Source organism: Seriola dumerili, unplaced genomic scaffold (assembly GCF_002260705.1).
Source record: "Seriola dumerili isolate Sdu_G_001 unplaced genomic scaffold, Sdu_1.0 BDQW01000036.1, whole genome shotgun sequence".
Classification (NCBI taxonomy): Eukaryota; Metazoa; Chordata; class Actinopteri; order Carangiformes; family Carangidae; genus Seriola; species Seriola dumerili.
Window position 1 is genome coordinate 4,830,757 of NW_019174291.1, and position 60,742 is coordinate 4,891,498.

Sequence of the window (60,742 nt, forward strand, 5' to 3'; positions counted from 1 at the left end):
CAAGGACGTCAATTTGAGTCTGACCTTGTGAAACAGCTGTGTCACCTGCTGGGCATCCAGAAGACAAGATATCATATCATCCTCAGTGTGACGGTATGATTGAGAGGTTCAACAGAACACTCATTGATCAGTTAGCCAAATCACTTCTTCAGCAGCCGGGTGGATGGGATGACTGTCTCAACCAAGTTGCTTTGGCTTACAATACTAGCCCTCACTCTACTACAGGTTTCACTCCATTCTTCCTCATGCACGGCCATGAAGCTAGAATGCCTACTTATGTATTATTACCTAATAATAGACCATCTTCATCTACTCCAGGTTCTCCCACTGACTATGTTGCACAGCTGATGCAGAGACTTCAGTCAGCCTTCGAGTCTGCGGAATGGAACAGAGACTTGGCCCACAGCCGGCAGAAACAACAGTATGACAAAAGTGTCAAAAACATTCCCTATGTTCCTGGAGACCTTGTGTGGTTAAATGACCCCACTACATCAAAGCAGAAACTCGCCCTTCACTGGAAAGGCCCCTTTGAAATATTGGAGTGCCTTGGCTCTGATGTGGATTCTCCTGGAGTGACATACAGGATTCATTATCATTATCAGTCCAACAAGTCTCAGATTGTCCATTACAACCATGTCAGACCTTACAATGTCCCTGTGCCAGAGCATGGACAAAAGACACTTTCAGGCCTCAGCATCTGCACCACCAAAGAGCTGCAACATACCTGGACTCGGCAGCACTCCCTCATTGATCCCCCAGACCTGCCAGCAGCAGCCCCAAAACCCCACTTCTCCATCATCTGCTCCTCAGACTCAGTGTTTGACAGCTCCCCCTTCTGGACATGTGGTGGCGCCCCAGTCTGACACTGTCCCCTCTGATCAGGGCCATACTTTTGCACTGCGCCCCAGAAGACATTTAGTCAAACCTCCCAGGTACCTCATGGACTATGTTCTAAAATGATGTCATGCTGTGTTGTTTTTAGGCATTACTTGTTTTTTTTTTTCTTTATTGGTTTGTGAAACGGGGACGTTTCTTTTGTGAGGGAGGGAAGAAATGTAAGATTTAGAGATGAATTCAAGTTAATTCATATATTTCAGTTAATTCACTAAAGATGTGTTTAAAATGTTTACACAATTAATTATTTACATATCTGTGTGTGCACATTTAAATCATTATATTACATCTGGTGAACAGTAATGATAAATTGTTGAATCTGCTTATGTGATTCTTTAACAGTTACCTCAGTCTAAGTCGCTGTAGCTTCTGATTGGTTAGTTAAGTCACATGAATATTTGTGACAGGAAGTGTTGGTTGGTTGTTGTGACGGGAGTCAGAAGTGTGATCAATAAAGTACTGCTTGAGAAAGTTATTCGTCTCCATCCTGCTGTTTCTTTACATACAGAGTGATTCTAACCACCATTTCTCGAACCCTCATGTTACACAACAAACCCTGGATCACCAGTGACATCAAGACCCTCCTTAAGCAGAAAAAGGAGGCCTTCAGGGATGGAGACAGGGAGAAGCTCAGGTGTGAGCAACATGAGCTGAAGAGGAGATTAAAGTAGGCAGGACTACAAAAAGAAAGTAGAAAGGAAGATGCAGCACAACAACACCAGAGAGGTGTGGAAGGGGATGAGGACCATCACTGGCTATAAAGAGAAGAACAGCCAGACAACACCAGGTGATGTGGACAAGGCCAATGAGTTCAACCTGTTCTACAACAGGTTTGACACAGCCTCACCTGTTCTCTCTCCCACTGCTTCAGCTGCAGCTTCTCGGCATCTCCTCCACAACCTGACCCTGCAGCAGTGGCGATTGCTCTAAGACTGCAAGGGAAGCTCAGCTTCCCATAAAATGTCAACAAAATAAGTGGTCAAATATATACTGTTGTGTGTACATTTCATTGACTAAATATGCGCTAGAACCGTTCATCTTTTGTTCAGAATCAGCTACTTATCACAGGTAACCGACACGACTTCCTTCTCATTCATCCCCGCAGCGCCACAGTACTTTACACAGTGTAGACGCCGAGCGTCTACTGACTTCAATGGGGAAGCACAGAGTGGGTTGTTCCACCGCAGCGAAACTAGACGGTCATTGGATAAATGCTGGGCTTTGTCCCGCCCATCGGACGCTCAGCGTCTCTGGGGGTCTATGGGACAGCGGGCTGGCCCGGACACTTGGCTTCTGCATGATGATTGGATGTTCTGTCTGAGGCTGAGTCCCTTTTTGATTGACAGTGAAATGAGCGAATCAGCGATACTGAAGTTTAAGCATCCACCGGAGCATTTTTCAAGTTTTTCATTCCGTTGTTCGGAGTTGATCTGGAGACGTTACTGATCCTCAGCGACTTTGTCTTTCTTAAAAACGACTAGCGTTGTGTTTGGCGACTCTCTTCTGTCACTGCGAATTTACATATAAATAAACGGACACATTTTATGATGTAGGCCGAAAATGAGCTTCCCCTCCTTGTAAGACCGGCAGCCGCCACTGCCCTGCAGCTGCAACTTCCTCCACACTGGGGTCAAGTCTCCTGTCCTTTACAGCCGAGGAGGTGATGGCGGAGTTCCAGAGGGTATATCCTGGAAAGGCAACAGGCCCAGATGGTGTGTGTCCAAGGCTGTTAAAGGACTGTGCAGCCCAGCTGGCTGAGCCTCTCCAGAGGATCTTTAACTTAAGCCTTCAAACACGGAGGGTCCCGGTCCTGTGGAAAACATCATGTCTTGTTCCGGTTCCTAAAGTAGGACGACCGGCTGAGTTAAATCAATACAGACTGGGGGCCCTCACATCACACATCATGAAGACCCTGGAGCAGCTGCTTCTCCACCTTCTGAGGCCACAGGTTGAACATGCACTAGACCCCCTACAGTTTGCCTACAAAGAACATATTGGAGTGGATGATGCCATCCTTTGCATGCTCCACTGGGCCCATTCTTACTTGGATGAGCCAGGTAGTTACATAAGGATTGTGTTCTTTGATTTCTCAAGTGCATTAACATCATCCAACCCCCATTTTTAAAGACAAACTGGAAGGTATGGTAGGGGTCCCTGCTTCACGTCCTGGATTGTGGATTACCTGAAAAAGACGACCACGGTACGTCAGGCTGGGTAACTATGTCTCAGGGACAGTGATGAGCAGCACTGGGGCTCCACAGGGGACTGTTCTGGCTCTTTTCCTGTTCACCCTGTATACAGCGGACTTAAAACTCTGAGTCTTGCCACATCCAGAAATACTAGGATGACACAGCTATTGTGGCGTGTATCAGGAGTAGGCAGGAAGAGTACAGGGATCTGACGATGGCCTTCAGTGAATGGAGTGACAAGAACTGCCTCCTTCTGAACACCTCCAAAACCAAGGAGATGGACTTTCGGAGGTCTAGGCCCACCCTTCAGCCAGTCAACATTCGAGGGAAGGACATTGAGATGGTGCACACTTATAAATACCTAGGTGTGCACCTGTAAACAGTAAACTGGACTGATCCCTGAACATGGATGTCATATACCTGAAGGAGGCTCACGTTTACTACACGTTTTATCAGTCAGTGGTGGCCAGTGTACTCTTTTATGCTGCAGTCTGCTGGGGCGGCAGTAGTCTGACATGAACACAGGCTGGAAAAGCTGGTAAAAAGGCTGGGTCTGTGCTTGGCAGGAGTCTGGACTCACTCAGGACTATTGTGGAGAGACGCATGCATTAGAGGCCATCTTAGACAATACCAACCATCCTCTCCACAAAATTCTGGCAGGACAGAGAAACAGCTACAGGTGCAGCAAATGTCTCATCTCACTGCGCTGCAGAACAGAGAGGTTCAGGAGATCCTTTGTTCCCACTGCCATCAGGCTATACAACACCTCAGCCAAAGGAAGTGGACTAATCTAATTATTATTGTTTATTTATTATTAACTGTTTTTATAATAATAATTATTATTATTATCAACAATGAGCTAATTGACACATGAATTTCCCCTAGGGGATAAAGTATAAAGTATCTATCTATCTATCTAATGTAAACTTGTATATGGTCCGAACATGTTTAAGAACATGTGTCTGGGGGAGTAAACAGTGTGAATAGATTTTGCAAAACAGTCATGTTTGTCACATAGTCACATATTGAGGGTAACACTCATTTTTAAATTAAGAAACTGAACAGCTCTTCAGTTTTCCGCAGTGAGTTGTGTGAACATCCTGCTGCTGTGACACAGGTGAACTCATGCTAGTTGTTTGATAGTCACTGGCAGCTCACGTTGACTGTGAAGTCAGGCTTCGTCAGCTGAAGTCAAACTCGAAGGCACCCATCACTTTTATACAACAGTTCTACAGGCACCATATTAGTTAAATAAGGAACAACATATTATGATTTCTTTGATTATTTTATCTTTATTTGGCAATGCCAACAAAAATAGTTCCGCAACTGGACTGGTACTGGACTGTTGCTAGGCAAAAAAACATTTTCCTAGCTAGCTTGCTACTTTGTCTACACATTACCTCAGGTGTGCGCTGAAGTATCCAGGTGTCTTCTCGTCTTCTGACAACCATACATCATTTAACACCTGTAAAGCGGAGTGATACCTGTAGTTAAAAGTCCCAGTGCTGTTGTGCTCTATGTCAGCACTCATGGAATGCCTCTCATCCAATCAAATTACTTGGTCGAAATTAACTGTTGTATAAAAAATGGTCACACTGACCTTGACCTTTGAAGGTGTTACTTAGATATCATGTCCACGAGAATGAGACGGACAGACAACCTGAAAACAATACGTCTCTGGCTTTGACTGTAACCAGCACAGAGGAGTACAAACCACAGTTACATTAATGTACAAGTACTGACATGTCAAAGACACACACACACACACACACACACACACACACACACACACACACACACACACACACACACACACACACACACACACACACACACACACACACACACACACACACACACACACACACACAGAGTTTAATTACAAAATTATTCAGCAGACTTCACCCAGAAAAGTAAAGCTCCTTGTTTCTGAAAATATTTTATTTCTAACAGATCCCTCACAAAGTGTCTGAACTGTGGTGAAACTGAGGAGTTACAGCAGCTTTCAGCCAAACAGGGCTAGTGTTTCTGATTAAAAGGTCAGGACCCCTTTGGTGGGTCACAAGTTGAATCTGATGGATCAAAGGAAAAAACTAAAACCCGCTGCACAAACTTGTATCTCTTTTAGTGAAACATTGGATTGTTTCACCTCTTTGATCCTCACACATTACTCAAATGACATAATGTGAGATGTTTGGAGGTGGAAATCACAACTCAGGCATCTAAAATCTAATGTGTAAGAGCTGCAAGTAAGCTGCAAGTAAGCCTAAACACTTGGGAACACAGCTGGATGCTCGTCTGTTAGCTTCCACTTGTGTTCTCAATGGGGATAGCTAACGATTGCTAACAGCTACCTGGATGGTGTGTTTCTGTCTTAGACAAGTTTGAACATATAAAACGCTCACAGTGCTGCGATTACAATGTTATTCACCCCTACTGTAAATCAAAGTGCATTGTAATGAATTAATCAATGTACCACAGCTCAGTTATCATGATCAAAGGAAAACATTACAAATGAAATGTGTGATCCCAAAGTCAGAAAGGCTTTAAGTACCAGCCATCATTTCACACAAAAGAAAATCAAAAGTAGTCACAGCAAAAATCAAACTTATTAATCTCACAGGAACAAAAAGAAACAGGGAAAACACATGTCTTCTGCATCATCTCTACACAACTTCAACCAAAACTAATCAATAAATGAAGATCATAATTTTCAGCATCAACAGATTAGTGCAATCAGTTATAATGAGACACAAAGGCTACTTCAAACCCAAGAGATTCACAGCTGAATGTTCTGTTCAGCGACATACAGAGACAAGTCTGCTGGTAAAGATGGAGGAATCCTGTTCCCTGTCTTTAATAAACACATGGGGTCCCTCAGGGAAGTGTCCTGGGGCCTCTGTTGTTTCTATTAAACCTGATACACACTGAGAGTTACAGTCCAACCTTTAGCTAAGTCCTTTTGTTCTTTGTGATTCCCAGAGTCACATGAGAAGGCAGAGGTCCAGTACAGTGATAGGTCCATGTAAATTTCAGGGATTAACACATTTTCTTCAACTTTACAAGTTGCTCCACACACCCACATAAAATCTGTTTAAATGTCTCACAACTGTGTCCCAGTCCTTTTTATAACTTGTGCCTGATTACAGTCACTTCCAGGAAACTTCCAAGGAAATCTCAGATAAATGACCTATAAAAATAGCATTATTCTTTGTATGTTTTATATTTTATATCAATCCTTGATGTAATTATTTACTTCTATTGCCCTAAAAGTCACAAATGTGACAAATGTAACTAAACCACTGGAATCAGCCTAAAAAATACTATGTTTTAAATCACAGAATATAAAAATTACACAAGATCCCTCAAACCATCAGATCCTCAGAAGAAAATATTAAGGACAAGGCCTCAGATGAATCTACAGCCCTGTGTTTGTGGTTAGCTTAACACTGAGACTGGGAGCTCAGAGATAACGTCAATAATTTGAAGAGTTGAGGCCACGTTGTTTTTATTCAAATAAAAACAGACTGACCAGAAGTAGAAAGAGTAGGAAAAGTTATTTATGTTGTTTAGTTAAAACAGTGATTTTCAGCTCAGCTCTGTCTTAGTGCAGATTAGTTTTTCAGAGGATCTGAAGGGCAACAGAAGCATCAGATCTACCTAATATTAAAGGGATAGCTGGGGTTATTTGGGGGGGTTGTGTTAGGTAGTCATGCAAAGTCAGTGTGTTACCTGCAGTAGATTCAGATCAGCGCGCTGCCAGTTAGGAGAGCAGCATGAAGCAGTAGCAGAGTGATGTGCTGCTGGGGGCAGGGCTAGCAGAAAAAAAGTGTTAGACACTTTTAAAAGACGCCCACCAAAACAATCCAATATCCGTTTAAATGTACGCTTCATGTAAAATATTTTCAGCACTTTATCTTCACGTGAAAACAAAGTGAAGTTTAGCTCTTTCTGATTCCCTCAGCTGTGGCGTAACGCAGTGAGCGCTATAGGTGTTTGTCCGTAGGAATACGGTAGTTCAGTGGTTGAGAAAAATGCAGTGCCAAAGGAAAGTGCTGCTTTCATGTGAAGATGAAGCGCTAAAAATATTCTACATGTGTTCATTTAAACGGATATTGGATTGTTTTGGTGGGCGTCTTTTAAAAGTGTCTAACACACGTTTTTTCAGCTGGCCCCGCCCCAAGCAGCACATCACTCTGCTAGTGTTTCCTGCTGTCTCTCCTAACTGGCAGCATGCTGGTCTGAATCTACAGCAGGTAACACACTGACTTTGCATGACTACCCCCCCCCCCCCCAAATTACCCCAACTAATCCCGTTAACTGTGAACATGTTCACTTGTCTGCTGCAGGATGCTCACCTGCACGTCAGAGGGTAAAGGTGTCATTGACCAGTCACCTGAGGCAGGGGGCGGGCCCAGTGTCAGGTCATGATCCTGCTGATAATCTGATCTGACGGCAGTTTAATCAACATGTTGTTGTTCTGCTCTGATTGGCTGCTGGAGTGACACTGCTTAGTTTGGATTTTACTACACAGAAGTCCATGAGTGAGTTAGCACAGAAAGATAAGGCTGATGTCTCAAAGTAGAAGAACTTTCGGCTTTGGTCTGAGGGAGGAAGCGGTCTCAGGTCTCTGTCAGTCCTGATACCAAACAGGACCAACAGTACTGTTATGAACTGTCCTAAGGATGCAGATAAATCAGGTCCTGAGGCTTCATGAAAGCGTGGAAAACCTCTTGTGAACAGTCTGCAGCTGAGTCCAGCCATGTTTATATTTATTCTTAGTCTTTCCTGTCTGTGTATCACCGCTACGAGCTGTTGATTTTATATAGTTCTATATTTGAGTGCCCAGTACCCTGCACACCTTTTGCTGTTTTACTTCACTTAGTTATGTTTTACAGAGTAAACTCACTGCAGACTGTAAACAAACCGAAGGCTGCGATAAGAACACTGTATGTGCATGTGTTCATTTAGAGGTCATGTGATCACTCGCTGACACTGTGCAGGTTTGGATGGACCCTCCTCACCTGTCCAGATAAAGCCACATTTCTCTTTGGTAGATTTCCACCTTCAGGTGTCACTGCTGGATCATGGTGTTGGTTAAGACCTTCTTCACACTGAGGAGGACTGACGGTTGTCAGGGCAGAGTGGGTGGGGGGCAGAGATGAGCTGACGAAGGCACAGACAATTGTTGGTTTATAGATCAGATGTGATCCACCTCCTGTGGAGCTGCAGAGTCAGTCTGAGTGTTCAGCTTTGAAGATCACATAAGGTCACTTCTTATTCTTCAGCACAGTCCAACGTGGCGTCTTATTTACACTAGAAAAATAAAGCTACCAAAATAAAAGCATTCTGTTTCTGTAGAGGGTCCCTTCAGGAAGATGTGTTTGCAGTTTATTGCTCTGAAGACAGTTGGTCCTACAGAGAGAAGGAGGAAACAATCAGTCAGACGGAGCAGATTCTGGCATTAAACACTTTTAACACAAACACAATTTAAAATCGAGCTCTGTGAGTTTGGACAAGATTATTTAAGAGGTTACTGAGGAGTAAATTTAAACTGGTTTGAAGCAGGAGTTTGGAAGCAGAGTTAATTTTAATCAACGAAAACTAAAACAAAATTTGAAAAAATAAAAATAAAAGATTTTTGCAACAAATATCAAACTGAAACAACCAAAGGGCAGCCTTGTGTTCACTTTTCTACAACCAATTTTTTTTTTTTTTTAAACTGTTTCACAATGTTCAATAAGAAATAAAAACAGAGAAGGTTGTGATTGGTTAAACTGGGATTGGAGGCAGAGCAAAAACGCCTGTTGACAACATCTGTCCCAATGGTCAGACTGGGATCAGACTGATTGCGTCTGGTTTACCTGGGTCCAGGTCAGGGTTGGTTCAGGACCTGAAGACGTGCACGGCTCTGACGACGTACTGGCGGCATATGGGACACTCGCTCATCCTCTTGCCGCACTTGGTGCAGGTGATCATGTGACCACACTCCAGCAGGACGCAGTCGATGGGAGAGTCCATGCAGATCTTACAGAGGTTCTCCTCCAGACCTGCAGCGCTGCAGCCAGACTCTAGAGGGAGACAGAGGGAGATGCACGCAGCGCTGTGAGGGACAATCTCATCTCCACAACTCACACATGATCAATAAAGATGCTCACAGGAATAAATGAGTAGAAATAAACATGACAGAAAGATGTACAGAGCACTGGGAGGGACAATATTATGGTCATAAACATACGAGTTCCCGCTTTCTTGATTAATTGATTAATCATTTGGTCAATAAAATATCAGATAATATGAAAACACATCAACTGAGCTTCTCCACGATGATGTCTTCAAACAGAAAACACAGACTTTCTCTTTACAATGATGGAAACTTAAAAACCAGCAAATCCTCACATCTGAGAAGCTTAAGAAACAGTTTTCAATGATTAATTGATTTTGAAACCCTAATTTTCTTTCAATCAATCCATTGATTTATCGACTAACTGTTTCAGCTTTATAAAACATCATCAATATTTAAATAGACAATATAAATTAACCAATAAATTCTGAAATAAACTGATTGAAACAGAACTGACTACTCTGAACTGGTTTTTATCACAGCTTACTGCTCTGATGAACATGATAACAGCCAGTCACATGTACTATTGACTCTGGAGAGAAAACAGAAACTCACCTTCAGCGCTCACGGTGTTGGCAGCTGAAAGACACAAAACAAAGCATTTCGATTTTAGTTTTTGAACTGATAAATCTGAGTCCTCTACAGATGAACTGTAAAGTCTCTGATGATGATTTTATTTATTCTGGATCAGACACTGAAGATCAGACTTAAACCCGTCCTGTCCTCTGGAGGAGTCTGTCTCTATCTCGTCTCAGTTGTGGTTCAGATGTTCCAGCGGTCTGCTCTTAGACCAGTTTACTGTTTAAGGTTTTGCAGAAAGATTCAGAGAACACACAGAGCCCTGACACTCAGTGTTCAGTCGTTGCCCTTGGTGACCAGAACATGTGTTTAAAAAACCAGGGGCCAGTTGCACAAAGTATGACACTTAAGGTTTAATTTCTCCTCAGCCGAGGGAGTTACTTAAGAGTGTTGCACAGAATCTCTTAAAAGGTTTCCTTAGTAAGGGAAAAAAAGTTCAGTAATTTACAGCTGTAAAATTCTACTGTTTCCATGGAGACTACTTGCTGGCGTTAGTGTTTCTGATACCTGTTAAAACTCTTGGGAAGCTGATGACATTAAAGGAGTGCGTAATGTAGAATCAGTTCCACATTGTTAATGGTCCATTGGATTCTCCCACTCTTCTTGGGATGTTTTAATTTTCTTCATTTATCACATTAAACTTATACATGTTGCAGTTAAGACAATCAGAGGTACCTTTAGTTTTTTCCTTACTAAGACTAAGGTCTTTGTGCAACAGTTTAACTGATTCTTTAAGATAAGGAGAAAACCTTAAATACTTAAATGAAGATTTTAAAGACTTTAACTTTAACTTTAAGGAGAAGACTTAAGGGCGTTTGTCCAACAGTTTTTATTTTAAGGAAACCTTAACTCAGACATTAAGGAAAATCTTAACTTAAAGTGTTTTGTGCAACTGGCCCCAGACTTTCAGATGTTTGGGGTTTATGTCCATCTTTGAACTGTCTCTGCTCTGTTCAAGGGGAGGGGCTAAGACACACAGTAAAACAGGAAGCAGAGGAGAGAAATGACGCAGTAAACGACAGCAAAACGCAGGTGAGACTCTCACACTGAGATGAAATTAAACCAGTGCACATTAATTTGACATTAATTAGTTTTTTAAATTTTTTTACTTTTTGTTCCTTTGGGGCTGGCTGCCCGCCGAAGCAGTGGTAGGGGTAACCCTGTGGTTACAGATACTTCACTGGTTTTAATGGACCTGTGTTTTGTGAAGGAAACTGAGGCTGTTTCACAGACATACAGGCAGAGACAGTAACAACCTCTTCATGTTCATTATCATTAAATACAGACGTTCAGAGTCACCTGTGGCTGCTCCAACAGGAAGTAGACTCAGAGAGAAAAGACACAGATCCAACAGTCAGAAACACATGCAGAGAACAGGGGGGTTAATTCATCGTCATGACGACACATTTATTTAGTTTGATGTAAACATACAAATTTGAAAAACCTACGAAACGCCTTGGAATCTTCTACAGTCTCAGTTTGGTAAAACACACGCACGCACACACACACACACAAAGTAGGACCAGTGGACTCACCCAGTAAGTTCTGCTGATCCTGGTACAGCCGGCTCACTCTCTCCATCAGCTCCCACTTCTCACAGCATCCTTTGTAGTCCACAAAGTTCCTGGAGAGGATTTCCTTCAGCTGTCGGACACTCAGCGCCTCGATGTCGTCCAGACTGCTCAGGTCCGACAGAGAGGCTCTGCGACCTAAGACCTGAGGCTCCTCGGGGTCCCAGGTCTGAACCAGAACGACAACAGACACTGAGTCAGTCACAAGACCCAGACTGAAAACCAAGACCCAGACTCAAACCCAAGACCAAGACTCAAACCTGGGTCCTGACTGACTGAAACCTAAGACCCTGATTCAAACCCAAGACCCAGACCTTATGACTTTTCCATGACCACTTTCAAGGACTTTCCATACTTGCAGAGGTATAATCAAAGTATCAAGTCCTTCTCAGGTATTACCTGGTCTTCTTCCTGAACCTCGGGCTCAGCAGGGGCGGTCTCTGTGGGAGGGTTCGGGGCTTCAGGCTGTGCAGCAGGAGGGTCAGGGGTCAGGATCGGGGTGGGTGTGGGGGGATCAGGGGTCAAGGTGGAGATGGGGGGGTCCGAGCTCACAGAGGGGGGGTCAGGAGTCTCGGGGGCTGAGCCACTGGATGGTGAAGACTGCTGCCCCAGGACCAGTTCCACCAGCTCCTCCTGTAAAACAGGAAACACTGGTTTACCAGAGGGAGGGGGGAGGGAGGGACTCACAGGTGTGTTTGTGGCTAATTGATACTGAATGACCTCACCTTCTCTCTGCACAGGTGGGTGGAGACCTCATGCAGGTGCAGGTAGTCTCTGAGCTCCTTCACTTTGAGCTTCATAAGCTCAGCCCGCTCCAGCAGGTTCCCGTAGAAACGCTGACAAGTGTGACAGAGGCGGGGGCGGGGCTCCATTTGGGCAGAGCAACGACTGCAGTAGTTCTTCTTACAGTCCATACACACATGCTGAGAGACAGACAGGTGGAGAGACAGGTATATATATATATATATATATATATATAGAGAGAGAGAGAGAGAGAGAGAGAGAGAGACGGTCAATGAGGTAGTGAGATGGAGAGAGAGTCAATGATTAAAGTAGATAGACAGTGAGTGAGTCAGTCAGTGAGTCATAGTAGGACAGGTAGACATATATAGAGAGAGAGACATAAAGAGACAGGTTGAGAGTAAGACATCTTAGAGAGACAGAGACAGCTGGAGGGTGAGACAGGCCACATGTCCCTCTACTATAAAAACAGCTAGACTGCTGTGGGTCAGAGCAGCTGGACTGAGCTGCTACAATGTTTCAGAGGCTACTTCTTGTGTGTTTCAGTCAGATTCAGAGACAGGTGAGATGAGTCATGTAAAGATCTGGTGTGTTTGAAAACCTGCAGGAGGCTCTAACACACCTGGTTCTGAATCTCTACAGCAGTTAGAGACAACAGCTGCAGTCACGAAGAAACAAACAAGGGTGGATCATTGATCTGTGATGTCACAGTGGGACAGTCCACTGACAGTGAGAGTTCTTCAGTACACCGTTGCATCGTTACTCTGAGTATGTAGCTCATATCGATGAATCCCAGAGCGGCCTCAAAGTGACACTGCACCAGAAACAGATGTGGTCCTGAGACGTCTGTTCTCAGCACAAAGTCTGAGACACATTTTCACAGACAGCTTACTTTACCACGTTAACTACCATTAAATAGGAGGCTGATCCTCATCTCATCAAACACATGTAAACAGACAAACATGAACATATTTCAATAAATGATAACATAATTTCTCTCTCTCTCACTCTGACGTCTATTATCTTGAGTTTAATCTCAGCCCAAGAGGAGGAGACACAACAGCAGAGCTGAGCTGTCACACTGAAATCCACATCACTATCTATTTTATCTGGTTATACAGGGTTGTTGTAATAAACTGTAGCTTTAGCCCACACCTTTTCAGCCAGTATTGTCATGTTTTATTTCTATGTGTATTTACTATGTATAAATATTAATGAGGACCGAAATAAATTGAACCATGAACTATGATAACTCAGGCAAGACTCAGGACTGTCCCACTGTAACATCAACAACTGTTACACAACCACTTTAAGACCTGTGTGACGACTTTCAGTCAGTGCGATCGTTTAGGAATTACCTGTGACTTGTGATGGTCCAGTATGAGGGCCGGAAATTCCCGATCAATGAAAACACAAATAGACAGACCAGTTTACACTCTGATGATGTGGCGTCATTTACAGTCTGTTGATCTCTGGACACTCATCTGAGCAGCAGCTTCTCTATCAGTTTGTAGAATGATAACAGACTGAGCTTCAACAGGATCAATTTAAAGTGATTTTCATTTAATGCACTCAGTGAAAATCTCCTCAACCTACTGTCTGTTCTGTGTGACCTGAGAAAAAAATTAAACACTATAATTACCACCTCCTCCACTCAGACAAGCTTCAGGTTACATTCCTGTTTATCTAGAGTCATATAAAATATGAACCATTTGTGTGAAATTTTGTCACAGTTGCTGTGTGAAGTCTGGAGTTATGGTTATAAAGTGTTTTGTGACATCACACTGACCTTGACTTTTTACCACCAAAATCTAATCAGTTTGTCCTTGAGTCCATGTGAATGTTTGTGCCAAATGTGAAGGGATTCCCTTAAGGTGTTCTGGAAATATTGCATTCACAAGTCCAAAATCATCGTTTGTAAGGTCACCGTGCCCTTGACTTTGGCCACCAAAATCTATCAAATCTTGAGTCCAAGTGAATGTTTGTATCAAATTTGAAGACGTTCCGTCAAGGCGTTACTGAGATATTGAGTCCATGAGAATGAGATAGACAGACGGTTAACCTGAAAACAATATGTACTGTCAAAATATATAAAATTCGGAGGCTCTGTAAATATGAAATAAACAAAGTGGCTCGGACAAAGTACCACAACAATATTCAAGCCAATAAGCAACAGGGGGCACTGCTGCACAGGACAAGGGAAAGAAGAAGAGGGGAGGTGGAGGACAGGGGGCAGTGGGAGACTGTAAATCTAGCACATCCTAACAGACAGTGCCAACTTAAGAGGGAGAAGGAGAAGTCTACTCTCCATCACTGTCACTGTGGAGCTCTGAATGGGGTTGACTGGACTCACATCAGAGACCAGCAGCGACATCAAGGTGACTGCATGGAGGAAATGTCTACTGACGGCAGCATGACGGCGGCACACTTCATCAGGAACATCTGCTTAATCATGCAAATATCCAGTCAGCCAATCATGTAGCAGTAGTAGAGCCAGGTGAGGAGCTCCAGTTCATGTTCACATCAAACACCCACTGACAGAAAGGCTTCGGTCACTCAGATAACCACTCTTTACAACTGTGCAGAGCAGAAAAGCTTCAGAGTGAACAACACATCCAACCTACAAAAGCAGAGACCATGTCAGCTTCCACTTCCTGTCACCAAGAACAGAAACCTGAGGGTGCAGTGGACACATACTCACCAACAATGGACAGCTGAAGACCTGGTCTGATAGATCTTGATTTGTGCCGAGGCAACAGATGGTAGGGTCAGAGTCTGAATCCACAGACCCAACCTGCCTTGTGTCAACAAGCAAGGCTGGTGGGTGTGTGACGGTGTGGGGGATGTTTTCTTCTTAATATCAATCTATCATGGTCTGAATGTCTCAGTGTATCTGAGTATTGTTGCTGACCATGTTCATCCCTTCACGGCCCCAGTTCACCATCTTCTAATGGCTCCTTCCAGCAGGATCATGCTCCATGTCACAAACTGGTCTCATCAATATGACAGTGAGTTCAGTGAACTTCAGTGGGTCCTCACTGTTCACACCTGGTGACGATCCTCCTACCGAGACCTCACTGACCAATCAGTATTGGTCAGTGTGTGTCATGTGACACCCCAAGGTGTCACCAGACAAAAACAGATGTCCTTCTCTGTCCTTTCTCTTTTCTTTTTGGCTTGCTCAGGAGCAGCAGCTCCTCGCCCCTCTCGGCTCTTCAAGGAGCAACAAGGCTCCAAGCCCAGGTCAGCCCTGCTACCTGAGACAACAGCTCTCTTGCCAGCCTGCTCACAGCAGACTGCATTTGTTCTGAGGACTAGGTAACATTAACTGACTGGGCCTATCCTCACATAGCACAGCACAGCTAAACAGCAGAAGTTTAAACCTTTGTACATGTTGGTTAATGTTTTGCTGTTATGTTCGCTTAGGTTATGGTTAGTCACACAGTTAATTGAGTACTTGTATGTTCACATACATACCTGTAGTACATCTCAGTTCAAGAACCTGCATGCAGCTAACCTTCTCCCTATAACCTGGTACCTTTAGATTACATGAGCCAGGCTAACAAAGAAACTCACACCTTCCCTCTCCCATACACCAGGTGGTCTCAGCAGCCATTTTGAGTTGTTTCTTTGTTTATCACCATCTCGTGTAGTTTTCCTTGTTCAGGCCATGTGGTCACTGCGACCATTTTCAACTGGCCATCTTGCCTTTGTCTGTGCCTGAGAGAGATGTATTAATTCTAAACCCACAGCACAATGACTCCAAACAATAGGATCTGAACTTTGAACCTCAGCAGACCAGTCGATGTGTTTTAGAGGTGGAGATCAGGTAGTGGGAGTTACCTTCTTGGCAGGTGTGTCAAAACGCCCCCCACAGGCCTTACAGGTGTGCTCAGGTAGAGGAGAAGATGGCTGACTGGTGAACGCTGAGTTACTGTAGGACTGATTCCGACGCTCACCTTCACCAGTGTGTTCAACATCAGCTGAGTCCATACACAACCAGTTACAGCAGGACGCCCACATACCTGACAAACACACAGAAATACTCCAAATACTTTGTGCACAACCAGCTCTGACACTTTATGACTCACTGAATCTCTGAATAAACGACTTTCCTTAAATCAAGGATTTTCTCAATGTAGTTTTGTTACTTTCACTGACATAAAGAATTTTCCACCACTTTCTTCTGTGAACTGATAACTGTAGACCAAACCACATAGTAAAATCTAACATTTTTATCTTCCTTTCTCCTTGTCACATATTTATTACCTAAATCCATTGTAAAATAGACTTTTACATATTACTGAGGACTCCTGCTAAACGTGGCATTATATACACATCAGTCACAAAGCAGAACTTTCATAAATAATCAGTCATTATAATGCATAAACTTGGGATCTAAAGACAAACTTGCGCTATTTGAGAACAGCATGATAAAAACATTTTGCTAAATTCAAGTTCACATGTAATTAAAATGAATATTGTCTTGAATTCAATACTAGGTGAATGGACAGACGTGTATTTATAACTCTTGGAATATCTGAAGTCAAGTTTTGACTCGTTAAATTTAACAATATGATCATGAAGGTTCTTGTCCAATAATAGAAAACAGTTCAGCATTATATCTTCAGATATTTCACTGTATTTTATTAGTAAAACTTGTTTACTGTTGAATTTATTCATGTCAAAAACTGAATTTAATTAAATATCTTATACTATGATTGTTACTGTCACTAAAATCTGTATATGATCACTTTATTTTTGTACACCTCTAAACCTCTAATTAAACATATTTTTACACTATAACATTGTTACCACCACCAAAAAAAAACTACATACTTTATCCTCCAATTTTGTACACAGCTGACTGTAAACCAAACTCCACAGTACAAACTGACCTTTTCTGTTCCTTAATTGTCGTTTTACATTCATAATATCAATTACCTGGTAAAACCGACTTTTACAAATAATCATAATCTTATGATAAATTCGGCGCTGTGTTTCACTTAGTAGGACTTTTGTTTAATAAATCAGCAGGTATAGAAAGGCAGAATATTGTTGTTTATCATTAGAATGTTTTTTTATATGCAGTTATAGTAAGTACTATTTTGTTTTAAATGACAGTCGAGTAAACAAGTGTGTTGATGAACCGTAAATTAATATTAAGTGATGTTTTAGCAGCAGCAGCACCACCAGGCTCCGTTTAACTTAACAACCCGCAAATACGTATAATCCATAACTGCGCTAATCAAGTTTAAACGCAATTTAAATAAGCACTGTTTTGAGTTGACTGTTGAGCCGAATTAGTAAGAACGTCTACATAATACGTAAAGATTATTAAATTGTGTTTTAGGAGGAGTATTTGTTTACCGATGAGCAAAGCGAGGTTAAATTCAACGATATGTTAACGGAGTCTGGCGTGTGGAGTCTGGAAAGTGCCCTGAGCTGCTAGCAGGCTAAACAGGCTAGGCTAACAGTAGGCTAGTTAGTGAAGTGAATCAGGCTGAAGTTTAAAAAAACTAACAAAACTAACAAACACAAACCAACAACTCGACAACCACAGCCGAAGACTGACCGAGTTAACATAACCAAGTTATCAGGTTAACTAACAACTAACCAGCAGGATTATCAACATAGCGAAGCGTCTTACCTGTTAATGACAGGGGCTTCTACAGCTAGCAGTCAGCTAACTAACCACCGCGTCGCTGCTAGTTAACGAAAACTAACTAATGGTTTAAACGTAACGATGTTAGTTTATCGGCATGATGAGTTAGTAGTTTTATCTGGAACCAGAGATATAAAGTCAGAGTCAGACCGAAGCCTGAGATAACAACAGTGCTGAACCAGGAAGAGTTCAACTACACTACACACACGCGCGCATGCACGCGCGACACACACACACACGCACGCACGCACATACACACACACACACACACACACACACACACACACACACACACACACACGGCAACACAAGCAGAAACACACACAGTAACACAAACAAAGACACAGTAAAGTTGTTTCATATGAAATGGATATCATTTCCATTAAACTTTATTCCAGGTTCACAAAGTCAGTCTCAAGTTTATTTACTGGAACAGACTGTAAACTGAAGCACAGAGGTTTGATTGATTGATTATCCTTTGGGGTCTGCAAAATTGGTGCTTTGAGCAAAATTGGTACATGGCCATTGCAGCAAATAAGCATCTTTATTAGAACAAAAATGCTATTTTGGTAAAGATATACATCATCATAACATAGAGTAATGGGGAAAAAATTGAAAAAATGCAATGCTGACATCAATGACCTCTCAAGGTCACCAGAGGTCAGATATAAATTGCCTCCACATCTGAAATAAAACTTTGGGATATGTAGATTATATGATGAAACTTTCATGCTTTAGTCATAAAATGAACAATTACTAATTGATTAAGATAATTTTTTTATGCTGGTTAGGTATATTTTATGTATTAAAGTTCATGTGTTCATGTGTTCATTTTTAATTTGTAAACTAACTGCTGCTGATGTGGAAAAACCAGGACAGACTGATTTGTATTTAAATACAACACTTTCATATAATGTAAATCAATCTGTAATTTTATTTAAATAAAAACAAACAATACAGCTGCATAATTTAGTGTGATTAAATCATGTTCTTGACATTGTGGTTAAATCTGTCTTGTATAAGTGAAAATAAGTTTGAGACTTTTTTCTTCTCTATTAAAGTGCATTAGAAAGTCACTCACACTGGACTTACATGTTAAAGAAGCTATATGTAAGTTTTGCTATTGCTGCATAGCTAACGTTAGCATTAGCAGCTGTTTACTGACCAGCATCAACAGCTGTCTCCAGTGTTAGAAACAAACACCAATGTTAAACCTTTTTTTGCTTCTAGTTCTATCACCGTTTTCTTCTACTGAAGTAACCATGCTAACCAACTAGCCCTGTCTGTAACATCCAGTCTGTCCTGAAGAAGTAGCTGCTCAGAGGATGTATTATAACACTGACCCCAGACCCGCTCCCAGCAGAGAAAACTTCCATGTAGCTCCTTTAGAGATAATAAACTTCCTCCAAACACAGAGAGAGGGACAGAAGCAGAATAGAACGAGCTTTATTCTTTATTGTTCTTTCATTTGGAGGAAAAGATAAAAACCAAAACGAGAAATTGACCCCCCCTTCCCCCCACCCTGAAATTAAACACATTCTGGTGGATGTATGTAGATGATACAGTTTTATTGCCATAAACAGTGTTGGAAAAGAAAAAGTTAAAACAGCTGTTCTTTATTCTATAGTACAGTAAGAAAAAGTTCTTCCATTTAATGTCCTGGAAAACAAAGAAAACTTTATCAGCGACACAAATGTTCTCAAAGCGACGCAGACTGAAAACACTTAAGGTTTAAATCCTGCTCAGCTGATCCACTACAGACCCAGACCTGATCCACACTGACACACAGAGACCTGAGAACATTCAGCTGGACCAGGTTTGTGGTCCACAGTGAGTTCAGTTTTCCTACAGATTAAAGATGAAGGACTACAGTTAACTACAAACCAAAATTATGACTTCATTGTACAATAATTAATAATTTTGACTTTGCAGGCTCATTCAAAACTTTTCATCAATTTTACAAAATTTTCTTGGTGGCAGTCGACTTCCACATGATCCACACTGAAGTAACAAGAGCACAAAAACCTTTAAATTTCTTCTTTTCTGTTGGTGACACGTCGTGTGAGCGCCACCGTCTGGTCAGGAGAATGTCAGGAGGTGGTTTAAATGAGTCAGTGCTGTAAACAAAGACAGATGGAGGAGAAGCCAAGAGATTGAAACAGAAAGAGGTGAAGAAAATGGGGAGCAAAAAGCAAAGGGGAAAAAAAAAAATTAGGGAAGAAAAACATTTTTTTCATCCTGTCTCTTTTCCTCTTCCCCCGTTTGTTTTATTTCCCTTCTCTTGTATCCCCCTTTTTACATTCCTCTTCTTCAATCCTTCTTGCAACACTTTTTATATCAAAACGCATCTGTGCCACAAATGAATAAGAAACAAGTATTTTAATAACAGGAGCCCGAGAAAGAGCCACAAAAAATGGGAAGAATACAGGTGAGAAGACTGAAAACAGACACAAGGAAAGACGAGAAAAAACAGAAAATTAAAGATTAAAGGGAAGACACTTTCTTTTTCTTTCACTGTATGTTTCCCATTTCATCACCTCTTTCCTGTCCTTTCATGAGCCCTGTGTTTTTCTGTTGTTAAACAGAAAAATGCATGAAAATATAAAAAAGGAAAAGAATGAGGAGACAAAAGGTATTAAAAATGGAACAAAGAAAATTAATTCACGAGAAAGGGAAAAACAAAATAAGCTCTCCTTCTTTCCTTACAGAAAATGTGTCTTTTCTTTTGTTAAACAGTATAAGAAGAGCCTTTCGAGAAAGAAGACAAAAACAGGAAAAAATAAAAACATAAATCAAGGGAAAAAGAAAACAAAAAAAAGGGAAATGATGCTTCTCCCTGTCTCTTTTTCTGTTTCTTCAGTTCTCCATTGCATCCTTTCATCCCCTTTACATGTATTCCTTCCCGTTTTCAAATGAATCCACTACAGGTGAAGTTTTCAGTGTGGACCAATGGAAACTTTATGACCTGTGTTCAGTGTGGACGACGTCTCTTTCTTAAATCTGATTGAACAGGACAGGTTTGGCTCTGTAACAATGGAGACCACGCCGCTGTCTCAGATCAGTTAGAGACAACCAGAGGAGCCGTAATTGTAGGCCACACCCCCCCATTGCTGACTGTTTCCCCCCCCCCCCCGTGTAAAGTGTGCTGCGTTCAGGGTGTGTGGGTCAACCTCCATCATTGTAATTTATTTTTGCAGGCTTTAGCCTTCAGGAGCAGAACCAGGAGACAAACCACAAACTCCACACAGCATTATTTTTGGTAAATACCAGAAAGATTTTTTTTGTAATGAATTAATTTCCTACAGTCAGTTTTCTGCTAGCAAACCGTTTTTCCCTTTTCCCCTCAGCACCTGAACGCAGCAACATGGCCACAATTAATGGGATTCCAAACCAAAGTAAGTCCCTCAGACAATGAACGCAGAACCTGGTCTCCTGTTTCTCAGCACTCCATCTAAACAGGCTGTCTTACCCCAGCGCATCATGGGAACAGAACTCAGACCATCAGCACTCTAAAGCTTCAGGCGTCAGCGTCTTTTATTTCAAGAAAATGTTTCCGGGGGGGGGGGGCTGAGCTTGTTGAGAGCTGGCAGTCCGTCCTGACGCAGGTTAAGCCCCGCCCACCCAGGACGACAGGGTGATTAAACAAACACTGAGAAAAATATAAAAAATAATTTTCTGACTAAAGCTGGAAAACCTTATTGATGAGTCACCACGGCAACGAGCGACAGCAAAGAAGAAGAAAAAAAAGCTTAATCTCTGACTCAACCAATCAAGGTGAGGGGGTGGGGCTGCAGTGGAACGACTACAAAATACAAAAAGAAAAAAGAAAACAAACCACCAAAAAAATTACTTTACAGGTTTAACCTCTGGGCTTCTTACTGTTGGAGAGTAAATGGTGGGTGACCTTTGACCCAGCGAAGGAGGAGGATGGGGACTGGGCTACTGGGCATAGCGGGTATGACATCACAGTAAGCGGCAGTGAGGGGGCGGGACGAAGGGCGGGGCAGAGAAACCCAAAGTTTGGACATGCATTCACAAGCTGCTCGTTGTGTTTGTGTTTACAGATTTTTCTGATTATTCATCAGTGTCAGAGTGTGTTTCATCTTTATTCCCACTAAGAATAAATATTCTGCTCAAACTGAACTCAAAACAGGAAGAAGAAGAAGTAGTAGAAGAAGTAGAAGAAGAAGAGGAGGGCGGCGTCCGCTCGCTCACTGTCTGTCAGGAAGGAATGCTAACTGTGGCGTTTAAACTCATCCCGTTGGCGTTTCTTTCTTTCTGTTTTGTTTTTCCTTGTTAAAGTTCTCTATCCGTTCACTTGTGTGTCCCCTCCCTCACCCTCCCCCTCCCTCCCCCTCCTCCCTCAGGCCCTCGCAGCCCTCAGTCCTATGGTTTTTCTCTGGAGATCACCTCCTCTCGCGGCTTGGCTCCGCCGAAGATGGCAGAGTTTGGGTTGGCGACCTGGTTGAGCGGCTCAGAGACGGTTCGGGGCTTCAGCTGCAGCCGAGGCCGCTGTGCACGCTCCTCTGTGAGACAACAAACAAACCAAGAAAAGATCAAAAACCCTGATCACCTGTTCACACATCTTCACTTTCACTTCTTGTACTTTTCATGGTCTCACCTGTCAAAGTAACCAGTAACACTCGATAATGAGAAACTAAATAACTTCCTCAACAGTTATATCACTGAAGTAAAAACCGCAAAACCGAATCAGTCATTTAACAAAGACCTGAATACAGAGAAATGTAAATTGTAAGGAAAATGTAAATGTAAGGATAACAACACTAAGGAAATTAAGAACTAAATGATTAACTACCTAAGCCCATTAAGGCTAACTAAGTAAAAATTCCACAACTAAATAAATTTAAAAAGCAGACTGTTAAATCACTTGATAAAAATAAAAATTTAAGATAAATGATAAAAACAATATTTTAAAATGTACACAGTGAATTAAATAAATTACAAATTACACAAAGTAACAAATCTAAGAATTTCACAAATTTCAAGAACAATCTAAGCAACTAATTCAGGTATCAAACTGATTTAAAAATGATACAAGTGAAAAACTCATTTAAGTGACAAAGTTAAAAATCAATAATTACAAATAAGACTGAACAACAAAACTTAAGAATTGCAACTAATAAAATGAAAAACACCACACTGAATAACTACAAGACTAATCACACAACTTAACGTTTACACGATTAAACAACTAAATAAATGTACAAATATTAAAAGTCCACAGTTGTGAGTCATAAACAGGAAGTGGTGTCACCTTCAGACGGTTCCCTGAAGTCTGTTGTTCCTCCCCGGGGGGGTCCATCTCTGAAGCGACCCATTCCTGCTCCTCCTCCTCCTCCTCCTCCTCCTGCACCCCTTCTGTCGCCAGGGCGACTGCCGCCACCTCGACTCCGCCCCCCCATGTAGTCATCATCTCTAAAACCTGCAGAGACAGGTGCACAGACCGACAGGTAAGTGAGCAGACAACCCTCCCCCCAGGTGCGCTGCAGCATCTGGATCCTGCGAGGTGATAAATAAGCATGGGATGGTTCAGGTGAAAGGCATGATGGGAAAAAAAATGGGGCATGGCATAGCAGCCTTAGGAGGCGGAGCCTTGTGGTTAAAGGTTTCACTTGTGAGTAAAATTGTTTAACCTACAAGACTGATGTGGTTTAGATAAGTGTCACCATGTAACTCAGCTAAGTCTGGTCAGGCTGTGTAGTTTGTCTCAGTCCAGTTTGTTCCAGTAGATTCAGGTGTCTACGAGCATTATTAATTATTCATTCTCTGTTTAAATTAGTTTTATTTCAAAGACGTTATCCTGCCGTCTCACTGGCCGCGGCCCAGAAGTGCTCCGATTGGCCGTCTGGGATCCGCTGCTGTCCAACCTGAGCTGCTGAACAACCTGAGCTGCTGAACTCTCTTAGCGCACCTCCTCCTGGCTGGTCGTAGAAGTCCTCACGGGAGTCACGTCCTCCTCCTCCTCCTCCTCCTCCTCTGGGAGCTCCTCGAGAACCTCCTCGTCCTGCAGGGGACAGGGGGAGTTTAACACCGAGAGGAGAGAGAGAGGAGGAGCGGAGGGAGAACACTGAGGGGGGGGGGGTTTGGAGGGAAAACACCGACAGGAGAGATGGGGGAGGAGAGAGAGAGGAGGAGAGGGGGGAGGAAAGGGGTGAAGGGAAAACACAGAGGAGAGATGGGGCAGGAGAGAGAGAGGAGAGGGGGGAGGAAAAGGGAGGAGGGAAAAACACAGAGGAGGTGGGGGGGCAGAGAGGAGGACGAGAGGAGAGATGAGGAGAGAAGGGGGAGTGCGGAGGAGGGAAAACACAGAGGTGGAGAGAGGGGAGGGGAGGAGAGGAGCAGAGAGAAAGTGGGAGGAGAGGAAGAGGTTGGGGAGAAGGGGGAGAAGAGAGAGAAAGGGGGAGGAGAGGAGAAAGAGAGAGAAGTGGAGGAGGGTGAGGAGGAGAGAGAGGGAGAGAAGAGGAGTGGGGGGCAGGAGAAGAGGGAAAACAAGGAGGGGGAGAAGAGGAATGAGAAGAGAGGGAGAAACAAAGAGAAGAGGAAGACAAGGAGAGGAGGAAACAGAGGAGGAGGTGGCTGCGCACCCTTCTGCAAGGAGCTGGAAGAACAGCACTGAAGAGGCGGAGCTTGTTAGTCGTCCATCAGCCAATCAGAGGAGATGTTAGAGAGAGGAAGCAGTGACACTGTTCATCAGACTTACTGCTCACCTGCACCAGGTGACCTCGTCCTACCTGTGTGTGTGTGTGTGTGTGTGTGTGTGTGTGTGTGTGTGCATGCGTGTGTATGTGTAGAGGAAAAGAAAAAGAAGGGGGAGGGCTGTGGAGGTGAGGATGAAGCGATGAAAGGATGAAGCATGAAGGAAGAAGAGTCCTTCTCCTCCTCCAAGTCAAGAGGCCACAGTCAGAACTGGTTTTACTGAATCCAGATCAGACTCTGGACTCAATACTGGTCTCTTTTAGACCTCATATTCAAAACATACTGAGCAGGTTCACCTTCAGACACACACCGACACACACTTGTTACACCCACTAACACACGCAGACACATACCTGTTACACACACTAGCACACACATACACAAAATGACAAACATTGACACATACCTGTTACACCCACTAGCACACACAGATACACACCTGTTACACCCAATAACACACACAGACACCTGTTAAACTCCAGGTTAGTGGCCTACTTCCTGTTAGTGTGTGGTGCTCCTACCTCTAGCGTCGTCTTTCCTGAAGCCAAAGCCGCCTCCTCCTCGTTCTTGCCTTCGTCCCTCTGCGATGTCGACCCTCAGTGACCTTTCACCTAACAACTGCAGGGGTCAGAGGTCACATCAGACTCACAACAGCTCTACACCTTCACACCAGCTCATTCCCCGTGTTTCATGGTTTCAAAGGAATTTGTGCAAATAGAAATGTTCATTTTGTGACTTTAATGACAGGGTTACACCTATTTAGAAAACAAGGTAAACAACATACTGCACTGTACAGGTATGACAATGTGAGTACATGTGTTTCTAACATGCTGTTTGAATATACTGTGAAAAATGTTCCCATATCAAAGAAAGACATGTATGTATGTGTGCGTGTGTGTATGTATCTATGTATGTATGTATTTGACATATCTGATTTTATAAAATGTCTTTACAGCTTTGTGTTATTTAATCAAGGTATTTCAGATGTTTCAGAAAGACAAAAAGCTTCAGGATTTAAATCAACAATAAAGTAATCAGACATGTTTTGTGTTATTAAAACATTTGTACATCTGTAAAAATGTATGAAAACTACAGTTTTTGCCGTATTTACTTTTATTTTAGATATATATTAGACATGGCAAAAGGCGGGGCTGAGAAACACGTTTGGACACTCATAAGCTGCTGACTACATTGCTGTCAATCAAATAATTCATTAATCGACTATTAATCACAGCTCTGATACTTATGTAATCATATGTAATTACCATATATGGTCAAATAAAACATTTTTATGTGGTCAGAAAATCAGGCTTCATATTGTGTGTGTTGTCCCTGAGTGAAACACCTATACCTGCGGACTGGTCACCTGTCTGACTGTTCTGTCAGTGTGAATGCGAACCTGGTCTGTCTCCATGTGTATCAGGCTGAAGGACAAAAACATGACTCTCAGATACTCACAGCACCGTCATACGTCAAAGCTTCTTTTAGAGATTCCAAGTCTTCAAACTCAACATAACAAAAACCTGAAAGACACAAAGACGGTGAGACTGACTCAGTCTGATGGACCTGAGGGTATGAACCTCTCTGCTGCCCCTGCCTGGGACAACACCACCACCGTCCGAGCTGCAGCCTGCATGCAATGACAGAAAATAAAATCCTCTGACCTTTGAACTTGTCTGTCTCTTTGTCTCTGACCAATCGGACGCTGCGGATGTTGAGCTCTTTGAAGATGATGTCGATGTCTCCCTGCACCGTGTTGAATGGCAGGTTTCCTACGTATGCCGTGAATGGAGGCTCTGACGGCAGCTCCTTCTGCTTCCTGGGGCCTCCGGGGCCACCACCACCACGGGGCCTGACGGGAGGGGGAGCACAGACAGGATCATTTGATGCACATGAGTGACTTCTATTTGCAGACAGTTTGACTGAATGTGAACTAATACAGGTTAAAAAAGCTCATGTTGTATCTCACATGATCAACTTTTACCAATATGATTTTGTTAGTTTCCACATCACACTTCAGTGATGGTTATGGCAGCGGTGTCTCCCTGTAGTGATTAAATCTTCAGGTACGAAATAATATCATCCGTGTCCATGTCCACTCACAGTATGTTATACAATAGAAAAGTATTTCTAAATAACTATTTACAAATTAAAACTATTTTGTATGAACTAACCTGCTCTACAGTTTCATTGCAGAAGACTTAATAGGGCTGATAATGAGCCTAGTCCACTCCTAAAACAGGTGGTCTGTCCTCGTTAATTAATGCAGTAGAAATGATGGAGGCTTGAGACCACATCAGAGTCACAACGTCTTACTACTATACACATTTTGCAATAACTTGCCGCAGCCGCAATGTCATGTAGTCGTACTTAAAAGACTCTGCAGAGGGCTTTTAGTTTGAAACAAGGGATACAGGAAGTGGAGACGTGGCGACACACGGCCGAGGTGAGAGACGAGAAGAGAAATAAAGAGGTAGATTTAACTAATGATATTTAATACGACTGGGGGCTGACCACCGACCGTCCATTGAGTCTCAGTACATGAGAGCGTGTCCTTCACTGACAGGTGTGAGCAGGTCGGCCGACCTAAAAACATGATGTTGTTGTTGCAGCAGAGACAAACTGTCCCTGAGGATCAACAACCTGAAACACAAACCAGGTAACAAGACACCCGTGGACGGGATCGTCCGAACCCAGGCTGAAGATTAGGTCTATTCTTATCACTGATTAATCTGCTGACAGTGAAGACTGCCCATGACAAGATGACGTCAAAAACACCACATTATTTCATTTATTATCATGTAAAAAGAAGAAAAGCAGCAAAATCTCACATATAAGAACTTAGAAGAACGTTTTGATTTTTGATCACCTACACAACTGCATTTAACCTGAAGTATTCAATAGCAATTAAAAGTTCCATTTCTGATTCTGGTTCAATAAATATTCAAATCATTATCACGACTGTCACTAATTGCTTCCACACATTTATAACTAAATAATTAACCTGTTATTGCAGGATACAGTGAATTCGTTGAAACAACAGATGTTGATTTTTGTAAAGTATTTTATAAAATGCTGAACTGTTCCTTAAAATTCAGAAACTCATCAGACTGGATCAGAATTATACACGGACATGATATTCAGAGTCAGAGCTCTGAACTAGGTATTTAAAAAGGTCATATAACTCTGGACTCATTTACTCCAGTACTGTATTAAAGGTTCCATATAGTATAAAGGTCTCTGTCCATGTGTAGTTTGATTATAAAGCAGGTCTAGGTTCTATATTAATACTGTGAAAGTATCAAAGCCTCAGTCCACAGAGAAATGAACACAGCCTGTATTCAGAAGCTGAGCCTTAAAACCAGCTGTCAGGACTTCTGGAACTTTGTGATGTCACAACAAACCAGTCACTGCTCTCAGCCATACCCCAAGCCCTGCCCATCTGGACCCACCATCCAACCTTTCAGGATTTGGTTTCTTTCAGTGTTTCCCTGAAATCTGCTATATTTTTATTCCATCACTCAGAAAACAGTCAGCCAATCATAAGGGAGGCTCAGAGTCTCCTCTCTTCTGATTGGCTCACCGACCTGTTGTTATTAGAGCTCCAGAGAGAAACCTCAGAGAGGAGATGTAAAACTACACTGAGATGGTTTTTGGTTCTTATAACTTCTTATGGATCAACATTTCAAATACAACACAGTGTAAAATATGGGACCTTTAAGTACAGCTTGGAGGCACTTGTACTTTACTTGAGTATGTCTATTTCATGCTGCTAAAAATACTGTAGTTTTTACTGCTGTCACTTATTTTAAAGCTCTAGTTACCGGTTAAATTCCATATGAAGATTATTAATATGATCAACAAATAAGCAATGTATTGTAGCATAGAAGCTGCTGTTATAGATAGTATTAAATAGAGCTGCATGATATGCAAACAAAAAAAATTCTATTGCAATTATATTGGCAGATATTGCGATATGGGCCATGATTTCAGTTTCATTTCATTTCATTTTCAATGAAAAAAAATATTTAAATGATGTGGTTTTTGGTCTGTAGCAAACAAACATGTTCCTTCACGTCTGGAGAATATGATTTGTAGGCCGGGGCATCTCTGTAGCACCACAACACTTATGGTGCTAACAATGCACAACAATGTAACAAATTTTAGCTTTATCAAAAAAAGCTCCTGTGATTTGGATATTGCACTTGGTCATTCTGCGATTCTGATTATATTTAGAATTGTGGAGCTCTAGCATTAAAATGAAATGCTGCAAAAAAAATCAATTGATTAGTCGATTGACAGAAAATAATTAGACAACTAACCCTAGAGAAAATGCAGAACATTTATTGTAGCAATGTGTACAGGATGAGCTTCATCTTTGATGGTGAACTACATGTGTCTGAGCTGAGGATAGTTATTCAGATCTTTGAGGATGTCACCGTGTGAATGACACTGTTAACTACTTAATCCTGACATGTTAGCATTGGTTAGAATTATTCACTGATGAAAACAATGAGCCTCACTTTTACCAGCTGCAACGTTAAATGACAAACACATTAACACACCAATTATTATAATAACATAATATAATTTTTTGAATAACAAGTATTTTTTACTTCTGGTACTTGAAGTTTATTTTGATGCTGATACTTCTGTTGTTACTGCAGTACACTGTTGAATGCAGTACTTTTACTTGTGACTGTACTTTGATAATTTCTCCAGCAGGACAGGGTGTTAACAGCCTGAAAACCTCAGTCAGACCTGTCTACCAGGTTAACCTTAGATCCTGACTCTCAGTCATGATGAAGACATCATGTTGTCTTCTCAGTGCATGTCCATCTTTTCTGTGCTGTAAACCTCAGCTCTAACATGGAAGCTGTGTTACTGCCCCCTGTTGGACCCTCTGAGGATCAAACAAGTGTCTGGTGCACATGAAGCTCCATCACATATTAACTGATTGGTCTATAAAATCATTCAGTTTCTCAGAGTCTGAGGTTACGTCTCGTTTAGTCCAACCACAGTTCACTGTGGTAGAAAACAGAATCTGTCACAGACAAACTGCAGCAGTTTATCACTGTTTCTTGATAAATTAATGAAACTAGTAACTACTGATTATCAAAAATATTTCTTGATAATGTTCCTGCTGATTGATAGGTCAATTAATTAACTACTTATTTCAGCTCTGGTGGTTTCTATCATCAAACACCCACCCTGCTGTCAGCTGGGTTCAGTGATATTAACATAAACAGGCCGTCTGACTAAAACCTGATGTTTTCGGATTATTCAACTTTAATATGAACATTACATGAATCATAAGATTACTGTCCCTGGTTTACAGTAGTTGACTTTTTTTTAGATGTGAATGAAACATCGATCAATACATAAGTAATTTATAAAACAAAACCTCATCATTCTCTAAAGGCAGAATCTCAAATGTCTCAGTGAACTGAACCTCAGGGGTTTCAACTGTTGGTCAGACAAAACAAGACATTTAAAGACCTTAGCTTGAAATGGAGACACGCTGTGAGCCCTTAAAACAAAGCTGATGCTGACTTGGCATTAGGGCTGAAAAAAAAAATCATACAGTGATTATTTTGGAAGATATCGCGATATGATACTTGATTTCAGTTGGAATTGTCGTTTTTCATTTCATTTTCACTGTAAAAATAAAAGTTACACGATGATGTGATTTTTGTTGGGTCTTGTACCAAACCATCTGATTTGCATGTTACACTGGGCCACATTGCGATTTTGACAACATATCAATTAATTGTGCAGTGCTACTTGGCATTTTTGTCACATGTTGCATGTGTTAAACCAATTCTTCATCTTTTGATTGTCCTACCTGAGTCACTGTCACAGGTACAATGGAAGTATGTTACTAACTGACAACAAAATAAAATGTGAGTAACTAATCTGAGCTGCAGCTGTGTTCATAATCTCATCAGTGACTCGTGTACAGATCAACACTATACAACAAGTCAAAGAAACTCTCTGCAGACGACTTCATTAAAAAATTAATCACTTTTAGTTCATCAGCTTAAAGTTCTCTATCAAAACATGTTTCTGCTGCTGGGGAAATAAACTAATTCAGTCTAAAGGTTTTATGGTGTCTGAAGCAGCTGCAACGTTTTTGACCACATGACATATTTGTATTCTGTAACAATTTTCAGAACTAAATTATCACTACATCTAATCAATATCTGACTTGTTCTCTGGTGTCAGTTTCTCCAGTGTCTCAGCTTTTCTGTTTTCTATCACAGTAACTGAACCTCTCTGGCTTTGGACTGTTGGTTGGACAAAACAAGAATATGTGTCCCCCTGGACTCTGAGAGACTGTGATAAACGGTGTTTTGTGATGTTTCATAAATCAAACCATTCCCTGATGAATCAATAAAGATAAACTGATGAGGTTAATAATCGTAAATAACAGCAAAGTAAACAGCTCTGGAGGACAGAGTGGATGGAGCCTGAAGGAACACAAAAACAATGTATAGCGTTTACTGCCTCATATAGCAGCTGCAGACATCCAGAACAAACCAAGAAATCTGCTTTTCACTGCTGGTTTCATTCATCAACATCATTTAACACACACATTAAATAACAGCTCAGAAAAAAAACAGATAACCTGCTGCTTACTGTATGGACCACAACATATCAATAACCAATAGTCCTGATTGATACCCAGCCTCATGTTTGGTTACTACGTGGATGAAGCTGCAGTTGCGGACACATGATGCAGCCATGCGGGCAGTCTGCAGCTGCAGCTCGGCCACCACCTCCACATGCTATGGCCTCCAGTTCCGCCCTGTCTCGCCTCTCACTGGGACCGGTTCACTATTCCAAACACTTAACAAATCACCGTATTTTTACTGCCCAGCTCCGGGGCGATACTCGCCACATGAGTCCGTTTGTTTCACTGTCTGTACGCAGCTAGCCCGCTACTAAAGGTTAGCCTATTAGCTCCGGGACCACGGTGTTCCCCTGCCGCTCTACGCGGCCTTCCCTCACTCCTGCCTGGCCCACTCAGCAGGCGCCCGGCGGGTCGAGCTCCGGGGCCTGGCCGCCATGCACTGAGGCTCGGGGAGGAAAGCAATGGGAAACACGGCGACGGTCCTGCCGGTGTTTGTGTTTGAGGCACACGGCAGAGCTGCCTTACGGAGCGGAGACTCACCCTCTACCGCCGCCGAAGCTACCGTAGGCCCGGTCCCGCTCATCATAGCTGTCGTAGTCCGCCATTACTGCTGCTGTGTGTCGGAGGAGGAGGTCCTACACGTCACACACGGAGCGGGCTTAGGTGCCCGTAGGGCGCCTGACCGGGAACACTGAAACTCTCTTGAAGTTGCTTTGTTAACTTAATTTTAAAGGTTTTATGAATACAAAAGTAGAGATAAAATACAACTTGACTAAATATGAATATTCATTATGAATAAACAACAATGTAGAATACTAAAGAATCTTCCAGGGAGGACGGTTGATTTAAAAGTATAATGTGTAAGATCGTGCTACTTGCTCCACCTCCATAGGGGGCAGCATTTCACCTCTTCTCCCCTGTCCAGTTAATCAAATTGTTGTTTTCCCCATGTTCCTACAATTTATTATGATTATACGAATTATGAATACTTGTAGTACAAACAGTATGCTTTTATCTACCTATAAAAATATGAAAGCAAAGGGAAACTGCATGACACATGGGTGTCTACAGGCTACAGCAGCATGAGGAAGGGATGATGACATCATCACAAAGGCAGAATGAGAAAATAAGGTTTATTGCCAGGTATTTTTTTACTTACAAGATATTTGGCTTGGTGTTTGGTGCAGTATACAATAAACATATTAACAGGAAATAACAATAAAAAGGTAAAGTACTACAGTCAAAAAGATAAATGTACATAGACACACATTAAAAAAAATAAAACTATGGAAAAAACTACGTACATAAGTATGTACATAAAACTCCTGATGAGCAGGATGAGGAAAAGAGCACAGTATAGACAGTAAAGAAAGTTCTGTGCAGGGATAATACTCCAAGGTGTTACTTGTGGTTGTTGATTGATGAGGCCAGACAAGGCAGGTGCTGGTCCATCACTGGGGAGGACTGGACAGAAATTCTGATCCTGATACAGACAACATGTGATAAGACAATTAGTTTAGATCATACAAATTCTTTATATTCAAACATGTTTGGTCTGTTGTGTGTGTATGATAGATAGTGATGATAGATATGAATATGCTAAAATAAATACAGTACTAGGCAGTGGATCCTCAATCCGCTGGTTCTGGATCAAACAGTTTCTTTGACTTATTAGTAAAAAAAAAAAGTTACTGACGCATCTATCTGGACAAAAGCCGCAGGAACAGGCTAAATTCTACTACGTCGCTAAAACGTCTGTTGACATCATCAATAATACATTTATGCCACTTGAAAAGTTTGCCAGTGCGGTTTGTCATTGCACTAAATATACTTTTCGCTATAGACCATCATTAGGTGTTACTCACCGGTCTAAAGGAAAAGTTGCAGCTCGGCATCAAGCCGCGTCTCTTTACTCGCCTGGAGATGTATCCAGCTGTTGGAAGCCACATCAGGATTTACTCGTGTTGTGCTTCTTTGCCATTGAACGTGGTTTCTTGACGGAGCGGTTCTTCGGGATGGAGATAAAGATCGCTTCCTATCTGCGTTTCTATGATGCTCGTCTGCAGCTTTTTTTTTTTGGAGCTGTAGCGTAACTTCAAGCTCAGGAGGAAGCTCTTCTTCTCCGTGGGACTGTGAGCAGACTAGACACTACACTGACTCATACAGCATCTAGTGTGTCTAGATGGTATTACAACACGGCCCGAGTCGGGGCTAGTTGGCTAGCATGCTCGTTTCAGTAGATATCTCTGAAATACAATAGATGGAGGTCTTGGTCATGACATCATCACTGTGGCTCCTTCACATAGCCTACTATTGATAGTGCTAGTTCATTTTTTTGAACATTTTAAACTATAATTCTGGCCAGATCTTACACATTGCACCTTTAAACAAATTTAAAACGCTAAAAATTAACTTGTTAGCCTGTATTAATTAAATACACGCATTGTTACAGAAAGAAAAACGTTTTAAAGTCTATTTATTGATATAAGATTCATTAGTTCTGTTGCAATGTGTGAATTCTTTTATGAAAACAGAAAAGACAAGTGTGAATGCAGAAAGTTCAGCATCTACAGTGCATTCAGAAACCCCTTTTTCACATTTTGTTGTTTCACCCTTATGAACAAATTGTTTAAATTCATTTTCAATCTTCACTCCATACCCCGTAATAACAAATCAAAACCAGAATTTTAGAAACCAATGCAAACTCACTTTGACATAAGTTTTCAGACACTTGCTGTGATACTGTAAATTTAGCTCAAGCTCCTGTATTTCTCTGGATCATCTCTGAGATGTTTCTACACCTCGATTGGAGTCTACCTGTGGTAAAGTCAGCTGATGATTTGGTCATGATTTGGAAAAAACACACCTGTCTATATAAGATCGGATGGCAAAAAACACAAGGAGGAAGGAACTGCTGCAGAGCTCAGAGACAGGATTGTGTCGAGGGTCAAAAATATTTCTGTTGCATTGAATGTTCCTGAGAAGAACAGTGGTCTCCATCATTCTGACATGAAGAAGTCTGGAACAACCAGGACTCTTCTAGAGCTGGACCTGGACTAACAGACACCAGAAAGAGGAGACCAAGAAACTGATGGTCTCTCAGAGCTCCAGAGAAACTTCCAGAAGGACAGCCATTACTGCAGAACTCCACCAATCTGTGTGTCCAAATAGAAGACTCTCATAAGTGAAACCTACATAATTCTCTGGTCTGATGAAACCAAGATTGAACTGTTTGGCTTCAATTTCAAGCATCATGTCTGTATAGATCTGAAGTGGAGCAGAATCACAGATAAATCCCCATGTGATGTGTGTGTGGAGTGTGTGAAGGATTCTCTGCTTCTCCAAAATGAACAGTTGATCTGATGAGGATACATTAACAAACACAAACACCTGACTCCTATAAGAAATGTATTCATCATATATTCAACCTTTTCCAGACACATTCATTAATTTATCAACGAGATATGTATTTAAACTGCTGTTATGATATTTACAATCGTAAATGTATCAAAAATATATAAAACTAGTGAGGGATCTTTGTTGAATCTCTTCATGTGGATGACTTTTAACACAGTCTAGATGACAAAATCCTGGTCTGTTTTCTCAGCAACAGGACAAGGGAGTTGGTAAATTAATGGACCTAACAAGAATCAACGCCAAAGCATTGCAAACATCCGAAAGTGTTTCTAATATTTTGTCCACCAATATTTTCATACTACCACAGAATAACAGAGACACCTTTCAAAGGTACAAAAGGCTGCAGTCCTGTTCACCTGTTGGTCTTGTAGCAAGGAACTCTTTAGGACTTCTACAGTAGGTCTTGTAGAGATCTTTAAGGATTACACACAGTTCTTGTAGAGCGTGCAGAGGTCTCACGGGGGTTTTGTGGATCTGTCAGGGAGGTTGATCAGTCATTTAGATGTGGATGTTGAGGTAGTGGGATGACATCCAGGACAGAGTCCACTTGTGCTTCATCTCAGCAGCTGCCTTTCGTGTCCGTTTCCTCTGGGATCTCCTCCAGGTTTGGTGGGGGGGAGTCCCTCTGCGGTGGTGGTGAAGGTTTAGATCCACGCTGTCGCAGGTCGCTGGAAACTGTGTCCTTACCAGAGGGAATCATGGTTTTCCCCAAAGCCTGGAAGCACAGAACACAGGACTCGAAGCCAAACTCTAACTGAAAGCATAACTGTGTCCCAATTCAGAGGTCTCATCCTTCAGAGGCTGCATTTGAAGACCGATTGCGTCACAGTGGCGCAAGTAGATTGTCCCATTTCATAGGCTCCTTCAAATGAGTCCTTCTTTTCCTAGATAACGAAGGCTCCAACAGCTGTATTCTTCATGGTCCAACCTATCCCGAAGTTCATTGTGCGCCGGCGACGAAAATAATATGTCAGCAAACAACACTGACAGAGAGCCTGAGGATATGACTGTTAAATGTAATATTGGTTTTCAGCTCAGTTCAACAGCTAATGGTACAACTGTTAAACAAAGGGCATTAAAACATCAAGTTTTTGTGGAAAAAAAGTTGTCAAGGTTGTTAGGCGACAGGAGCCATGTTTTGTGAAGCAACGGTAAGGGCTGGTGATGCAAAGAGAAAATCCTCCATAGGCCAGACCATTTCATTTTGTTTTTGCCTTTGTGGTCTGTGACAGCCACAAAGGACCACAACTTCATAGACCGCCTCCTCTGAAGGATTCAGTCCCTGAATTGGGATACAGCTTATGTGTGCTAAGATACACTGTGATGAACTGGACTTGTGCACAATCATTACATATGAAAGTCTGTTAACTTTGATCTGTTCCACCATACCTGGTTCTCAGCCAGTGCCTCTTTAGCCATATAGTGCTCCCTCCTCATCTTCATCTCCACCTCCTCAGGGATGTCAGGGACCATCATGTCAATCAGACGGCCGATGAAAAAGACTACATGCTGAGGAAGAAAGACAGGAAAAACCTTCATCATGTCAAGGCAGAAACTCACCAGGACCTAGACCTGCAGTTTCCTTCACATATTAAATGATCAACACTAAGGCTGCTTCTCAATTAGCAAAAGTCCAAAGCATCTACAATGCTATTTGCAACAGCAGTGAACCAGGAGAAACAGGTGAACCACGAGAACAAGGTGAACCTTTATGTAAACAAACTTAATCTAATGAACCTGATGTAAGAGAGAAACTGACCTCAAAGATGATGACAAAACTAAGTCGTACGGCGAGCAGGTGATAGTACTCAGGTGTGTTTTCACCATTTTCATCCCTGAAACCTCGATACCTGCAGAGAAGAACAGCAACAACCAACAGTTGACATCATGATGCTGACAGTGCACTTCCCCCGCTGTGTTAGGACAATCTCTGTCCCAAACTGTGCTGCGATTGGTACAACCACACAAATAACCACTTTATCACCTATAGTGTTTATGATTGTAAATATTCAAATTAAAGAGAGAGTGATATGACTGACAGAGAGAGAGTTCTATCATTGGATAGCCTGTAGACCTCATACTGCTTCATCAGCAAAATCGGACACATTAGAAACACTGTCAATATAAGGAATATCATTGCCATATGTTCCTGCAGGATGTGTGATGGTGTAGTTACAGTGATGTTACCTACCTGAAGGATATGTGTTGGTGTTGCTATAGTTACGGTGATGTTGCCTACCTGCAGGAGGTGTTTTGGTGTTGCTATAGTTACAGTGATGTTGCCTACCTGCGGGATGTGTGTTGGTGTTGATATAGTTACAGTGATGTTGCTTACCTGCAGGATGTGTGTTGGTGTTGCTGTAGCTACACTGATGTAGCTTACCTGCAGGAGGTGTGTTAGTGTTGTTATATTTACACTGTTGTTGCCTACCAACAGGAGGTGTGTTGGCGTTGCTGTAGTTACAGATGTTGCCTATCTGTAGGATGTGTGTTGCTATAGTTACAGTGATGTTGCCGACCTGTATGACATGTATTGGTGTTGTTATAGTTACAGTAAAGTTGCCTACCCTAAAGATGTGTGTTGGTGTAGTTATAGTTAAAATGATGTTGCCTACCTGTAGGACGTGTGTTGCTGCAGTTACAGTGATGTTGCCTACCTGAAGGATATGTGTTGGTGTTGCTATAGTTACAGTGATGTTGCCTACCTGCAGGAGGTGTGTTGGTGTTGCTATAGTTACAGTGATGTTGCCTAACTGTAGGATGTGTGTTGCTGCAGTTCCAGTGATGTTGCCTTCCTACAGAATATGCATTGGTATAGTTACAGTGATGCTGCTTACCTGCAGGATGTGCGTTGGTGTTTCTATAGTTACTGTGATGTTGTCTACCTGCAGGAGGTGTGTTGGTTTTGCTGTAGTTACAGTGATGTTGCTTACCTGTGGGTGGTGTGTTCGTGTTGCTATAGTTACAGTAATGTTGCCTACCTGCAGGATGTGTGTTGCTATAGTTACAGTGATGTTGCCTACATGCAGGATGTGTGTTGCTATAGTTACAGTGATGTTGCCTACCTGTAGGATGTGTGTTGTTATAGTTACAGTGATGTTGCCTTCCTCCAGGATGTGTGTTGCTATAGTTACTTTGATGTTGTCTACCTGCAGGATGTGTGTTGCTGTAGTTATAGTGATGTTGCCTACCTGCAGGATGTGTGTTACTATAGTTACAGTAGTGTTGCCTACCTGCTGGAGGTGTATTGGTGTTGCTATAGTAACAGTGATTTTGCCTACCTGTAGGATGTGTGTTGCTATAGTTACAGTGATGTTGCCTACCTGCAGGATGTGTAATGCTATAGTTACAGTGCTGTTGCCTACCCGCAGGAGGTGTGTTGGTGTTGCTGTATACAGTGATGTTGCCTACCTGCAGGAGGTGTGTTGGTGTTGCCATAGGAACAGTGATTTTGTCTACCTGCAGGAGGTGTGATGCTGGCTGTAGTTGTGTGGTGATGTTGCCAGAGTGAAGTTGATGAAGCCGCTCAGCGAGCTGTCTCTGGTGTAGCGATAGTAGAGACGGGGCAGGAAGGACGAGGTGAAGGCGATGAGGAAAGCCTAGAAAGTTGAGACTCTGTTAAACAACTCTTTGAGGAGTAGACAAACTGTCCTCACAGAGACAGGCATGCAGGATCACAGTCTTACGTTGCTTAGGACGGCTGTGTGTGTGATGAACTGCAGAATGGGGAGCCAGATGCCGATGTCTTGAGCTCGCTCCACCACCGGACGGCGATACTCAGTCACAAACTTCTGAGCGTCCAGTCGCACCTCCACCCAGTTATTAATTAGAGCAAAGAGAGGAGCAAGAGGACATGCCGCCACGAAGATGGTGATGAAACCAAACTGAATCACTGAGGAGAAAGAGGAGGAGTCAGTGAAGAGTTGTGGACCAGATTTACAGGAACCAAATGCAGGAATATCAGCAGGACTAGACTCACCCATCTCGAGGTACTCACTGAAGAGTCCCTCACAGACCAGCAGCTGGTAGTCTGCCTCCCAGGGAGAGACCTCCTCTTCCTCCTGCTGCTGCTGCTCCTCCCACTGAACCTCCTCTCCTTCCTCCTTCTTGACCTCTCTCAGCCGTGGACTCATCCTCCTCTTCTGCCACCATGTCCTTACCTTCCTGCCAAATAATGAGCTTTCAGTTTCATTCAGAGACGTCTGACATATTCTGTTATACATGTCACATGACTGTGTGTGTGTGTGTGTGTGTGTGTGTGTGTGTGTCTGTGTTTACGGGAAGATGAACTCCTGGATGTTATTGATCAGCTGTTTTCCCACCATGATGACCAGCAGCTCCTGAGCCAGTTCAATAAGACACCCACCTGCTCCACACTGACACACAAGAGCAGAATAAACTTCTGTTGTTGTTCAAACAAATATAAATAAGAAAATGACCTATGACCCATGTCCCCGCCTTAAACATTAATAAGGCAGGAGTGAGTTATTGCATTAATAATACAGAGATTTCTACCAAGTCTATATATTCATTTATCTATGTCCACTGTATCTAGATGGATAGACATTAATATATAAAATAGATAAATATTTATGTCCTTCGTATTATTGTTGATATATTATTTGGGAAGACAAGAGACATTCCACATTTGTTTTAGCCACATTTTTGTAGTTTTTCTGCATACCACTCTACAAAAAGACTACCCTTATAAAGGATTTATGAATGGTTTAATTAAAGAATTTTAAACAAGGAATAAAACAGTTTTCATACATTGATGCAGGCTCACTATTTGGCAAGATCAAGTTAATGCTTACTATTCATTTAACTTACTAATGAATTACTACCATTTATAACAGGTAAAAGGAGCCTTATTGTAAAGTGTAAAACCCATCACCATTTATTAATCAGTTATCAATTATAAATAATAGTTACTCATTAATGAATGATGATGTGTTTTACACTTTACTATAAGGCTTCTTTTACCAATTCTAAATGTTAGCAACTGATAAATAAATGGTTGTAAAATGAGATAATGTAAGATGCAGATGATGGAGGGAGAATCACAGAGATGTGAACAGTGGGACAAAGAATGGAGGAGCAGTTCACCAGGTACCTGTCATGATCTGTGTCTGCTTGTGTTTAGTTTTCTGTCTTGTGTCTATGTTGTCTCGTCACTTCCTGTTTTATTTTGACATTTGACTCTCCTCTCGTTTCAGGTAACTTGCCCTTCCTCCTGGTGTCTCCCGTTGGTCTGATTGTTTTCCCCGCCCTGATTGTTTCCACCTGTTCCCCATTACCTCGTGTATATCTGTCTGCGTTTCCCTTTGTCCTGTGCCAGTTCGTCTTGTTCGCTGTCCATGAACCTCCCCATGCTCCAAGTCATTGTCAATTCAGGTCGTGTACCTTTTTATGTTGTTACTTTGTTTAGTCTCTACTCAAGTTTTGTTACTTTGTTACTTTGTGCTTAGTCACGTTATTTTGTTACTTTGTTGTTTCCTCATCGAGAGATTTTTTTGTTCTCTGGCGTTTGCCGTTTTTTCCTCTCTGAGAGTGATTTTCTGTTGTACTTTGTTAATAAATATCATTTAGTTGAACTTTTGTCTTTTTGAGTCGTGCATTTGGGTCCTGTCCTAGTTCGAGTCTGACAGTACCAGGTTCACCTGTGTTCTAGCTGGAATGTCCTAAGTCCTAAAGAAGAGACCAACCAGCAAAAAGCATCTCCATTTTAATTTCCACTGAGCAGAACAATGTGATCGACAGCTGTGATTAGAATAAGGATGACTGTTAAGAGCATGTCAAGGTCAACAATACTGCCAAGGCCTCAGAGGATGAATCTGGTCATTTGATATGATCATGTGATCTGTCATAATTTGATCTGCCATATGAAACATTTTGACCATTAAGATGCTGACAATGGTTAATTTCTAGTAACTGAACAAGCATGTGATTAAGCAGCAGCTACAAATGTTGATGATGGAGAAAACAAAGAAAGCTCAGTGACTAATGAGACATGAGGCACAACAGTACAGAGAAATGTGGGCTCACTATTTGGCAAGCAACAGGTCACTGATGGCCTTTTTATCTAATGTGTTATAACATTATAAATGATTTATAAAGTGTTAACAAGTTCATGAATAAATTAGTTAAATCCTTTATATGGAGAGTCTTTCAGCAGTGGTGTAAAAAGTTCTTTATCTTCTTTACTTAATTTTATTTCTGGGGGAGTCAATGCTCTGTATTCTTTTATCATCATCATCAGGCCACCAGACAGGGTGACAGACTCACGTCCTCGTTGCGAACTCCAAACAGAGTGTTGAAGTGTCCAGGGTAACCAACAAACCTGAACAGACACAAACCAACAAACAAACAAACATGATCGTCATGCACCATGCTGTTAACACTGTGTGATGTTTTTTTGTCTGCATCAGTGTCTGCTTCTTCATGTTACACAAACTCCAACAATCCAGCCTGACACATCCCAGCTGTGTTTGGCTGCACAGCTTTCTGTATGTATAAGAGTCTGTTTTAACTGACCATCAGAGGGTCAGTTATAACAAACTAACTGACCCATCAGAGGGTTGGTTAGAACAGACTAGTTTGAGTCAGTTAATTTGTTTGAACTTACCCTCTGGTAACTGACAAAATGTCCTGACCTTTGGTTGTAGTTTAATCAGCTTGTTTGAACTTTCAATCAATTTTGAAAGTGAAAACTGAGAATCTGTTACATCACCCACATCATCACATAAAGAAGAAACAAAAAAAAAGCAAGATGAAAAAATAGAATAAGGGGGGAGGTCAGAGAGAAGAGAAAAGGGGGATTTGGGATTAGGTCAATAAAAAGGCCTCTGGTCATGAACCTGTGAGGCCTGCTCTAATTGGCTGGAGCGGTTCTCACCTGCCTTTGAAGAAAGCAATGTAAACTGGAGACGAGTAGAAGTTGACAAACTGGAAGATGAAAACTTTGAGGATGAACATGTCTTCATATTTACTCTGAGTGCGATGCATCTCTGACAGAAACACACAGAGAAATGTCTCAACATCACCTACACAACTGAATACATTAGTACCACAATAATAATACACACAATAAATCCACACTGTACATTTAGACACTGACTCATTTCATCTGCCGAATCCTTCAAGACAAATACTAACTATATAACTGCAATTAAAATCTGATACAATAATGTAATCAGAATTTCCTTTAATTTTTAATATACTATTTAAATAACCTATATATAATATATATATATATATATATATATATATATATATAGAGAGAGAGAGAGAGAGAGATATGTATTCTTTTTATTTTATTATTATTATTTAATTTTTTTTCCAACTAGGTACCCTCTGCAATTATTATCATTATTCCTTTATTCTCTCTTCATATTCTTTTTTAATTCTTAATGTTTTTTGTTGTTTCTCTCTTACGTATTTGTTGTATCCTCTGTTCTGTGTTTGGTCCAATCTATCTCACTATTATTACACTTGTCTTTACTTGTTTTGTAATCACTTAATAAATGAATAAAAAACTAGATCAAAAATAGATCAAACATCACACACACGTTTGTTCAGTGTAATATTGAGTTCAGTACCTTCCACAATATTTTCAGAAACTGCTCACAACATTTTTAGAGCAGACATGAATGCAGCAGAAATGCCTGGAAACAACAGTGCTAAATCTAAAAGTGTTTTTAGGTTCATGGTCTATTGGTAACTTTCCCTAATAATTAAATAATTAATAATTTCAATTAGACAGAAAATCACTAACCTCAACTAAAACACAGAATACAGAATAATTTTTCAACAGAGTACAAGAAAAATATTAATTGACAACAATTTTTCTAAAAAGAAGCAAAATCAAAATCCTCTTTATGTACAAAATGTACATCAACATTATCTGTTATTATCTGTTTAAAGGTCATGTTTCATAAACAAAGAAGTGACTAATAGAAAAATGATATTATGAAAACTGACCAATACAATACAATACAATACAATACATCAATTAAGACCTAAATGTCTAAATTGACTAAAACTCTAAATCAAATGATTTAAATGCGACAGAAATTTCTTAAAAGTCTAAGGCTAAAACTGAGGATGAGGAGGGTGAGGGTGAGGATGTGACTCACCCCAGCGGGTGAGGATGTGGGCCAGTGCGGTGTAAACCCTGGACAACATGAGGATCACCAACAGGTTCAACACTGATCCTGAAATACTGGCTATCCTCTGAGCCTGAACACACACACACACACACACACACACACACACACACACACACACACACACACACACACACACACACACACACGAACCAACTTCGTCATTTTAAGGGCAAGGCCATTTGGCCTTTGATGACACAAACATTTTTAGGGCACAAAGGCCACTGAGTGATTGAGGGCTAAATAAATAAAATGACTTTCTGATAAGAAAAAACAAGAAAGTTTTCGTGGGTGTGACTGTGTCCTGTTGACAGGGACTTGAGCTTGTCAAGTTGTCCTTCATTCAGTTTCTACTGTTCAGAGATCAGTTAAGATTTTGCAGCATTAAACACCAATGTGTATGGAAACTGAACTTGCACATTAAATGTCAAGAGGCAGCAGCAGCAGCAGCAGCAGCAGCAGCAGCAAGTAAACAAGCAAATTATACAAGTTCATCATCTCTGTGTGAAATCTGCAGCAAGTCTGAGAAGTTTGAGACAGAAGATTGTTACAGCAGTAGAGCAGCTCCTTTCAAGAATAACTCAGTACCTATGCCGTGTGTATGGCGGGCAAGAGACAAAGAGAGAGAGAGAGAGAGAGAGCAGTGATGCTGATGACCAGAGCAGAGAGTTAACTAGTTAGGTAGCAGTTAACAGTGCAGTATATGTGCACAACCAACCCAAGCTGCAAGGACTGCTGCAGTGATACTTTCAAAGCTACCACGAGATGCTGACAGTAGCATGGGCACAAAGGCCATGGTGGCCTTAGGGCATACAATTTTCTTTGTGGCATCACGGTCAGAGGGAGGGGCATGGTCATCGTTGCCGCCATGAAATTCCTACCCTGAGTTGTACTCACAGAGAAGCTGAGGAAGTTGTCGTGGGAGTTGTAAATGATGATGGTGAGGATGGTACGATACAGAATGATGGCAATGAGGAACATCAACACCACAGTCATCTGCACACAGGAAACAGGAATGTCGATTTACTGCTACCTCTGAAACATAACGTGTGTCAATATGTTGTTTCATGTCCCAGTCGGCTCTGAATGGGAATCCAGGGGCCCAATGAGACAAGGGGCCCTTTATATGACTTGTTGGGAAGTCCCCCCTTATCTGTGCCCAAGGCCCAGGTGTATGGTCCAGTCAGGCAATGGTCAGTTGACACGCTACTTTCAAAATTAGTTCACCACAGCCATTGTTTAAATTGTCACCCACCCATGGCTGCAATGGAATGTCCCACTGTTAGAGCAGCCAGAGGTTTAAGGGTCAGAGGACAGGAGACTCACCATGATGATGATGACCATGCAGCCAGTCAAAGTTCTGTTGAACCGTTTCTCTTCAGGAAAGTAAGGTTCCTCTGCTCCAGTCACTGGGTTCCTCACGGTCATCGGTGCCATGGCTGTGAACTCTGGGCGAGGTCGCTCCTGTAGAGGATGGTGAGGGTTAGCAGAGGGGTCACAGTTCACTCATTCACAAAACAAGAATCAATCATGACCCCTCAGGGGGGTGCAGGGTGTCTTGATCATCAGGCTAAGAAGCTCTGGTATAAATCATATATTTATGGAAGATAATAGACTATATAAACAGAAACCCTCATTGTGATCCATATTCTACACACATTGGTTCACAGTTTAGAAACCTTTATTATTTCAAGGTGTGAGACAGGTTTAAGACAGGAACCTCGATCTCCTGGAAGTCAGAGCAGTCCCACCGGTGAGACAGAGCTGAACAGGTTCTTTTCCAGTACTCCAGGAAGGTAACGGCCCACAGGGATATGAAGACACTGAGAAACACTGTCCCTCCATTATCAAATAGGACACCTGCCTGAAGAGAGACAGGCAAGTGGTCAAAGTGACATACAGATGGTCAGAGAGAAGAACAGGGGGAGACAGGTACCTTGTAGCTGACACAGATGCTGGAGTAGTTCCAGTAGGAGCAGATGTTACAGATGGGACACATGATGAAGGTGTTTCCACTGTCACACACCTCCTTCCTACATCAAAGGTGATAAACACCGGAAGGTCATGATCTGACATATTAGCTTTTTAGCATTTTAGCATGTTGAATACACACAGTTTATACTTACGCTGGAACATCACTGGCCATGAGCCAAAATCCAAACAGGAAGATCAGAGTCCCCATGATAGACGCCGGTAACAGCCAACCATTGTAGAAACCTACGGTCAGACACAGTTACTATAGAAACCTACTGTCAGATGCAGTTACTATAGAAACCTACAGTTAGATAGTTGTCATAGAAACCTACAGTCACACAGTTACTATGCAGACCTACAGCCTGATGTAGTTACCATCGAAACCTACAGTCAGACAGAGTTACCATAGAAACTTACAGTCAAATACAGTTATGAGAGTTAATGCTAAAACATCTGACAAATAGTAGTAGTTCATTAGTAGTGTTGTTGCTATAGTTACCGAGCCAGGCAAAATAAAGTGCTATCTTCTCTCCAAAGTACTCCCTGATGTGGTCCAGAGGTTGGTAACGTCTCCAGCAAGACCACTGGGCCCAGTAACCATACAGTATCTGTCTCAGTCTCAAACACTCGGGGGGCACTGGGGGGGTCTGCAGCTGAAACCCACCCTGCAAACACACAATATAAGAACAGAATAAGATTGATGCTCAGTTTGGATACCTGAGGGGTCTTATCAAAAACCTTCATGTGCTCATTTAGTGAGAAGAGACAATTAGAGGTCGTGTGTTTATCATCCCTCTCCAGGGAAACCGGAAGTAGAGTGTCCCAGTGGGGTCAAAGTGATCTCAAAGTGATCTCAGACCAGATGTTCTGGAGGAACTGACCTCATGCAGAGGGTAGGCAGCAGTGAAGACCTGCTCACTCAGCAGCCGGTCGATTCCCACCTCCCCCTTCTTCAAGGAACCATATGGAGTCCTGGCCAGAATCTCATACAGCTGGAAGGACAGGACACAGTGACTGCAGGAACGAGCCTACATCCAGTCCTCATGTCACCTCTGGTCCACCTGCTTGTCCACCAGCTACTGTGACCTAATGTGATGATTCTAGCAATTTCCCACTGCTAAGCCAGGCTGACCACTTCATGGCCCTGTTTCAGAGATTAAGGTTAGGGTTAGAAACTGGTTATCAATATTCTCACCTGATTCTGGAGAACACAGTGAACAAGAGTGTTTAGTAACTGAGGGGCTGTTCCTTTCGATCTCTATCAGGTTAAATACGAGTAGAGGGGCACTGGGATGCTTCCAACTTCACATTTCTATCTTGTTAAATTTACCTGTAAGACAGACCTGGGCCCAGAGCTGCGTCTCTTTTAAGGACATTATTTTGATGTTCTCACTCACTGAGCTGAATCACAGCTTCCTCATCACTGAGGTCAACCACAGTTTCAGAGTCAAACTTGTAACAAAGGTGAAGTTTTATCACAGTTTAGAAACTTAATTTGAAATTTTATGCTAGTTTTAGTTACTAAAGACATGTTTGTTAGTAGTTAGTTATTCATCAGTTTTTTAAGTTTTAAGTTTTTTAAGTTTAAGTTTTAAACATAAAGACAGATAGTAGTTAGTTATGTATACAAAGGGTAGTTGGTTCCTTTATATAAATATAAAATATAATTATATAAATATAATATATAAATATTTTTCTTATAGTTTGATGGCAAAGTTCATATGTCAGAGTTTTAGGTGAGTTTTGAAATCAAGATTTATCTAAATATTGAGACTATTCCTTTAAATCTGTATGAGGTTTATTAGACAAAACAGGGGCTCTGAGATGCTGCCCTGAGGGACTCCACAAGATAACTTAAAATAAATTTTAATGTTTATTCTAATTTAATCTAATTAGTAATTTATTTTCCTAATTGTTCTTTTTTTATAAAATCTTTATTGTGATCTTTAAAATGATAACAGATGAAAGTGATTAAATTTTGTTGTAAGTTTTGTTTTGAAAGGGTAATTTTTTCCCCATTGCCTTATTCTTCTGTTTTGTTGACAATGTAATTTAGTATTTAAGGATTTAAGTACTAGTTGGCTGTCCATTTATGTTTTTGGATTTTCTAAAAATTTACATGCAGTTATTTAATTATTTTGTAACATTTATAAACAGCACCAAAATATCAATTATGTATGTGTATATAATAATAATAATAATAATAATAATAATAATAATAACAATAACAACAACAACAACAACAATAATAATAATAATAATAATAATAATAATAATAATAATAATAATAATGATTTCCAGGATCCTGGAAATTATTATTATTATTATTACTATTATCATTATTAGGAATTTACAGACCCATAAATTGTTTCTGTTTTATTCCCCAACTTGAAGACGTAGATGCCAGGAATAAAACTCTTGTGGAGAGATAATTGATACTCCACCAGTATCAATACTTTACTTTTACTTTTGTATTTTTACCTGAGTAGGAATTTGAAAGCAAGACTTTTACTTGTGATGAAGTATTTTATTGTTGTATTTCAGTTGTAATTTGGAAATGTTCAGAAGTTTCCAAAGTTCCCAGAGTAACTGTGTTTGAGTGTTGGTAGGCAGTGTGTGTTTGTATATTATGTGTGTATTTGTAGACAGTGTGTAATTGAGGATGTGTGTTTGTTTGTAGATAGTGTTTGACGAGGAGGCGTTGCCACCGACAGCGTCCATCCGTTGACTGAAACATCCTGGAATCTGAGTTAGTGGGTTTCTATCTCTGAGCCAATCAGAGGAGCCTGTGAGGACCAACCCTCCCTCCAAATTCTGGTCAGACCAGGACCAGGACCAGGACCAGACTGTATGAATTTAGAGTTCACTGGACTGTTTCACTGTGTTGGACTATATCAAAAGATCAGAACATCAGATCAGAACAGATGATTTATATCTGCTCATATTATTCATCTACGACTTTTTTATCACTGTGTAATTAACAAAGTATTGTCTGTATAACAATTATAACTTCAATCATACATAGACAAACAAGTCTGATAAAATAGAAAACTGAATTCACTTTTCTTGTTTGTAAGATCAATCAGAAATAAAGATTGTGGCTCCACGTATCATCTTTTCATTTCATTATTTTACTCAGTCTAGTAAACAAATAATCAAGCCGTTATCTGTTTTTCAATTCTGTGAATTGCTCTATTTTCTATCTTAAATTACCTTAATACGCAGAGGAGAAATGCTGTACGTGACAAAAGAACAGAAAACTGAATTATTTTGGTTGATTTTTCTATGTATGAGATTATCTCATGACGGAAAACAGAAAACACAGTCATTTTCTCCTTTACAACCTGCAGAAAAACCAACAAACAACCCACAACAACAACAACAACAACAACAACAACAACAACAACAACAACAACAACAACAACACACAGCACACTGGCTTTTTTTTTCAGTTTTCAGTTTCAGTTTTTTTCAACTAGTTAATTTCTTAATACAGTTTTTTACAGTTTGAAAAAATGTAAATCCACAAATATAGAATCACATTATTAAGTTTCTGTTTGTTGCCTGAGAGAGGAAGAACCTGATCTCCAGCTTTACTCATGTCTGACAGGAGGCTGGATCACCAACTGGGCAAAGTAGGCAGCAGCCCCAGGGGCCAAAGACCCCCAGGACGACAAAGTCCCCAGACACCCAACAATTGACAACATTTGCCAATTATATATCTGTTCAGTACTCCATTCTGCTTCCTTTACCTAGGTTTTATTAACACAGGTGTGCAGGTGTTGACATACGGAAGAGGATTAGCATCACATGTGAAATTCTTTGCGAATTCCATGCGAATTCTGACTTTAATCTCAAAATTTGAGAAGTCAGGATTCTGAGTAAAAAATTTTTGACAGGTGACGCTAATCCTCTTCCGTATTTGAAAACTGAATGTAAACGTGGACACTCTCCTCACATGTTAAGAATGAGCTCTTTACATGAACCTGCAGTTTGACTTTTAATTTTACACATTCAGAAATAATTCCAGTTTGGGTTATTTGACATGGGCTGCTTCATTTTCTGGAATATTAAATGATTCAAATCAAGACCCATTATTTTATATGAGTGTTTGCCAAGTCACATGTCACACATGTCCACACAGACTCAGAAGAGTCGAGGTTTGTGAACTCACCACCTGGTGTCTCTGAGTCGTCTTGAAAAACGTCTTATGGTTGTCGCTGCCCAGAAACCTGCAGATCAGAGAGGAGAAACTGCTGCTCACAGCGGGAACACAGACTGGATTTAAAGGTTCTGTAAACGATCGTCACTGCCACATTAAATGTTGCTCTAGACAATCAGCATCTCAGACCAAAAAAAATGCTTTGTCGGCCACACCTATGGCTGTTTTGAACATTAGAGCCAACAAAAAACAATCTAAGCACAACCATTAGCCCACGGTAGCATTGTTGTGATATGCTCCACAGCAATGCTGACAATTAGCCAGCAATAGCAACATTTGCAAAACACATTCAACATATGGGTAACTGGAAGTTAGCTAACATCATCATGTAGCCGTCACTAATAAAAACAGACATGTAACATTATGAACCATGAGGTTTCTGACACATGGGGGAGAAGAAAAAACAGTTCTGAGTCCAGCTGGACCCTTTGGCTGCTCATAGGGTTCTCCTCTCAATAAAACAACCAGTACTGGCCCCACAGTCAAACTGGGAGAGAAATTCAGACTTGGACTGATCCACTGGGCTGGGCCACACAAATGACACTGATAGAGCTGGTAAAAATATAAAAAACTTTCTGGATGTTTTGACAGTGAACTGGCCGACCAGGATTTGAGTCGATAGTCCTTGGTCCATTCCACCTGTGCTCTGGTCTCATCTCTTTCCCTGTCTTTTTTTTTTTTTTTTTTTTAGAATTTTTTGTTGGGCTTTTTGTGCCTTAATGGACAGAACAGTAGAGAGATAGGAAATGGGGAGGCAGAGAGAGGGGGAATGACACGCAGGAAAGGGCCGTCCGATGCGGGATTCGAGCCGGGGGCCAGCTGCAGCGAGGACTGTAGCCTCTATATATGGGGCGCCTGCGTAACCCACTGAGCTACGCAACGCCCCATCTCTTTCCTTGTCTGAGGCCTGTTTAGACTAAAGCGTGGTTCCTTCTTCAGTGGAAGAAATTCTGATCAGCGCACTGCACTCACCTCACCTGTGAGCCTGTGTTTTTATAATTGTGGGGAGGACCGACGGTTTAACAGGGGGACTTACATGCACTAACATTCACATGCTACTGGACCGTCTACCAAAACACAGAACAGAGAAACGGATTACAGCACACACAGAGGGGTGTGATTTAAGTCTCTGCTCAGGGCACCATTACTCCACTATATCTTTATATAGAACATAGTTGTTTGCTGCTGTAGTATTATTTAAAATCTGGTTTACAGAAACTTTAATGGTTTTAGACTGGACACTTAAATTGCCTCCCAGCTCTTGTTCTGTCACTGAGTCAAGCGATTACACCTCAACTCACACTGGAACTTGTTTCAAGACTTACACTCTAACTGACACTTCAGATCCTTTCATGTCTCAGATCTTCACCTTTGAACAGAGACAATAAAAAAACTTCAGCTCTTTATGGTAGCTGCCACTTCAACTTCTTTAAGTATTTCAACTGTAATGGTTTCAACTTTAAACACAAATGTTTGAACTACAGTTTTCATCAGGGAACAGAACATTAACGTCACTTTTCGTTCAACATCTTCTATTGATGAAAAACAGTTTTGCAGTAAATCATGTACTCCAAGCTTTACTCTGAACACCTTTTGATAAACGGGTGAAACAAAAGAGCAGTGGCCTGTTTGTGATGTTGCTCACCTCTGCAGCTTGTTGGTCTTGAACTGACAGGTGTAGTAGTCAGGTGGGGTTTTGGGCACATCCTGGGACATGGGGTTGGGGAGGGACAGCTTGGATAGGATCTTTTCAGACCAGATAATAACTGGAGCAGTGACCACCTGAAGGAGAACAGAGGACACAGGGGGACACAGGTGAGGACTGGTCTGTGTCTGGACAGGAGGTCCAGGTGGAGGATGAGGTGTTTTACCTGTAGAGGGACTCTCAGACTGATCTCCTCAGCGTAGTAACAGAGGACGCTCCATGGAGCGCTGAGGAGGGCAAAACAAATCCTCATCTTTGTCTGCAGGACTTCCCTCTGCGGAAAGAGACACAGATGTAACAATTACATCATCTCTGTCCAACAGAAGTTTTTCAGGATTAGTTTGTGACTCTTCATCCTCCACTGCTCAGTTCTGGTCTGGGTCCACCCCTTTTCTCTCTGAATATGCTCTCACTGGGTCACATGATGCATAGACATTATGTTTCTTATGGAGGTTAAACAGACAACACCCAACCTCACACTGTCACCATCCCGTGGGACCACAAAAGCCTCATGCTTTTTTTTTAAAAATATTTTATTTTCAGATTTTCAGTTTAACAAAACAAACATAAACTCACAAAAACATAACTCCATCTCTTCTCTGACCCACCCACTTACAAACTAAGGAAGACCCTACTCAAAAGGAGTAGGTCATTTTCAAAAAAAAAAAAAAAAGACAATGTAGCTTGTCCTGACGACCAATGTGTATCAATTCTGGTAACCTTGTTACATCAGATATGTTCGTTTCTAAGAGTATATGTAATCTTTTCAGGTGGAATACAATTATTCATTTCCAGGCACCATCTAGGAATAGGGAGATGGGAATCCGACTTACACGTCACAGCTATGCACTTCCAGGCTATTGCAAGAAACTTCTTTGGGAGTTTCTTAAATGTGTACTAATGGTTGTAAAGTTCCCTAACAAGCCCCTAAAGGAGTTTTAAATCAAAACGCAACTGGACTTGATTATTTGTCTGGGAAGACGTTTCACCTCTCATCCAAGAGGCTTCATCAGTTCGTGTACGCATCTGACCAGGCTGGGACTGGTCTAACTTACTGGTGTGGAGACCCAAGTATTTAACCTCTTGTGGGCGTTCACAAGGCTGATGATGTCATTGGTTTCTGTTTGACATCATCAATCGACCAATGACATCATCAGCCTTGTTAACGCCCACAAGAGGTTAAATACTTGGGTCTCCACACCAGTTTATCCAGTTTGGACTGTTGGTTGAAGAAAACAGGGCATTTAAAACTTGGACTGTGGGACATTGGGATGGACATTTGAATATTTTATTGACCAATAGACAGTTAATTCATGAAGAACACAACGGTCTGTTGCAGGTCTGTCTAGTCAGACACACTGCAGTTTCCTCTGCAGTCAGCTCCAACACAACCAGCTGCAACACCATAGTTCTGCTTCAGTGTTAATGATCCAGTAGTACAGTGATCTAATATTTAAAGGGTCCGCTCAGCTGCATAAATAAATGTGGATATTTTAAGTCCATGTTGCTGTTAGTATTTGTCTGCTTTAACTTTCAGACACAGTTTAAATGTGTGTGTGTGAATGTTTACTTAAGCAAATTCAGATCATGTGGAGGATCTGATCAGTTTACAATTTCACTCTGCAAACATTCTCATGTTTGTCTTGACGTCTCAGTCTGACCTTAGGACTTCTCTGAGCTCTTTGAGGCTCAGATGTTTTTATATGTGTGCTTGTTTTGCTCACCTGTTCCTGCAGCAGTCCGGCATGTCTCAGTCTGTTCAGAAAATCCTCCCTCCATTTCAGGTGGGTGGGGTTAACACCTGTACTCTCCCTCTGTGAGTTACGAGGCTCCTCCCACACCAACACAAAATCTGTCCAACACGGGCACAGCATTAGAACCAGGTCATCACTGCTGAGACTAATCCATCTGCTATTGGCTGCTCTGTGCTGATGTCACAATACCCTCAGCGAGCACTTTATTAGGAACCCCTGTATGTGGACAAAACCCCTTGTAGATGAGAGAGGTCAGACTCTCTGCAGCTATCACACCTGTCCAAGTATGTTAAAGGTCAGAGGCTACCTGCTGACAGCTCATCAGTGTGCTCCTCCTTACTGTTTGCTCTCTGTCTTCCTGTCCTCTCAGGTGATGTTGACTTAACAGCACCATGTTTGTTTTACTCACCAATTCGAGTTGATCCATCTCTGAACACGTTCCTGTCCTGAGGCTGAACAGGTGCATTCTGGGAAATAATAACAGACTGATTGAGCACAGGTAAAATATTCCACCTGTCAGAGACTGAGGAAATACTCACATACTGCAGAACAAAGCAAGAATTTCCAGAATGAAGAGACTGATTTGACTGAATCGTGAGTTGAATCCTCTCACTTGATTGGCTGAAGATTCTCACCTGTTTTATCTCGATCAAAAATAATACTTTAAGGCTGAATCTGAAAAAGTTCCCTGGTGTGTCTTCAGGATGTTACACTTGTTATTAGTGGTATAACCTCCTTACACAGGCTCCCAGTATGTTTGAGAATGAATTTGAAGATCCCTGTTGACTTTTAAAGCTCTTCACGGCCTCTCTCCATGTTATATACCTGACCTCTGAACAACATGTGAATCAGCTCGTAGCTTCAGGACCTTGGGCAGAGTTCTTTAAAGCCCCTTTTCCACTGGTCAAAAAACCTGCTAAGACCCACAAACATCAGGTTTTTGTCTATAATGGAAAAGGGAACAATCGGTTTTCACACCTGGGTCAAATGACTCTGCAGTAGTTGGGTATTTATCAGCTCTGGATTGATTTCTACTTATTGCCCTCTTGCTGGTGACTTTGCCTTTGGTTTATTTGCACTATAATATTAAGACACTTTGCTTGTTTTAACTCTGCTGCCTTATATGACCTGCAGGGTTTATTCTGCTGCTTTGTGAGAAGCACTTTGTAACCTGGGTGTAGAAAAGTAAAGATTATTATTATTTTAATAACTGACATACAGTATGAGCTGATGTGTTTATTTCTTCACAGATCTCACCAGAACAATCCTTTTTAAAGCATTATGAATGAATGAATGAATTAATGATTGAATGAATGAATGAAATCTTTATTACTGTGTCATGCATATAAACACATGTCGGTGCACAAGACACCTTTAATTCAGTGCTGCAATTACATTTCAACAACTTCAGTCTTTCATAATCAAATCCTCAGACTTTCATTGTCTACAATATAATTTAAAAATGATTGATATCACTCAAATCACTCACATTTTACAGCACAGGAGAATCAGAACAAATTCTGATGTAATAATCCTACTTTCTTTTCTAGGTTTTTGAAGGTTAAACTTAACTTCCCTCTCTTTTAGCTCTGTGTTTGGTCTCCACCAGCTCTACTTTAGCTGCTAAATGTTGCTCTGTGTTCACCAGCTGCTCTCTGACTGAGTCTGTCTGCTGCTTGCTGCTCAGCAGGTAGAGGACGGAGGCTGAAAACAGATATTTCTCAGAAAACAGCTGCAGCTGAAAACAATGCTAGAGTGGAGAGAAAGCATTTTAATGGGGCATTTCTGTTTTTGGTTCAGAGGTCAGAAGGTTGTGTTTTCCCCCCATCATCAGTTTGTGTGTTTTCAGTCTTCACACAGTTAACCAGAGCAGATTTGACTCTTCCTGCTTTTTCACGTCTCCATTGTTGTTAATTAGACTGACGACAATCATGGTGAAGAGAGGAAGAACAAAACAAACATCTACTGTTTAATGCTTCATCACTCAGTCAGTGTTAATCTGTGTGGAGCCGTTCTGTCTCACCTAATCAAACATACTTCCTGTTTCCTGCTGCAGCCACAGTAAAACAAACACTCACAAAGTTTCATTGAAGGACACTGAAGCTGCTGATCTCTGCTCTCACTTCAGATCCTGGACAAACCTTAGGCCATTTTTCTCTTTTGATGGAGCTAGATTAACAGTTTCCCCCTGGTTACAGTCTTTGTGCTAAGATAGGCTAAACATGACCTGGAGGCAGGGTATGTGAGGGGATTTAGACTCAGCTCACTACAGTCAGGACATGAAGTAGATCCTTAAATGAAAGATTCAGTCTGTGATTATTACCTGTGTGTTAGCATCTCTGGTCCCTGGTGTTATTACTGTTCGTCTTATATATTTTTCTTTTAAAAATAAGATTGGTTTTTAAGAAACCATCAATTTCTCCAGTCAATATCTAAATGTACATATGGCTCAGTGCTTCTGTAATTAAAGAATAGAACAAATAAATAATGATTTTTTTAAACAAAACAAGGAATCATTGAATTTTCTTGTTCAAATAAATTTTATCTGAATTTTTGACTCAACCAGAAGCTGAAATCACTGTGATGTTCTCTCCACAATGGAAATCAAACAGGTGCCTGATGATGTGCGCTATAGTTAGCCTCTACCCAGTGCCTGAATATGAGGGATTCAGGGAACATCTGTAAAATGTAGCATCTGCAAATAGTGTAGTGGGTGTGGGAACACAGTTTGTACAGACAGAGAGTTGTCAGTCATCAATCTGGAGGAATTTTTTGCTTCATTTACTTCCACTGCTGCAGGACAGATGGAACTTTACCTATTTCTTTATCCCTGTTTCCTATCACATTTACAGGATTTTTCAGTTTTTGATGATCTAAACGTTTCTTTTTAGGCAGTTTACCGCTGACCTTTGTACTATTGAACTTGTACTTGTTTTTCACTGGACATGAGCTGAAATTTCAATAGCAACTGGAAAAATGGGGAGGTTCAGTGGTGTAAATATGATGTAATTATGGGGTATGGTATACTACTATTACCACTGTAATGTTACTTTGCTTTTATGACATTAAATCATCACATTTAAAAAGGGCTCCTGTTCCCCAGTGTTTACATAAAGGCTATAGATTACTGTGGAGAGAATTAATCTTTTCTCTGAGACTGAACTGAATGTCTTCTCATCCATAAAAGGTTTGATGAAAAGAGCAAAGGCTCGAGGACGCTCCCCTGAGGGACTCCATTCTCTGACTTCATATTTCTCCTTCTCTTCTTCTCTTCTTCTCTTCTTCTCTCCCTCTCGAGGGCTAATTGTCAGACTGATTTATCAGTTTCTTATTGATCAGGTCAAATTCAGAAAGCTGTTACCATGTTAATGCTGCCATAGTTGTTCTCTGGCTTGGTTTCCATGTCAATGAGTGTGGTGCTGTCCTCCCTCAGCTCCCTTCTCGTCCTCATTGTCCCTCACCTTGTTCTCCTTCCTCCCCTTGAAGAACCACACACACACACGCACGCACGCACGCACGCACGCACGCACACACACACACACACACACACACACACACACACACACACACACACACATATATTGATAGATAGATAGATACTTTATTTATCCCCTAGGGGAAATTCATGTATCCATTAGCTGATAATTAATAATAATAATAATAATAATAATAATAAAAACAGTTAATAATAAAATAAGTATTATAAGTATAATGTGGCCGTGAGCTGTGAGAACATGTTCTTTTATGGGTTTATGAATATCCACAGGAGAAGACACATAGATAACATAATAATAAACATTTAGATCGGATTTCAACTACATTATTATCAGTTAGAAACCAGAGCGATGCTCTTACAGCTTGCAGCTACATTACACTCTGTTATAAAGTGACTATTAATTGTTTGATTATACAGGATCAATAGAAGGGGTTAAAGTAAAGTGTTAGCTTTTTTTAGAAATGAATTGATGTGTGAGTCATTTAAAAAGATTATGGTAATTAGATATTGACAACAGGGCAAACTGAGACAATGTGTTCAATCAGTGCAATAAATGAATTCCATTCATTATTTTTTATGGATAACCATCAGCACTCACTGTGGCATCAACTAAAAACATTAATAAATATTTGTCTTTCTGTGTAAATTACAGCAGAATACAATTCAGGAAATATAATGAATTCATTTAAATTCAGTTTGAATAAATAAGCAACTGTTTGTTTTTACTTTGGTTAAATTGATTTCCGTGTTTTTTCTTTTTCTTTTCTTTTTTTTCTTTCTTTTTTTTTTTTTTTACAGAAAGCAAAACTCCATAAGTAATTCATGAATATGGCTGTATTTTCTGTATGATCAGTCCACAGTAACTAAGTCATCACTCATTAGACAGAAATATTATTAATAATAAACCGGACCTAGCTACAGAGGCTTTAAAAGAGAAACAGACATGAAGTTAACTTTAGGAGACAGACTGGAACACAATAACCACCTGATAAAAACAGATATTAACAACATAAAACAGTATTTGCAGGCTAGGGTCAGAAGACCTGGGTCACTTTTTGACAAATACCCTGAGACAAATATTAACTGGCAACAGTTGTGTTTCTGTGAGATGGTACAACCCTCCTGAACATCTGCTTAGTGGAACAGCTGCTCTGATATTGATTAACCACTCAACAGTCTAACTGATCGATCGATCACTTCTCTCTGGTGTCATAACCTGGTCTCAGTTTAAATTCCTCAGTCTCTCTAACACTCCTATTATTTCAGTCACTCACCTGTGCGTGCAGACATCGACGGGCTCAGGTGAGACTCTAGCTCGGGACAGAACAGCCGTCTGTGTGTGTGTGTGTGTGTGTGTGTGTGTGTGTATTAAGTTTCCAGTTTAAGACGCTGTAAGCACCGCTCCTACTGTAAGCCCCGCCCCTGCCCCGGCGTCTCCTCTATCATCAAGACAAACACTCCAACACAGAAATGAAGTCAACCCCTCTTTCAACATGGTCAGCATTATTTCTGAAATCCTGTTGTTGGGTTGTGTAGCTGTTAGTATTACAGAAACACACAATGATTCAACAACACAACAAACAACAGCAGTTTGAACACAACAACCTTCATAAAGGTGTATTTTCTTCACATTAAATATTCGGACTGTTTTCAGTTTGTTAATTATTCTGCCACCTGCTGATTACTTAGTAATTACTTAGTACTTAAGTAAATGTACTTAGAACCATAGAGTCATCACACCTACAGGATCCTGTTAAGGACAAAAGTGACAAATGATGAAAAACAACAGATGTGTCTGCCGGAGAGTAGAATAATTGAAAACAGGGTTCAAATTATAGGTGGAAAGTGGGGGGGGATCTGAGCCCCCAGATTAAGACTTGGACCCCTCCAAAAGGGGTTTAAATAATATATCCTTCTTACCTGTAATTGTAAATATAACAATATATTTCCAATATTCATGAATGGAAGAATCTTTTCAGACATCCTTAAAGTGAACCATACCATTTCTTAACCTTGTTATTAGCTGCATATCTTCTCTGCCTGCCTCACTCCCATTCATGGCTCATGCCCTCAATTCTCTGCTCCTGAGTGTTGTACAAGCAAATTGAGACACTGTAGGTAAATGTAAGTAGCAGTAGCTAACTCTCTAGCATGTTTAATACACTTTATTTTCTGAATTAGATTGTGTCAAGTATCTAAGGATGAATGCTAATGTTAACTAGTTTCTGACTTTAGCTTTAAGTTACAGTTTATCTAACTAATGTTAGGTAGTTTCTAACTTGAGCCTAGACTTACCGGAGCGTGTCTATGTTCCCACAGCCCTATGTTAAGAAATATGGGACCATAGGGTTTCCTTTTGAGAAAAATCTTAGGCCTTGTCAACATTAACCCGGGGAAATATAACAATGCACATTCACAATGAAAACGATCTCCATCCACACTAATCGTTTTCAGAACGCTTTGCATCCACGTTCCACGCCGTCTTTACATTTATCCACCTCAGCGATCGCTTTTGTAAAGCATCGTTTTCAGTTTCGGAATTCACCGTTCTAATGTGGACGGAAGGGCTGACCGGATAAATATTACCCGGGTTAGTGTGGACATGGGCTTATGGGAACATATAAGACTGTGGGAAAATAGGGCCTAATTTTCAAAACATTCTTAGAAATGTGGGAACATAGGGCTGACCCCAGACTTACAGTGTACCAAACTAATATTAGCTGGTTTCTAACTTTACCTTAAGTTACAGTTTAGCTAATTAATGTTAGCTAGTTTCTACCTTTAGCCTTAAGTCACAGTGTGCCTAACTAATGTTAGCTAGTTTCTAACTTTAACTTTAAACAAGCAAGATTTTGTAAAGACTACAACACTTCACGGAAGCACCTGCACTGTTCTGGTGTCCCTTTAGCTCTGAAGAAAAAGTTGACCCCCCTGACTGTCATTGTTTAACTCACACTCTAAATGTTAAGAGCCATAGTGTCCACTCTGATTCTTACAGGGTAGATACAGATCACAATTTTACTTTTGATACTTGAAGTACATTTTTGTGAGATTATTTCTGTTCTTTTACTGAAATAACATAAAACTAAATGTAGGACTTTTACTGGGAGTGGAGTATTTTTACCTTTATTTTGAAGTGACATAGACAACACACATTATAAGATTTGTGTGTTTGAATCATTGTCCTTGATGTTTATTATGTTTCTGTAGATCTGCAGCTTTTGTTTCTTTCACATTCTCTGAAAATCAAATCAAACCTCCATCAGACTTCTGACAGCAGCCATCTGCAATGCAGTTCTCTGATTGGACGAGCAAAGCAGTGACGCCCCTTCAGAATAGAGACACGGTGTACAACAAGCTGAGTTTATTCTACATCAGATCTGCTGTCTTCTACTGTACACACGCATTACAGACCCCCCCCCCCCCCCCCCACACACACACACACTTTTGTCTTTCTTCACTTGTGAGGACCCTAATTAATATAATGCATTGTGAAGCTCATCATCCTGACCCACCCCTCCTCACCTAGACCTAGTTTTGACCTGAACCTTAAAACCAGACCTTAACCTTTGCATTGGACCGGCCAAAATATCCTCACCATAGTGGTCCTCACAAAGCTAGAGAGACTACACACACACACACACGCGCGCACACACACACGCACACGCACGCACATAGAGAAACAGAATCATCTTTGGCAGGGATCTGCTTCTTTCTCTACTGGACAAATGACACAGAAGCGGCATGAAATTGGACAGTGATGTCATCAGCAGTCAAAAAGTGCACGCGCGCACGCACACACACACACACACACACACGCACACAGATTGACAGTATACAGTGTGCAGTGTTGTCACAATACCAACTTTAATATCTGAATATTCAGTTTGTGTTTCAGTTGATGAAGTCCAGGGGAACAGGCTGAGAGCTCCACCTTCTGTCAGAGTCAAGTACCCGCTCTGAACAGTAACACTAAAGGGTTGTGGGTAATGAAAGCTGAGGTAACAAGTCTTTAAACTAATGTTACATTTGTACACTGTACTACTGAAACACTCTGTAACTTCTCACACTTCATATTTACTCAGTATTAATTGTTAGATACTTTATTTCTTTAATATAATTATCTGTTTTTCCATATAATATCTGTATTAATAGTCCAGCAGTTTACTGTCGAGGCTCTGATGACAGAGGGAGTCATATGGTCAGAGACATATTTTGTACTTTGGTGAAAGATAAAACAAAAAAAGTTCCACTTTTAGTCACAAACCTATGAATAAAATTATAATTTTTACTCACTATGAAAGACAATACAGGATAAAACCAGAAACATCCCTGAACACCCCATTCTTGTTTTAGTACTCGCATGCCCCTCTCTTGCCTTAGTTCCTGAATGCCCCATCCTCATTTTAATTCCCAAATACCCCACACTGCTTAAAATCTTGACTGCCCCTCATTCATTATAGATCCCAAACACCCAACCATCATTTTAGCCCCTGAAAGCCCCACACTAGTTGTACTTCCTGAAAGCCCCACGTGCGTTTTAGTAGACTAAAGGTCCCACGCTTGTTTTAGTTCGTGAACGCCCCATGCCAATTTTTAATGCTTATCATTTGTGTCCCTGAATGCACCACAACTGCCAGGTCATTATTAGCCTCATATTGTGGGGTCAGATCTCACTCTAATGACAGATGGAGTTGTTCACCTCTGAGACTAATCTGAGGTCAGGTCTGAGGTGTAAAAATAAGACAGATTTGATTTGACTTTAACCAGGATGTTTCATGGGGCTTTGTCATCAGGTCACCTCAGGTAACCTCAAGTCACATCAGGTCACCTCAGGCCTCAGACCTCAAAGTAGCTGATGACTTTTTTTTTTAAGGCTGTAATCTTAAATTTTT

General features: G+C 41.2%; 3 protein-coding genes across 6 annotated transcripts; all 3 read right to left on the reverse strand.

The window, feature by feature from the left end:
• Window positions 1-7,390: 7,390 nt before the first annotated feature.
• rffl (ring finger and FYVE like domain containing E3 ubiquitin protein ligase) lies at window positions 7,391-17,920 on the reverse strand. Of its 3 annotated transcripts, XM_022738598.1 has the most exons (8): window positions 17,749-17,920; window positions 15,942-16,123; window positions 12,083-12,280; window positions 11,757-11,990; window positions 11,322-11,526; window positions 9,763-9,786; window positions 8,948-9,154; window positions 7,391-8,498 (listed from the first exon to the last, which is right to left on the reverse strand). In XM_022738598.1, exons 2-7 carry the CDS (start codon window positions 16,119-16,121, stop codon window positions 8,970-8,972), a joined length of 1,026 nt encoding a protein of 341 aa, XP_022594319.1. In that variant the 5' UTR covers window positions 16,122-16,123; window positions 17,749-17,920; the 3' UTR covers window positions 7,391-8,498; window positions 8,948-8,969. The 3 variants fall into 3 exon arrangements, with proteins under 3 accessions (XP_022594319.1, XP_022594321.1, XP_022594320.1); XM_022738600.1 differs by lacking the exon at window positions 15,942-16,123; XM_022738599.1 differs by lacking the exons at window positions 15,942-16,123; window positions 17,749-17,920 and adding an exon at window positions 14,800-14,849.
• Window positions 17,921-19,310: 1,390 nt separating this feature from the next.
• eif4h (eukaryotic translation initiation factor 4H) lies at window positions 19,311-31,745 on the reverse strand. Of its 2 annotated transcripts, XM_022738653.1 has the most exons (8): window positions 31,655-31,745; window positions 26,145-26,332; window positions 25,939-26,003; window positions 25,002-25,098; window positions 23,696-23,788; window positions 23,039-23,206; window positions 22,174-22,289; window positions 19,311-19,880 (listed from the first exon to the last, which is right to left on the reverse strand). In XM_022738653.1, the coding sequence occupies exons 1-8, from the start codon at window positions 31,717-31,719 to the stop codon at window positions 19,875-19,877; spliced, it is 798 nt and encodes a 265-aa protein (XP_022594374.1). In that variant the 5' UTR covers window positions 31,720-31,745; the 3' UTR covers window positions 19,311-19,874. The 2 variants fall into 2 exon arrangements, with proteins under 2 accessions (XP_022594374.1, XP_022594375.1); XM_022738654.1 differs by lacking the exon at window positions 23,696-23,788.
• Window positions 31,746-35,090: 3,345 nt separating this feature from the next.
• On the reverse strand, window positions 35,091-57,179 carry ano7 (anoctamin 7). Its single transcript, XM_022738431.1, has 24 exons — window positions 57,122-57,179; window positions 55,713-55,830; window positions 52,761-52,818; window positions 52,322-52,449; window positions 50,764-50,871; window positions 50,538-50,674; window positions 48,845-48,902; window positions 45,552-45,662; window positions 45,170-45,335; window positions 44,823-44,913; window positions 44,633-44,729; window positions 44,417-44,560; window positions 44,023-44,160; window positions 43,594-43,692; window positions 42,667-42,769; window positions 41,427-41,538; window positions 40,817-40,871; window positions 38,810-38,907; window positions 38,511-38,695; window positions 38,218-38,423; window positions 37,991-38,130; window positions 36,291-36,381; window positions 35,921-36,040; window positions 35,091-35,246 (listed from the first exon to the last, which is right to left on the reverse strand). The coding sequence occupies exons 2-24, from the start codon at window positions 55,800-55,802 to the stop codon at window positions 35,091-35,093; spliced, it is 2,691 nt and encodes an 896-aa protein (XP_022594152.1). The 5' UTR covers window positions 55,803-55,830; window positions 57,122-57,179.
• Window positions 57,180-60,742: the final 3,563 nt, after the last annotated feature.

Coding starts and splice junctions, on each gene's coding strand:
- rffl (XM_022738598.1), bottom strand. CDS start 16,121: ATGTGGGCGTCCTGCTGTAACTGGTTGTGTATGGACTCAGCTGATGTT. Junction 11,991..12,082: donor CCCACCTGTGCAGAGAGAAG/GTGAGGTCATTC, acceptor CCTGTTTTACAG/GAGGAGCTGGTGGAACTGGT. Junction 9,787..11,321: donor GGATCAGCAGAACTTACTGG/GTGAGTCCACTG, acceptor TGTGTCTTTCAG/CTGCCAACACCGTGAGCGCT.
- eif4h (XM_022738653.1), bottom strand. CDS start 31,719: ATGGCGGACTACGACAGCTATGATGAGCGGGACCGGGCCTACGGTAGC. Junction 25,099..25,938: donor CTTTGACGTATGACGGTGCT/GTGAGTATCTGA, acceptor TGACCCCTGCAG/TTGTTAGGTGAAAGGTCACT. Junction 23,789..25,001: donor CAGGAAAGACGACGCTAGAG/GTAGGAGCACCA, acceptor TGTCCCCTGCAG/GACGAGGAGGTTCTCGAGGA.
- ano7 (XM_022738431.1), bottom strand. CDS start 55,802: ATGAGGACGAGAAGGGAGCTGAGGGAGGACAGCACCACACTCATTGAC. Junction 44,730..44,822: donor ATGGCCAGTGATGTTCCAGC/GTAAGTATAAAC, acceptor CCTTTGATGTAG/GAAGGAGGTGTGTGACAGTG. Junction 42,770..43,593: donor ACAACTTCCTCAGCTTCTCT/GTGAGTACAACT, acceptor GTGTGTGTTCAG/GCTCAGAGGATAGCCAGTAT.